The 72,089-nt window shown below is 36.7% G+C and overlaps 1 protein-coding gene and 1 long non-coding RNA gene across 5 annotated transcripts; both read left to right on the forward strand.

The window, feature by feature from the left end:
* Positions 1-13,396: 13,396 nt before the first annotated feature.
* LOC131644660 (uncharacterized) lies at positions 13,397-16,759 on the forward strand. 4 transcript variants are annotated; one of them, XR_009296583.1, is made up of 7 exons: positions 13,397-13,991; positions 14,125-14,168; positions 14,316-14,659; positions 14,745-14,848; positions 15,012-15,273; positions 15,374-15,757; positions 16,236-16,759. It is a non-coding gene; the product is annotated as an uncharacterized LOC131644660 (long non-coding RNA). The 4 variants fall into 4 exon arrangements; XR_009296584.1 differs by having other exon boundaries at positions 14,316-14,603; XR_009296585.1 differs by having other exon boundaries at positions 14,457-14,659.
* A 1,595-nt stretch (positions 16,760-18,354) lies between these two features.
* Positions 18,355-20,848, forward strand: LOC131620444 (UPF0481 protein At3g47200-like). The gene is made up of 2 exons (XM_058891527.1): positions 18,355-19,799; positions 20,069-20,848. Exons 1-2 carry the CDS (start codon positions 19,062-19,064, stop codon positions 20,678-20,680), a joined length of 1,350 nt encoding a protein of 449 aa, XP_058747510.1. The 5' UTR covers positions 18,355-19,061; the 3' UTR covers positions 20,681-20,848.
* The last annotated feature ends 51,241 nt before the right edge of the window (positions 20,849-72,089 follow it).

A 72,089-nucleotide genomic window follows, 5' to 3' on the forward strand; every position in this document is an offset into this window, starting at 1 on the left:
CCAACTAAAATAAGCAACAGATAAACAGAAAATACTAATACGATAAATAAAATCCAAATAATATATACAAGCCGAACCAAATAGTAATAGTGTGCGCAATATACAATCCGAAAACAAAAAATAAATAAACCCGACCACTACTGGGTGTGCCTAACCCTCTCACCCTGAGCCCTCCTCTGCCGCCTGTACCCCGCCGCACGGCCCGCATCAGTGACGATCGCCTCCATCACGGCGACTGCATCTGGACCGCCCTGAAGAACGACACCCCGATACAAGGCGTCCCGCCCAAGCATCTCTATCCGCTGGCAGATCGGCAGGAGATCAATGGCGTGGTCATCCTCTGCCTGCTAGTTCTCCAGGATCTCCTCATGTGCTGGCCTAGGAGCGCCGGGAACGCCGGGTCTCAGTAGAGGATGGGACACCCGGTAGAACCATGTGACGTACCCCTCCTCACTGTGCCAGTCCTGTGTGACCCGAGTGAGACGGTACTCCTGCGGTACCACATGATGCTGCCAGTCCTCCCATATGGCAGTGAGCTGCACTCGGGTCACTGTGTCGGGAGCTGCCTCAAAGGGTGACCTGGGTATCCGCTGCACGAATCCGAACTGACGCATGCACCGCTCAGGGAGATACCGGACCATGATGCCGGTCCCGCATGCCAACCAGCCTGAATATAGAGCAATGCCGTCAAAGGGGACAATCTGAGCGTAGTCGACGAACGGCCTCCAGGTGACGTCGTCGTGCATCGTGCGGTCCAAGTACAGACGGTATGGTCCCACCCTATCGTTCCCCCTCTGGAGAGCGTATCTGGCGGCCCTGGGCATGGCGTCCACGTACGCAGGATCGATGTGAAAGCCGTGGATGCGGGAGAAGTAGGAGATGATCCAGCTCTGAAACAGAAACACGATAATGTATTAAAAATAAATACGAAACATAAATAAATAAATAAATACGATAATATGTTAAAATAAAACGTACCGTAAGCAGTGTGCAGGATCCGACCAACTGCCTCGTCCTCCAGTTGGAGGCCTCATTCAGCTTCTGGTAGAGGTATGCCAGAGTAGCTGTCCCCCAGTTCCACTGGTGAACGGTATCCAGGTCCATGAAGTAGCGGAGGTAGGTCACGTCGACGTACCTGGCACTCTTGTCCACAAAGCATGCAGCGCCTACCACATGCATGTACCAGCACCGGAGAGCGCAGCCGCGGTGATACTCTGTGAACAGCTAGTTACCCTCACCCTCAGCATCGGCAGCCGCGTCCAGATGGTGGTCAAAATAAGTGCTCAGTGTGGTGAACCGGACATGAGGCCCAGAAGTCGTGACGCACTCATAGTGAGCAACCTCGTGCTCCATGCCCAAGTAGAGCATCATCCACTCAATGGCCTCCACCCTCTGGATCTTGGAGTGGGTCAACAGCGGCCCCCTAATCGGCAGGTGGAGAAGACACTGCACGTCGTGCAAGGTGATCGTCATCTCCCCAACCGGCAAGTGGAAAGAGGACGTCTCCTTGTGCCAGCGCTCCACAAATGCCCCCTGCATGCCGGTGCTGATCGTGGTGTACCCCGTCATGCAGAGCCCACTGAGCCCTGAACCTCGCACATGGTCGTTAAACCACTCAGCTGCTGGTTTAAACAGACCGAAAATCTTGCGGGCGTGGTTGACCATTTTCAGCGGCTCTCTCTCCTGTTACAAAAAAAAAACAAATAAGTGACATATATTAAATAAGCGGACATATATTAAATAAGCGACAAATAAACGGCTAGATTATAAAAAATGGTGACAAATAAACGGTTAAATTAAAAAAATACCTCTCCCTCCCAGATCCGCCGAGCGACGTGATCGTGGTAGTGAATCAGCACGGAAGTGTCAAAGGGCCCTCCCGGATAGCCATCCTCCTGCTCATCCTCCTCCCCGGCTGGAGGGTCAACATCCGGTACACCCTCCGACTCGTGGTATGGCACTGGCACCTCCTCCTCCTCCTCCTCCTCCTCCTCTCGCTGGCGGGAAGAAGATGCCCGAGCCAGCCGACTCCTAGATCCTGAAGCAGATGTACCCTCTCCCACGTCCACGGGAACTCGCACACGGCGTCCCCGGCCCTGCCCCCGTCCCTGGGTCGACGCCAGCTGCGCCGCCGCCCGCTCGCGTCTAGCCGACGCAGTCTGAGACTCTCTCCCCTGCCTGATGCGTGCTGGTTGGTTGCCTGACATGTTCCTGTAAACAATTGAAATCGATTAATATGCGAGACAAAAGAAGAAACAAAAATAATTGAAATTCTGATACAGTTTGGAAGTTCATTTCCGAAAACTGGGATGGAGGTGTTTTCGGAAATGAACTTCCGAAACACCCCTGCGATGGAGTTTCTACAACTCCCATGGCAGACCCCAAAACCAAACATCAAACCTATGTCTACACATTCTAAACATCCTAAATATCAGTATAAACCTAACCTAATACATTTTTTGCTATTTGTAAACACCCTAATATACATTTTAATCATAGATCTTAAAATCAAAATGCTTACCGATTGAATGGATTTGAGGACTTTTGAATGTAATAGAGCAAGTAGTTGGAGCCTTTGAGGTAGCTTGGAACTAGTTTGCACAAAAATCTCTTGGGGTGTGAGTTTGGAAGAAGATTAGGGTAAATGATTAGGGGGAGGGGGCTGTTTTGCTTAATCTGCAAAACGCGCAGTATTTCGGAAATGAACTTCCGAAATGGTATTTTCGGAAGTGCATTTCCGAAATAAGTCAATTTTTTTTAAAAAAAAGGCGCTTTCGGAGATGCATCTCCGAAAACACCTTTTTCTTGCATTTCGGAAGTTCATTTCCGAAGTCAGGGGTATTCTGGGTTTTTCACCAGAGGTGACCAAGAAGGTTAGGAGGTGGGTAAAGAAATTTCCTAATTTTACTATCATACTAGTATATCTCTTATATTTAAATAATTATTTTTGGATATACAAATATTGAAATTTTTTTTTTAAATAACCATGTATCAAAAAAAATTATGCAATAATCATGTTTCGAAAAAAAATTACGCAAATAACCAGTTTTCAGAAAACCTTGACACCAAGACGCCATATGAGATGGCGCCACCATTGTACCAGATGAAGGGAGGCGCCATTTGAGATGGCTCCTATGTGCAGCTTTTCTGCAATAAGCCATCTCAGATGGCGCCTTGATGTATTTATAGAAGACAAATATACAAGGAGGAGCCATATGAGATGGCTCCTCCTCCTAAAAGTTGAAGGGAGGCGCCATTTGACATGACTTATTGGACTGAGTGTGCCATGTCAGATGGCGCCTAGAGCTAAAAAAAAGGAATAAGCCATGTGAGATGGTGCCTTGGTGATAAGGGTTTCAGAAACCTGGTTATTTGCGTAATTTTATCCGAAACGTAGTTATTTGTATAATTTTTTTAATACATGGTTATTTAAAAAAAAATCACAAATATTAATATATTAATAATTTTATTTTCAGTGTCTCATCTCTCTAGCATGGCTGCCACATATTTCCACCCACCGACCCTCTCCTCCAATTAGGGATGGCAACGGGTCGGGTCGGATGCGGGTTTCACACTACCCAAATCGGCACCTGAAATCGACACCCGAACCCAAATACTGTTCGGATGACAAAACAACACCCCGCCCACACCCGCTGGGTTTCGGGTTTTTTCACCAAAACCCGTAACAAAATACACAAAATACATTTTTCCTACAACTTTCCACAATATTATATATACATATATATATAAAGTAAACTAAAGTTTGTTGATGTACCACCTGCTTTGAATAACTTGTTTCACATGTAATGCGTGTTATCTGCAATTCTTGGAAAGCGTGTCTGCGGGGTGCATATAACCTGACAACGTTTTGGAGGTGAAAACCACCTGGTAATGTTGCGGGGTGCATATCCCTTTGTAAAAAGTTGTGATTAACGTTTTTGCAGGGTGATTATACCTAGGGGTGTTCAAAAATCAAACCGGCCCAATACAAAATCGTAAAACCGAACTAAACCAAATCAAAATCGAAAAAAACCGCATTTGGTTCGAATGTGTTTGGGCCATTTTTTAACAAAACCGCACAGTTCAGTTCAGTTTGCGGTTTGTAATTTACAAACCAAACCAAACCAAACTAAGCTACATTACGCTACAACCAACATTCATTTAACCCACATCCATCCCAAAGTCAAACCTATTATGCCTTTGTCTTACGATTACAAATGATTTTCCCTTCCTTACACGTAAAGTTTTAATTTAAGTTTTGTCAAATCTCGCCTAGCGATATCACGGCTTCTTCTCATCTTCTTTTCCAAGTACATATCACCTCTTCTTCTCTAGTCTCTCATCTCTTTAGCTCTTTATTTTTCATCTTATTATTTTTATTCTACTATTCTCTCTTCCAATTAGGTTTTTAATGTTCCTCTTATTCTCTAATCTCATCTCTTTTGCTCTTTCTTTTCCATCTTCTCTAATCTTGCACTCCTCGTTTTTTCTATTTCATTATAATGTTTTTGATATTGTTTTATACTACTATTTTATATTTTTTATTCCACTTTTATCTAATTTTATTTCTGTATATTAAATGAAAAGTTGTTGTCCAAATATGATAGATTTTGTTGTTATTTGATAACACATAAACGACTAAATACAAAGTTATGTTGTCATCTATATGTATGATTCAATAATTGTTTTTTAAAAAAACGAACCAATCCAAACCGCATTGGTTTGGTTTGATTTGGTCCGGTTTTATTTCTAAAAGCCAACTGAACCGCACGCTTTTTCTCTTGCGCTTCAGATGATTTTTTACGTCAAAACCGCTCAAACCACACCGCGAACACCCCATATTATACCACCGCGCAATTGTTGCGTTGTAGAGTGATATTTATATTGACGGGGTGATTTTCACCATAAAAATTTGAGTTTTTTTATAATGAATGTGGCATCTGCTGAGGTATAGAAACGATTTGTAAAAGAAAAGTATCGTTGTTATACCTTTTAGATACGAGAGTAACCAAAAAAACACATTTGATAACACAAACAAGATTTTATAATCGAATAGAAAAAGTTCCTCATCTACTGGATTTCAAGGATCTAAAAATGACCAGTATTATTGAAGTATGCAAATGAAGATGATAAAGATAGAAAGGAAGGTGCCATATACAATAAAACAACACACTAACTGTTTATGTTATTTTCAGTTAGTAGTTACTCTAGGGTTTTATAGCATGCACCATAAGCACACCTTCTTATGGTGCAACTCATAACTTGTATAAATGCACATTGTGCTCACCCTAAATAAGTAATAAGAATCACATTTATTCACCTTATGTTCATATTGATGATTCTTAATATCATATCAGTTTTACATCCATGAACAAACTCTCACTCTTCTTCTCAAATTCTCATTCTTCTCCTCCTTCGATCGCTTTGTTTCATTGATTCACCATTTCATCAATTATGTTTGCGATCTTGCTCATGTCTTTGGATTTCTTTTTGCATTGTGATTTTGCAAAGATCTCTTCGTTCTTCTGTTACGATCTTCATTGTTGAAGATCTTCATCTTCTTCCTTCTGCCACTTCTTGTTGCAGTTTTTTGTTGTTTTCCCATCGATCCAATCATGCCGCCGCGCGTAGCTCCTAATCATCAACTTGATCTTGATTATATCTACTATATTCATCCAAGTGAAGGTCCTAATTCCGTAAACATCAGTACCAAGCTTGGTGGCTCCAATTATCTTTCTTGGAGCAAATCCATGCAACGTGCTTTGGGAGCTAAGCACAAGGGAAAGTTTGTTGATGGATCCATTTAGATTCCTCCTGATGATGATCTTAACTATCCACAATGGGAACGATGTAATCACCTCATACTCTCCTGAATTATCAACTCGGTTAGTCATCAGATTGCCTCCACAAATATTTATCATGATTATGCATTAACTGCTTGGAATGATTTACGTGAGCGTTTTTCTAAAGCTGATCGTATTCGCATTTTAACATTACGATCCAAGATTAACAATTTGAAGCAAGACACTAAAACTGTTATGGAGTATTTTCTTGAGCTGAAAGCATTGTGGGAAGAGCTTTATTCTCATAGGCCATTACCTATATGCACATGCTCTCTTCGATGCGAATGTAATGCTGTGAGGAAAGCCCAAGAAAACAAACTTGAGGAGCAAGCCATACAGTTTCTTACGGGCTTGAATGATTATTTTTCTGTTGTTAAGACTCAGGTCTTGCTTATAGATCCTCTTCCTTCCATCAATCGTATCTACTCTCTTGTTGTTCAAGAAGAAAGTCATCAAAAGAAGTTAGATGTTGTGGATGACAATTTTATCTTAGTTAATGCTGCACATAAAGATTCCAGATACAAAAATGGATACAACAACAAGAATGCAACTAGAGTTTGCACATTCTGCAATCGATTCGGCGATACAGTTGATTTTTGCTATCAGAAGCATGACCACCCCAATTTCAATAAGAACAAATCTTCTGTTAATGCCACTCAATCTGATTCTTCCTCCTCATCTCAACTGCCTGATGAATCAGCAGTTGCCCATAACTCAAGCACAATATGATCAACTCATTAGCCTTTTGCTGCAATCCAACATTTCTTCTATTGCTCCTACTTCCACTACCAATCGGGTTTCATCCAGTTCACTGCATGATTCCTCAGGTAGCACTTGTAATGTTGCTATACAAAAATATTTCCCTTTGTGGATTTTAGATTCAGGTGCTAATGATCATGTGTGTGCATCTTTAGAGTTGTTTAACTCATATTATAAAATTCAACCTGTCAGAATTACCCTACCTAATGGCAATTGCATTATGGTTCAGTATGCTGGCAATATTAGTTTCTCTCCTATACTCTATCTCAATCATGTTCTATATGCTTCTGATTTCAATTTGAACCTTATTTCAATTTCCAAACTTTGTCATGACTTGAAATGCTCAGCTATTTTTTCTGCTGATCATTGTATTTTGCAGGAATTGAATACCAAGAGGATGATTGGTTTGGGTAGCAAAGAGAATGGCTTATATAACTTGCATCTAAAGGCACCTTACCTTGAAGACAAAGCCTTCCCTCATTCATCATTACCTCAGCACATCATTTCATCCATAGCCAATAATTATCTTGCTGACAAGCCTCAAAACATTGTCATTCCCAAACTTGCCTTATGGCACTTTAGATTAGGACATGTCTCTTCTAGTAGAATAACCCTCATGTCAAAATTGTACTCTTCTGTTGAATATGATAATGATGCTACTTGTGATATATGCCACTTGTCCAAACAAAGGAAATTACCTTACCATTTGAGTTCTTCTATTGCTTCACATGAATTTGAACTTTTACACTTTGATATTTGGGGCCCTATAGCCACACCATCCATCCATAACCATAAATATTTCCTAACTTTTTTAGATGATCATACTAGATTTGTATGGATCATCCTCATGAAATATAAATCTGAAGCGTCATCCCAAGTCCAAAATTTCATTACTATGGTTCATAACCAGTTTCACCTCAAACCTAAAATTGTTAGAACTGATAATGGCCTAGAATTTTTACTCCACCAGTTCTATGCTTCTAAAGGAATCATTCATCAAATATCCTGTGTTGAGAATCCTCATCAGAATGGAAGAGTCGAAAGGAAACACCAACACTTGTTAAATATTGGCCATGCCATTCTCTATCAGTCTAAACCCCCTAAAGTATTCTGGTCATATGCTCTTTAGTTTGCAACCTTCATTATAAATAGAGTCCCTACTCTCATCCTCAAAAATTAGTCTCCTTATCAAGTCCTTCATGGTCAGCTTCCTGATCTTTCTTCCTTCAAAGTTTTTGGATCCTTATGCTATGCATCTACCCTTCAAGCCCATAGAACCAAACTTGATCCAAAAGCTAGAAAATCTATGTTCCTTGGATACAAACCTGGTATGAAAGGTTATTCCTCCTTGATTACCATTCCAATGACATCTTTGTCTCTAGAAATGTCACCTTCCATGAGCATATCCTTCCTTACACATCCACTACTCCTATGTCATCTACTTTTTGGTCTTACTTTCCTTCTCTCAAAGACAAAACTCCCAAACATACTACACCAACCTCACTCCCAAATTCCACTGACCTCACTTCTCTTATCAACCCTCCTGCATCCATCCCAACTACTGACCCTCCTGCATCCATCCTAACTACTGACCCCCCACCTACATCTATTGCCATCCCTCATATATCCAACAATCTCCCTGAATCCACCACTTATGACTCTTACCACTCCATTCAAACTATTCAACCAGAACCTCTTCAAGAGTGAGTCATCAACCCTCTTATTTGCAAGATTATATTTTCAATTCTCTGGCTACTTTAAATCACTCCTCCAAAGGTACTCTCTATCCTATCTCTAATTTCATTTCACATAAATACTTATCACCTTCTCAATCTCACTATGCATTGTCCTTAGTCACTAATCCTGAACCTAAGACTTATGCTGAAGCTTCTAGGTATGAGTGTTGGAAACAGGTTATGCAACTTGAATTGTCAGCCCTTGAGAAAACAGGCACATGGAAAATTGTAGACTTACCTCCTGGCATCACACCCATTGACTGTAGATGGGTATACAAAATCAAGTACTTGGCTAATGGCTCAATCGAAACATTTAAAGCTAGACTGGTTACCAAGGGCTACAATCAAATTGAGGGCCTTGACTACTTTGATACCTACTCACCAGTTGCTAAACTCACAACTGTCAGAACTGTCATTGCCCTAGTTGCCTGCAAGCATTGTTTTTTTACATTAACTTGATTTAAATAATGCCTTCTTACATGGCAACATTTAAGAAGATTTTTATATGGTCATCCCACCTGGTGTGCGTACATCCAAACCTAATCAGGTATGCAAGCTTGTTAAGTCCCTTTATGGCCTTAAACAAGCTAGTACAAGATGGTATGAGAGGCTTACATCTTTCCTTCTTGCACATCAATACACTCAGGCTACTTCAGATCACTCATTATTTGTGAAATGCACATCATCTACCATTATTATCTTAATAGTTTATGTTGATGATGTCGTTCTAGCTGGCAATGACATGAAGGAGTTTAACTCCATCAAACTGGCTCTAGACAATACCTTCAAAATCAAAGACTTAGGTACTTTGAAATACTTCCTTGGAATTGAGGTAGCTTAATCCAAAGTAGGTATTGTTCTCAACCAACGAAAGTATTGTTTGGATTTATTGGAAGATTCTGGATTTCTTGAGTCCAAACCGGTTGCCACTCCATCAGATCCTGCAGTCAAATTTCACCAAGATTCAAGTCTACCATATCATAACATACCTTCCTTTCGAAGACTTGTAGGACGACTATTATACCTCAATGCTACTCGACCAGACATCACCTTCTTCACACAACAACTTAGGAAATTCCTTGCTACTCCTACAGTTATACACTTTAATGCAGCATGCAGAATTTTGCGGTACCTCAAAACATGTCTGGCTCGAGGCATTTTCTTTCCACGTGATTCAAGCCTTTAGTTGAATGGATATTATGATGCTGACTGGGCAGGTTGCTTGGATACTAGAAGATATGTATCAGGACAGTATTTCTTCCTTGGTAGATCCCTCATCTCTTGGCGCACTAGGAAACAACTCACAGTTTCCCGTTCTTCTTCAGAGGCAGAATATCGAGCTCTTGCTGCAGCCACATGTGAACTTCAATGGCTCCTCTACCTCATGAAGGATCTTCACATCACATGTTCTAGGACACCTGTGATTTACTGTGACAACAACAGTGCTATCCAGATTGCGTTCAACCCGGTCTTTCATGAAAGAACAAAACACTTGGAGATAGATTGTCACATCGTTCGGGAAAAACAAAGCAAGGGAATTTTAAAGTTGCTGCCTGTCGAATCCAAAGAACAATTTGCTAACTTGTTCACCAAGTCACTGGATTCACAACCTTTCAATGAACTATTGCTCAAGTTAAAGATATTAGACATTTACCATCCTTCAACTTGTGGGGGGATATTGAAGTATGCAAATGAAGATGATAAAGATAGAAAGGAAAGTGCCATAAACAATAAAACAACACACTAATTGTTTCTGTTATTTTCAGTTAGTAGTTACTCTAGAGTTTTATAGCACGCAACATAAGCACACCTTCTTATGGTGCAACTCATAACTTGTATAAATACACATTGTGCTCACCCTAAATGAGTAATGAGAATCACATTTCTTCACCTTATGTTCATGTTAATAATTCTTAATAAATATACTCATCATAGACATATGCCAATTGCAAAACACATTTTATCATAATTAATTAGTTTATTTGCGATAGACACTTACTATTCTATTAATCGATCTACTTCCATATATTAATAAATATAAAAGTTGTTTTCCTACTTCTAAAATCATAAAAGATAATTCAAGATATTTTTTATATAACACTTGTTCAACACCCAAATACTAGTATTAAACAAATGATAATTCAAGATATTTTTTATATAATAACACTTGTTCAACACCAAAATACTAATGCTAGAACTTCTAGCTTAGAATCATTTGTAATAAAAAAAATAAAAATAAAAAATCAAAACCTAAGTTATTCTACTTTCAAAATCATCTTTATACACTTATAAATAAATAAGTGTCGGTACATATCCTTAATTTTACTATCATACTAGTATATCGGGTTCTGTTCGGTTACGCGCATTTGGATACATCATTTATTTTAAATAAAATGTTAAAAATAAAAAAAATTAGATAAACAATTAATTATTTTGTATATGAAATATTTAAATCAATAATATATTTTTTCCCATATACCATTTTTGGATCAAAAATATTTGATCATTAATACTATTTCTCCTATATAAAAATATTTAGATCAATAATAGATTTTTTCCAATATTTAGATCAATAGTAGATTTTTTTCCCGTATACCATTTTTGAATAAAAAATATTTGCATCATAAATAACATTTTTCATAAATAAAAGATTTTTTCCCATATACAAATATTATTTTTTTTGGGTATCATTTACAAAAATATTTGGATCAATATTAAATTTTCGTATACAAAAGTATTTAAATCAATAATAGATTTTTTTCCGTATACCATTTTTGGATAAAAAATATTTGATCATAAATAACATTTCTCATATATAAAAAAATTTAGACCAATAATAGAGTGTTTTTTCCGTATACAGACTTCATTTTTGTTTAGGTATCATTTACAAAAATATTTGGATCAATAGTAAATTTCGTATATAAAAATATTTAGATCAATAGTACATTTTTTCCTGTATATCATTTTTGAATAAAAAATATTTGGATCATAAATACTATTTTTCATAAATAATATAATTTTTTCCGTATACAAATATTATTTTTGTTTGGGTATCAATTACAAAAATATTTGGATCAATATTAAATTTTTCGTATACAAAAATATTTAGATCAATAATATATTTTTTTCCGTATACCATTTTTGTATCAAAAATATTTGATCATAAATAATATTTCTCGTATATAAAAAAAATTTAGATCAATAATAGAGTTTTTTCCCGTATACGGACTTCATTTTTGTTTAGGTATCATTTACAAAAATATTTGGATCAATAGTAAATTTCATATATAAAAATATTTAGATCAATAGTAGATTTTTTCCCATATACCATTTTTGAATAAAAATATTTTGATCATAAATACAATTTTTCGTAAATAATAGATTTTTTCGTATATAAATATTAGTTTTGTTTAGGTATCATATACAAAAATATTTGGATCAATATAAAATTTTCGTATCTAAAAATGTTTAGATCAATAATAGATTTTTTTCCCGTATACCATATTTGGATAAAAATATTTAATCATAAATATCATTTCTCCTATATAGAAATATTTATATCAATAATAAATTTTTTTCCCGTATACAGACTTCGTTTTTGTTTAGGTATCATTTGCAAAAATATTTGGATTAATAGTAAATTGCATATATAAAAATATTTAGATCAATAGTAGATTTTTTTCCCGTATACCATTTTTGAATAAAATTATTTGGATCATAAATACCATTTTTCGTAAATAATAGATTTTTTTCGTATATAAATAATATTTTTGTTTAGGTATTATTTACAATAATATTTGGATCAATATTAAATTTTCGTATATAAAAATATTTAGATCAATAATAAATTTTTTCTTTGTATACCATATTTGTATAAAAAATATTCAATCATAAATACCATGTCTCGTATATAAAAATATTTATATCAATAATAGATTTTTTTCCCGTATACCGACTTAATTTTTGTTTATGTATCCTTTGCAAAAATATTTGGATCAATAATAAATTTCGTATATAAAAATATTTAGATCAATAGTAGATTTTTTTCCCGTATACCATTTTTGAATAAAAGTATTTGGATCATAAATACCATTTTCGTAAATAATAGATTTTTTCCGTATAAAAATATTATTTTTGTTTAGGTATCATTTACAAAAATATTTGGATCAATATTAAGTTTTCGTATATAAAAATATTTAGATCAATAATAGAATTTTTTTCCCGTATACCATTTTCGAATAAAAAAATATTTGGATCATAAATAACATTTTTCGCATATAAAAATATTTATATCAATAGTAAATTTTTTCCCATATACAAACTTCATTTTTGTTTAGGTATCATTTACAAAAATATTTGGATCAATAGTAAATTTTGTATATAAAAATATTTAGATCAATTGTAAATTTTTTCCCGTATACCATTTTTGAATAAAAAAAATTTTGTATCATAAATATCATTTATCATAAATAATAGATTTTTTCCCTTATACAAATATTATTTTTATTTAGGTATCATTTACAAAATATTTGGATCAATAATAAATTTTCGTATATAAAAATATTTAAATCAATAATAGTTTTTTTTTAATAAATTTTTCTTGTATAGAATTTTTGAGTAAAAAATATTTCTATCATAAATACCATTTTTTCGTACATAAAAATATATATATTAATAATAGATTTTTTTTGGGAAGAAAGAAGTGAGAAAGTGAAAAAAAAATAGAGAATGGAGAGAAATTTGATAAATTTGATAAGATATCAAGGTTGTATTATTTTAATAATAAAATTAAAAACTTTTTTGTGCAAAGATCAAATAACCACAATTTTAATGTGGTGGCAAGAAATCAAATAAAGGTATTGTTGACTTTTCCACAAATCATTATTTTTCTTATATTATAAATAATTATTTTTGGACATACAAATATTAATATATTAATAATATTATTTTCAGTGTCTCATCTCTCTAGCATGGCTGCCACATATTGCCACCCACCGATTCTCTCCTCCAATTCATCATTCATATAATTTCAAATATCTATAAAATAAGAAAATACAAGTACCTGGTTAAGACATACTTGCCCTTTGGTTAAAAAATGCCACCTCTCATTTTGAGGGTTAAAATGAGTCCAAATATTACTTTTTGGGACTAAATTCTGACTTTGGCTATCATCTAACTATTAGTTTCTTATGCAGCTCTCTCTATTGGTCAACTAATGTACTATTTGTCCTTTGGTTGCATATCACGGTTTCCCATGCTGGCTCTGCTCCTCCTTTCTTATGCGTATCGTTTACACTTTCTCATACCTACTTCTAATATCACATAACAACTGTCTTTTTGATATCACCTCTCTCATCTCTCTCATCTCTTTCCTCACCGTTTTCAGCTTATTTCGTCTTTCCTTCGCTATTTAGATTTACAAAACACCGACGATGATGTTGTTGATATTTCGTTGTTGTTGCAGATTTCGAGAAATTGGATTCAGTTGATCTAAACTATTTCATCAACAAGTTGTTGAGAAGCTACATGGGTAGGTTACACCGTAACAATCCGGCGATGATGTTGTTGATATTTTTTGTTTTTGAAGGTTTCGAGAAATTGGATCCGGTTGATCTATACCGTTTTATCAACGAGTTGTTGAGAAGCTAAATGGGTGGGTTACACGTAACAACATTGTTTTGGGTTTTTGTTTTGTTTGTGTTTGTGTGTTCTTGGCTTATGATTATTTGAGAAGTTAGATCTATAGTTTGATTATGTGAATATAAGTTTTTGTTCTTATTTTGCAGCAAGTATGTCTGAAATTCGAAGATGGAAAATACTGGAAAGTTATGTGAGTCTATAACTTTCATATACTACAAGTTTTTGTGTGTTTGTCTGATTTATTATCCCCACTAGCTGTTTGATGAAATGCTTATCTTTTGTTTGAATAAATAATAAATTGTTTTAGTGTTGGAACTAATATTTTGGTTACAAGCAGGTTCAAGTTTAAGTAGCTGCTTGATGGACAGAATATTGTAGAGTTATTTTTTGAACAAAAGAGAAATACATTAGTTTCGTAACATAAGTTATTATCGGGAGCTGCAAGGAAGTTTGTGCGTAACAAAAGCTTTGAATGTAGGTCCTTCATGAAGATTTGAATCGTGTTAAATGTAAGCCTTATGTTGAAGCCGAGGATGGAGATGGCCGGCCAGATGAAGCAGTTGTTGATGAATATTGACATTATCATCTGGATTGCAATGATTTAGTCGTTGTTGATGTGTTCCAAGTATGTATTCATCTCATTTTATGCAATTATTTACTTCACCATGGCACATACATGATGTGAGGATCTTCTTTAGATCTGGAGTTTTTTGTTGTTACTAAGTGGTGATGAAGAGGGTTTTGATGTTCTCATTTTTTTTTCCAGATCCAACGCTTCCATGGCTTAAGGTTTGCACTGAGGATGTTTCTTTTACAAATCATCTATCTCCTGAAAAAGATGGAGTTGGCTCAAGTAAAAACAAGCACTGGGTATGTATTGATTTGTCTGAGTTATGCTAATTTTTTGTTTTCAATATATTGATGATACTACGGACGGTATCGGTATCATCACCCAGGTCATTATATAGATGGACATGAATTTTTTAGTAATTTGTTAAATATATATTAAAATATTAGTTTCTGGTTTTGATAGGCTTTCAAGAACTGTTGTTGAGGGAGGATGACGATGTTGGATGGTTTGAGGTTGAGAAACAGTTTGAGATTCTTACGAATTCGAGGGAGGATGGTTTGCTTCATCGTTCTCTCTTTTATGACAGGACACCGTGTTTGATCCAGTTTCTCTAACTTGTGGTCATATATTCTGTTACATCTGTGCTTGCTCGGCTGCATCGGTATCTGTTGTCGATGGACTTAAGGCCGCGAATCCTAAAGAAAAATGTCCTCTGTGCCGCGAGGTAATATTAACTAAGCTACATGGCAAATAATTAATTTGAATATTATGATAACAAGTTAATTTGAATCTTATAATAACAAATTAATTTGAATTCTATTCAGGTGGAGATTATGATATTTTAGCTGAAAGTGTGGAAGATGGTAGACTTTTTTTTGTTGGAGAAGCAACCAATAGGCGTTATCCTGCTACTATGCACGAGGCTTTTCTAAGTGGTCTACGAGAAGCAGGAAATATGGCCCACCATGCTAATAAATAATAATTGATCAATGAATGTGAAGGTTGAAAAGTCTCCTTCAAATGCTCATACTTGTGCTTCCCTTCTTGCATATTTATTTAAATGAGATTGAATCACCTTTGCGAAAAGCTAAGAGTGAAGCTGGTGGGAACAAAAGGATTGGGGCTGAATGCTGATTCTTTCATTGCTTTTGTTAAAGCCGAGAGGGGCAATCGTGAACCTGTTTCAACTTCTATGTCTCTTAAACTAGGTAAGTTATGTATCCTTCATTTTATTCTTTGTCTTCAGTTTATGTCTGTACATAATAAGAAATAATGTTAAGTTGTATGGTCTGTCATGTCATGTTATATTTTTTTTCTGTTGAAGAGAACATATGCAAAGCTGATTTCTAAACGGTTATTTAAGAATACCAAACATGTTAGAATCGGTTTTAAAGCTACTGATCTTTAGATAGTATCACTGCTTATTGAAACCGACACAGATACTCCATCATCACTTCAGAAAAGCCTGTCGAAGCGATAATCTATTTGCACCCATAAGAGTCATATGAATGCGAGTGTTTTAAATTTTTTAATCTCTTCTTCCTGTTAAAAGTGAATTTATTTGATTGAAGGGTATAGACAACCAAAATAGATTGTCTCCTGTGAAATGTTCGTCTATTAAAATACTATACTCCTACTGTGAAAAATCATATTGTCTTGACATAATTGCTATCTATAAATTTGAAGGTGAAGAGAACTGATATAATGGGGGCGTCATGATTTAGGCGTGTGCGTTTCGTCGGCATTGGAGCTTCGCATGGAGGACGAAGATTGTGTCCGCAATGGTGTCATGAGCTATTTCGGCCAATGCAGAGGAAGAAAAAGGTCTTCACTGCAGCAGTCTTGGCCCTCTCTTTTTCTCCTTCTATTTCACTTTTATTTTATCTATTTTTGTGTGTTGTGATTCTCTACTTTCATAGGTTCTAAGTGTTGTTGTTACGTTGCTTATCTTGAGGTTAGTTATGAGAAAAGTGAAGGTTTGAATGATGGTGATGTTGAAGGTTTGAATGATGTGGATGTTTAAGATTAAGTTATGGGAGGAGAGTTTGATTGGAAGAGAATGGTTTTATGGTGATGTTGTAATATGGTTTGAGCAGAACTTCAGTAGATTCTAAAATACTCATGAATATGTAGTCTTAAAGAATATAGTTTTCATTATCAATTTATAATTGTTAATTTAAGTAAGGTGTGTATGTGTTTCTGTTAAGCTCTGTCTATTGTGTTGATATGTTAACTATTTCAAATTACATGTAAAATGTAAAAGTTAATGAATGTAAGTGTAAATGTTGCCTTTTGCATTTGGTAGTTTCATAATTCAACTCTTGCATCGCCTCTATGAGTTTTTTTGAAGAGTTTATAAATTATAACATTGCAAAAGTGAAACTTATATATGTAAATGAATAATTAGTAATAAGGAGAACTTTTAAGTAACGTAGCTGGACAAATTTTTTTGGAAAAACTTTATTATTAACGTTCATGTGGTAGATTTTACAGATTAGGGCCTAATAATTTGTTTGCACCATGGTTTTTTTACTAATAAAAATATTAAATATTAACGAAATATGAAGTTATTGATAAAAATATTGAATATTAAAGAAAATATAAAGTTACTATATTTTTTACGAATCCACGAGTTAGTACAGTTTTTTTGAAAAATTAAAAATAATAAAAATATTTTAAAAATATACGAATTCAACGAGAAAAATTTATTGTTTTTTAACTATTCATAAAAATATTGAATAATAAAATAACAACTTTAATTTTGATTTAAATATTTTTGACAATAATTCGAAAACAAAAATAATATATATATATATATATATAATATATATATATATATATATATATATATATTATTGATTCAAATATTTTTTATATATTAAAAGAATTATAGGCACTAATTTATTACATTTTTTAAAAAAATCTCATTTTATTTTTATTATATTTTTTAAAACAAACGAGTGTATGTACCTGTGTCAATGCACGAGTATCCCGTTAATATTCAAAATATTGAAAATTAACGGGAGCATAGAATTATTGATTAAAATATTAAATATTAACGGGAACACGAAGTTACTGATCAAAATAATAAATAGCATTTATAATTTTAACCCAAATTTAATATTTTATTAATACATTTTATTTTGCTCATTCCAAATGCGCGAAACCAACAGGTACCCGGAGGTGACCCCAACTTAATTTGTGTCTCCATGTCTAAAATCCGTGTGAACGCACACACAGATAGCACACCAGTACCGTGTGAACGCATGGGTAATCATATTAAAATTCATGCGAACATACAGGTAACACACCAATACCGTGTGAAGGCACGGTAATCTTATCAAAATCCGTGTGAACGAACGTGCAACTCACCAGTACCGCTTTTAATATTCCTAATTTAATCTATTATTTTTAATATTTCAATATTTCATTATGTGTCTTCAATTTTTATAACTTTCTGTTGATTTATTAGTAAAACATTTTTTTAAAATACAATATATATAATATATGAATAATTGAAATATATATTATTTATGTTTTTTTTTTTAAAAATAAATAAAAAATTGATAGAATTTTTTTCGGATTTTAAAAGTACGTCTTTCTTTTAAAAAGGCTAAACTACTTTGGTAAAACTATTTTGTATTTTTTTTAATTACACTATTTGATACGGTATTTCGATTTTTTTTATACTTAATACTACATGTATCTCTGATAAATCCGGTCCAACCCACACCAGAACCCGTGCGGACGCACGGGTTTCCCACTAGTTTATATAAACTCTACATCTACACCAAACTTGAAAAACAACCTCATCTCATTCTTGTTAGAAAACAAACAAAAACAAAAGCTTCATTCTGCTTTGCATTAAACCTAAAATTCATCAATGGCTTCCAATCAACCAAGACATGTTGAAGAAATTCACAAAACAATAGAGACTGATCTAAGTCCTAATGCAACTCAACAACAGCATGATGAGGAGAAACCTGGTGTGAATATTGGTTCCGTGGTGAATTATTTCAATTATAATAATTTTATTAATTTAATTTCTGTTTTGGTTTCAGATTTTGAATGAAATTGAGGTTGTGATGAAACATTTTAGAAAGTTGAAATTTAGGGTGGACCACATTTTATATTATCATTAACTTATAAATAAATAATATTAAGAGGGGTTATATTGTCTTTTAATTCGATAAGCGAACAGTAAAAGTGCAGATCCTTTCTCTAAGAATTTTACTTTCCTTGTCAATGGAGTAAAGTGCGTAAGTACAGCCTAGTTGTGAGATTAAAACTTTAGTAGTGAAGAAGATATGGATAAATCCAATTAAAGTTGAGGCGTAAGATTTTTTTTAAGCATATTTACTTATCTTGTTCATAAGGTAAAGAATAAAGATATGAATGAACATAAGAAATCGTAAAGGTTATTCATAAGTAACACACACCCTAGGGCAGAGACAGACATTATATTTATATATATATATTCACTTTGCAAGACCATTTTATCATATTATATGCATGATGGCATCCCAGACTACTCTTGAAAAGAAATTTCAGGAGTTTGAAGAAGCAAGGGAAGCTCCCCAAAGCTCACGCCCCAAGATCCAAAAGGTTGTTAAGCATCTCCGAAATAGAAACGATTTTGAGAAGCATTTCTCACCCAAGTATGTGTCAATAGGACCAATCCATCATGACAATCAAAATCTCAGGTTAGGACAGAGCTATAAGCTTACCTGGGCAGCAAATTACTTCCAACACATCCTACAAACTCCAGAATTTTTACACCGAAAGATTGCCGATAACATTTATGAACTCATGAGTCATTATACCGATGATGTTTTAGCCGATACCGCAGTGTCTCTACAAGGCTTCTCCAGCCTTGAAGAAAAGCTGTCATGGGTGTTGTTCGTGGATGGATGTTTTTTGCTGAATATTTTGAGGAGTATAGACCCTAATCGTCTTAATAATGAAAATGAAGTGAATATGAAGGTTGATCAACTTGTTCTTGTGATGAAGGATGTGCTTTTGTTGGAGAATCAACTTCCTTATCTAGTACTGAAGCTGTTGTGGCATAATGACAGCGAGGAAGAATTGATAGATACTATGATAAATTTTCTCAGTTGTTATCGTTGGACCTCACCGGTTAATAAGAGGACATGGTGGTCGTCAGGCTTTCATGAGATATTACTGAATGCGCCACCAACTCATCTTCTTGATTTTCAGCGTAAAATGATCCTCACTAAATCGAATCCCAAGGTAAAATTTAGTTTTGTTATTTTATTATGAGAAATGCTAGCAACACTCTCTTTTCAACACTCTCTCCAACACTCACTTTCTTATTGGTTCAAACATGTGTGGGTCCTACCATTTTATGTGGGATCCATTTCCAAAGTGAAGGACCAACATATGTTCTAACCAATAAGAAAGTGAGTGTTGGAGAGAGTATTGAAAAGAGAGTGTTGCTAGCACTCCTCTTTTATTATATATGATAAGTAAAATGATGAATCCATTTGTTATGTACTTAGATGGAAGCCAATAATGAAGATATGCACTGGAGGGAGGAATTTTTTTATATAGAAAGCAAGATGATGACACACAGGAACATACAAGATCTAACAGCAGGAGGAATAAAACTTAAATCAAGCGGGACACGAAGGACAACAGACGTAGGTTTCTCGGAGGGTCCGTTTGCTGCGGAATTGACTCTTCCTGAGATTATTGTGGATGATTCCACAGCTACTTCTTTCCTGAACCTGATAGCGTACGAGATGTGTCCAGATTTTGAGAACGACTTCGGAATATGTTCATTTATGGTTTTCATGGACTCGCTCATTGACAGTGGGGAAGATGTGAGGATATTGAGATCACATGGTATTTTGTCGAATTTACTTGGGAAAGATGAGCAGGTTGCTGATCTTTTCAACACCATAAGTACTGACTTGGTATATAACACTACAACATATTTTGAAGTTAGAGATAAAATACACAAGCATCGCTTTAATAAATATAAGATGTGGTTAGTGCTGGGTTATCAAAAATATTTCAGCAATCCTTGGGCTGTCATTGGTTTCATTGCTGGGTCTGTTGCACTTGTTCTCACATTCGCTCAAACATGGTTTACCATTTTCCCGCGCTAGCTTCCTCAAAAATGGTTTGATGTGGAACTTTTTTCAATCACTTATCGAGTCTTCACTATTATTATCTCACAAATAAACAGTGTCTTTTGCATTGCATTGTGTGTGACTTTTTTTAAGAGGTGTGTGGTAAAATTTAAATATGTAATTTTCATAATTCAAGATTTTTTAATCAAGTTGTATTGAGAAAGAACAAATGTTCAAAATACGATTATAAAAGATGGTCGAAACGCAAACCACAAAAAAGGAAAATTACACATCAAATAGATTATAAGATAAGTATAAGTATAGCAAAGGGTTTTTGCTAAAATCATAGAAATTGCAACTGGAATGGGTAATTTTCCCTATATAAGACCACCTCCAAAGCAAAGCTTTGCAATTCCAAGAAACATCTCTAGCATTCCACTCATCATCCTTGAAAAAGATATCGTTCCTAAAAATCCATAGAGACCATAAAACGGCTAGCCAAACACTTCCCTCCTTGCCTCTTTTGAATTTCAAATGTCGACACGAAGAGCACCACATAAGAAAACTTTCTTTAAACCCCACATTATTGGCATGAGGAAAACCCAACCAACCGGCAATATCCTTCCAAATCCCTTCCACTTTTTGACAATCCAAGAACGAGTGACAAGGAATTCGGGATGAACATTAAAAAAAGCACAAAGAAGGTTGGAAGAAGATGGAAGAATACCTCTATTATTGAGCATATCCTTAGTAGGAATCCTATTCCAAAAGCATCTCCAACCGAAAGCACAGACTTTCAAAGGAACATCGTTCTTCCAAACTAGAGAGAAGACTAAATCATGACGATTTGCCAGACCAAACGGAATATATTTCTTGCAACTAGCCTTGTAACAAGATGACACGGAAAACATGTGATCATCGGAGAGCTTCCAAACCACTCTGTCCTAACCAAACCGAAGCGGGAAAGCGGCTGGCAGGCACCGGGACAGCAGCCCCCTGTCCGTGGCAGAATTGCTGGCAGCGGCAGTGGGGATGCCCAAATCGTTCTAGCCCCAAGAACCATTGCTCCAGCCGCCCAAGCTAGCTATAGACGCGTCCTGCAAAAGAGAAACATCAAACAAAAGAGGGAACCGGTCTTTAAGGAGCCCCCTTCAATCCAATGAGACTTCCAAAAAGAAGTAGTGAAACCTTCTCCCATGAAAAAAACAGTTTTTCGCAAAAATATCTTCTGAATCCCTACAACCTAACGAACATAAATCCGTCCACCAAACCGAGCACGATTCTTTCTTATCAATCTTTGTTCCTCCGTTCACCGCTCTTAAATTAATGTCCACGTATCTAGCCTTCAACATTCGAACCCAAAGAGAATCTGAGTCTTCTAAGATTCTCCCTCTCCATTTATAAAGTAAAGCATTGTTAAATTCTTCCATCCTTCTTAACCCAAGACCTCCATTCTCGATCGGGAGGCAAACATCACTCCAACTTATCCAATGCATTTTTCTCAACTCTTTCGAACCTCCCCACGAGAAATTGCTTTGGATACTAGTGATCTCTCTAATAATCTTCTTAGGAGCTTTGTAGAAAGAAAGCGTAAAAATAGCTAAACTACTAAGGACCGATTTTAAGAGAACAATTCTCCCACCAAAACTCACCCATCTACCCTTCCAAGAAAACCACCTCCTCTTGATTTTGTCCACCAAAGGTCTCCAAGTATTAATCCTCCTTAGATTGGCACCTATCATAATTCCAAGAAATTTGAACACTTTCTCTTCTTTCCAACAAGCGAGGAAGGTAGTATCTACTTCTAAAAAACGAGGGTTAATATTGTAACCAATAAGTTTACTTTTGTGGTAATTGATACCAAGCCCCGGTACCATCTCAAAACCCTTCAACACCGTTTTAATAGCCCAAAGGTGATTCCAACTACCATCGCCTACCATCAAAGTATCGTCCGCAAATTGTAAGACGTCCACGAAGCATCTCCCATTAACATTACAACCCACATAATCTCCATTAGTCACGGCTTTATTCACCATAAGCTTTAAACCTTCCGCAACAATAACAAACAAAAAAGGAGAAATAGGATCTCCTTGCTGCAAACCTCTTTCTACCACAAATTCCTTTGTAGGACTTCCGTTAACCAAAACCGACATCTTGCTAGAAAAAATCAATGCTTCCATCCATTTCATCCAAGTTTCACCAAATCCCATTTTTCTCATCAAGTGTCTTAGAAAATTCCAACTAACTTTTTCGTAAGCCTTTTCAAAGTCTACCTTGAACAAGAGACAATCCCTCCCTTCCTTCGTGACGTAATCTACTAACTCATTAGCAATTAGGACTCCATCAATCATTTGTTTTCCCAGGACAAAGGCACTTTGGCTATCGGAAATAATAGAAGACAAGACTTTTTTAATCTTACTAGCCAACACATTAGAAATGATTTGGTAAATGCTTCCAACAAGACATATAGGCCTATAATCATCTAAACCCAACGGATGATCCGACTTTGGAATTAGAGTGAGAAAAGAAGAAATTATAGCCTTAGATAAAAACGCACCAGAATGAAATTCATTAAGGAAAGCAATAACATCTTTTTGAATAAAAGACCAACATCTTTTAATAAAAAGAAAAGACATACCATCCAGTCCCGGACTCTTGGATCCATCACAATTCCACACCGTCGTCCTTATTTCATCAACCGTAAAAGGGGCTTCCAAGGAGAGAGATTCCTCCGATGACAAGGAGTTGAAAGCAATTCCTTCAAGAATAGGTCTATCAAAACATTCTTCCGCAAATTTGGATTTAAAGTGCACCTCAACCGCTTCTTTCACTTCTATAACCGAATCTACAATACCATTGTTAGTGACAATTGAACTAATATGATTCCTTCTCCTCCTCTCCTTCATGACTCTATGGAAGAATTTGCTATTGGAATCTCCATCATTCAACCAATTAAGTATAGATTTTTGGATAAGCATGTTCTCCTTGATTTTGAGATTCAACCATATTCTTTTGTTAGCATCCTTTTTCAAAGACAACTTCTCCGCATCCAACACCTCAATATCATCGGAGTCATTCAAATCCCTAACCCCTTCCTCTACTTCCAAATCATATTTACCAAATACTGTTTTATCCCACCATCTCAATATTTATTTAATGTGTCTAAATTTTTCTTTTAAGACAAAATCCCCCCCCCCCTCACTTCCATCTTCGCCCATTCCTTTTCAACAAAAGAAAAGAACTCCTTATGCGAGAACCACTCGTTATTAAACTTAAAAGGCTTTGGACCCCAATCAAGTTTATCCACCTCCAACCAAATAGGACAATGGTCCGACACATCCCTATCACCAATAACTTGCCCCACTACTCCCCACTTGGAAACCACTTTATCGGCCACAAGAAAACTATCAATTCTGCTTCTAGAATTTCCGTCTCCGCTAAACCAACTGTATTTTTTTCCTTTACAAGGAACATCTATAAGCCCAATATCATTAATAAAATCAGAAAACTCTCTCATATCCAAAGAATTGCAAACCAGCGAGCGACCAACTCTCTCATTTCTACTCAAAACAGCATTAAAATCTCCACCGAAAATCCACTCTCCATCAGAGAATTTGTGTTTCACATCCAACAGGTTCTTCCATAGAGCTTTCTTCAAAATATAGAACAAGGAGAATAAATATTCACTATGTAATAAATTATGTCCTTCCAACTAACCTTCGAACCTAAATAACCCCTGCCGTTGAAACTGGAGATAACAGAAACCGTAGAGGGATTCCACACCGACAACAATCCTCCTGCCATTCCCTCCGAAGCCAGATAAGAATAATCACAAGAATCCGATCCCCAAATTCTTTTGAAAATATCAATCGACACCACCTCCATCTTGGTTTCCTGAAGAAGAAAAAAATCAGCCCTCCCTCTTTTAATAATACTACTACAAATTCTCTTTCTTTTGATGTGACTACCGCCGCCCCTAATGTTGAAACTTCCAATAATCATTGAAACTTAGTTGTGACCACCTCCCTTCCTTCATGATTCCTAACAGGAATCTGATTCAAATTTGCAACCTTGCAGACGCTACTAGTTACGACTCCCAGCTTCTCAATTGCTTTTCCTAGCTTAAATTCTGAGAAAGGTTTGAAGTTTTCCCATCCCCTATCATTACACTGCTATATGTCCGACTCATCAGGTAAGTAACCGGATTCGTGATGAATATAGTGTTCCCAACGAGAAGGATCAGAAGAATAGATAGAAGCAGAACCAGACAATTGAGGCAATAAAAGGGCATCTCCCAAATCGATTTTATTTTTTGTTACTTTCTTCTTGGGCCGTTTTTTCAGGAATTTATTGGGCCATTTTAAAGTGGGGCAAGAGGAAGGAGGCCCACTTAACCCTGCCAGCTTCTTGAAAACCATTTTCTTCTTTTTATATTTGGCTGCCAGCACATCATCTATTGTCGTCTCTGCCTTTTCCTCTTCACCTGCTTCAGACTGTGGGACCAAAGGTAAAACCGGTGTTTCTTTGACTAAGGTATCTCTAGGAGAAGAAGTAGATATAGGATCAGAGATAAAGTCATCCGCTTCCATGTCTTTCTTGTGTAACCTGCTCTTTGTTTCCACAACTTTCAAAATATCTGCATCGAGTGAAGAGATATTTCTGCTACTGTTCATACTTTTTCCTCTGCTATCTTCTGCACCTTCTGTACCTTTCCCATCCAAATATTTTTCAATCATTAAAGGTACTTCCATCGCATCTGTCCCGTTCTCCTTCCTTCCCCCACTGTTTGCACTTTTGTCATCGGAAAAGTAGTTTCCTTCCCCGATGCTATCTTCTTCCCCACCTGGACTGTCTTCATTGAAGGACCATGAGTCTTACGAACTAGATGTGGGAACTTTGTTACTCAAAGAGTTGACCTGTTTGTATACGATTCGAACCGTTCCAAAAGAATCCTCCCTTAGCGGCAAAACAAAAGCTTCATCATCAATAAGAACCTTGAAATGATCTTTCAGACTGAATTCCATTGGAACTCTAATAAGAACCCTAGCAATATCCATGTTACTCCCAACTGAAGTGTTTTCGTCCACGCAGATAAAGGTACCAAGCAAATTAGCAATAGAAACGAAAAAATCAACGCTCCAAATATTACAGGGAACGTCGTGGATCCTCACCCACATCACTCTCTCCGTATCTACATCACCTTTCTGCCATGGTCTAAGAAGCTTGAACCAACGTTTCCACCACGAGCACCCATCACTTAGCATTTCACGAATAAAACCTTCATTTAATTCCTCCACCAAGCATAGATTTTCCCCCAAAGGAGTAATCTTAAGAGAGAAAACTCCTTCCATCTCAAAATGGTTTTGAATATTGTATGATTCTCCTAGATGTACCACCTCCCCGATGAAAGCCTTGCTCCATCTAGCTTTCCCTTCAGAATCAGAATTGATTATCAGATCATGAGAATCCTTCTGAACACTAACCTTCTTACCTTCCACCACCACTGTTGCAAAATATTTTTTACCAACCATCCTACTTATGTTTTCTCCATTCGTGATACCCTTCTGATGATGCTCCGCCCCAATAACGCGCTGATTCGTAAAAAAGACCTTCCTCGCATTGTTTGCAGGATAACGTTCCCCACCCTCTCCATACACCTCCCTTCTGTTGAACCTCGGTTGATTAGCATGAATCTTCTTGCCATCAATAGATATATTATCTAGTTTAACCCCCAGCATTCTGATATCTTCCACCCCTTTAAATCTAGCAAATCCGAAACGCCTCCCCCATTTGTCCTCCGAGGAGAGATAATGACTTCAACAACATTCCCCATGCAACCAAATAACTTGAAGATATCAATAGCCCTAATCCTATCAGGAAAATATGAGAAGAAAAAAGAAGAAACTTCCTCCCTTGAACTTCCTTGCATCCCACCGATCGGAAAAACGTCCTACTTTTCTACGAAATTCCTAAAAGCCTTCTTACGTACCTGTTGCCACACCATGACGGAAGCCGGAGACCGGAGAGACAGAGAACTCCGCCCTAGAGAAGAAGCACAAAGAGCAACGTGCTTCTAGAGAGAGGAGAAAGCTTTCTCTCTCATATTTTGTTACGTTGTTTATTCAAATTATTGTAATGATTGATACTTTAGGTGTTTCTATATTATGGTGATAATTTAATCATCTATTCATATATATATATATATATATATATATATATATATATATATATATATATATATATATATATATATTAATAAGTTAATAGAACAAATCTATTCAATTGACCATATCTCATATGAGAGCGAATCTAAAAATTTATATCAATCTATATATACTTATAAAGTAAAGTAAAATTTGTTGATGTGCCATTCTATAAATGTCTCTCATTTTTTTTTTAATTTTTACCGATTTTATAAAAAAACTAGTAGGAAACCCGTGTGTAACACGGTGGGAGAACTGACTTTTTAAAAAATGTTGCGGATAGCAAGAGTCGCCACCGACTTTTATTTTATCCAATTGGAAAGGAAAAAGGAACAGGAAGGACCTTTGAAAGATTTTGATTTTGGGGGGTAGGTTATACAAAGGGAAGGTGTAAGCACCCTTTATATCCATGGTTATCCATGGGCTCTTAATTGCTTAGCTCACTTTTTGTTTGTTTGAAAAGTATCGTGTGTGATTAGAAAAGATTTGAATAAGGACTTTAGCTTGTAAATAAGCATAGCCTTTTGAATTGGTTTTGAAAGAGGTGTATCAAAAGTAATTTGAAAGTTTGAATGTGGAGCAAGCATTTAATAGCACTTACCCTAAGATTGTCTTTCTTGTTCTTTAAGTTTTCGTTTGAAAGGGCTATCCATACCATAAAGAGGGCAGGTAGTCCTTTCATTGGATGTGCGGGTCATCGAGGGTTATCGTTCGCCATAAGACTGTCCCTACCATAAAGAGGGCAGGTAGTCTCAGGGAAGGATATAATAGTCATTTAGGCAACAGATAGGATACCTTAGTAATCGAAGGGACTATCACCATTTAATCGAGGGACGAGATCATATTTATCGTAGGCAACTCGAAGGGACTATGATCTTTTATCGGAAGGACATGGTGATTTTGAATCAAAGGCAGCAGGCTAAGGTATCCCTACGCTCGAAGGGACTTGACTATTTGATCGAAAAGGCAACATAAGAGTGGTTACCTTAAAGGTGTGTGTGTGTAGCAATCACGTGATTGTATTCAAATATTTATCTTGAATTAGTGAGCTACGTTCAATTATTAGTTGTCACTCCCTATTTACTAACCACGCAGTTAATATCATGCAGAAAAATAAAGTACGGAAATGTAAATGTCCTACGCTATTACAAGGCTTCGGGGAGGGAGATTACAATACCAAAACGGGGGATGCGGAAAGTAAAATGCAGAAAATAAAAGGTCCTAATTACTATTACATAAAAAGACTTGCAACCTATACATAATTTCTAATATTTAAATGAAATAAATTTTAAAATTGAGAAATAAATAAAACATGAAATTTAAACAATCATGCGTCAATCAAAAGAGTTTGGAGATGAGAAGAGAATCGGGAGAAAATCAAAGTTGGAAAATGTAATATGATGAACTGACTATATTTGAAATGTTGCGGATATCATGAGTCGCCACCGACTTTTATTTTATCCAAATTATCAGAAAGGCTAAAAGAACAGGAAAAACCTTTTAAAAGAAAACTGAGTTCGGGGATAATTTATGCAAAGGGAAGGTGTAAGGCACCCTTTGCATCCATGGTTATCCATGGGCTCTTAATTGCTGAGCTCACTTTGTTTTCAAAATGTTTGAATTGTTTGAAAAGGTGGGGTGTGAATAGAAATTTGAATAAGAACTTTAGCTTGTAAATAAGCGTAGTCTTTTTGAAAAGTATTTGAAAATTAGTGGGAAAAAGAATTTGAATTTAGAGCAAGCAATTAGTAGCAACTACCCTAAGTTTTAGAATTGTTCTTTTAGCTTTTCAGGGCGAAAGGGTCTATCCATACCATGAGAGGGAAGGAAGTCTTTCATTTGGATGTTTAAGGATCATCGAGAATAATCGTTCGCCACAAGACTGTCTCATGCCATAAAGAGGGCAGGTATAGTCTAAGGGAAGGATATAATAGTCATTAAATTTTTTAGGCATCATGCGAGGATACCTTAGAAATTGGGACAATCATTATATTTTATAAGGAAACCTCGAGGGAGTTTCAATAACTTTAAAGGCAACATTGCTTTAGGTATCCTCGGAGTCGAGAGACTTGACTATTTAGTATACTTAGAGGCAACAAGGCAACAGTAATAAGACAACAAGGCAACCAGAGGGATTACCCTAAAGGTGTGTGGGTGCACAATCATGTGGTTAACTTCGATGATATTTATCTTGTAAAAATTAGTGATTCTACGTTCAGTTCATGGTTTATCACTCCCTAGGATTATTAACCACGCAGTTTAAAAATGCAGAAATTAAAGGCGAAAAAATAAAAGTTCCTACGCTATTACAATAAACACCCACGGGGATGGGGAATTAAAGCAAAGAATAAGAGAGATGAATAATTAATTTAATTATCTTTATCTTGAGCCTTGATCTTCCTCGAACCTTCGATTGACTCTGAACATTTGAGAATTAAACGAACAATAATAGGGGTGAGTGTAGGAGGAATTCCTTGGCATTGAAAATAAACCCTAATTTAACCTATAAGGCAAAAATTAAAAGATAAAATAACATCTAAATAAGAAAAGGTTTAGAACTTAGCTTTTTGATTGGCATGGCGCGTGACTGAAAGATTTTGATTAACCCTGAAAATTAGCCACGAAGAAGAAAAATGTTAGTGCATTAAAGATCTCAACAATTATAACGTGGCAGATCAAAAATTAAAATAATAATAATTTAGGCAAACAAATGAAAAATAAAAAAGTCTAAACCCCAAATGGGGAGCAAGTTAACCACAGTTAATAGAATAAATAAGGCAAGGCAAATGACATAAGGCAAACAAAATTTTTGGAGAGAGGGTAACCCTGATTATTTTTAATAACCAAACAAACCTAAATTAAATTAATCATAATTATAAAGAAAACTAAAATTAATTTAACTTAACAATAGAAGTTAATTTTATTAAAAATAAGTTGTTGTTATATAAAAAATAATTTTTAAAAAGAATTAATAAAAGTGTTGTTTTTAGAAAGGAATAAAGAAAATAAAAAAAATAAGAGGAGAGAAAAAAAGAAACTCAGCTCTGGATTCTGTGTGGCTGCTCCATGAGGGTGCATGATGAGAAAGTGGCCAGCAAAGTTGTTTAGCCAAAACAAGGTTAATGGCCAAATGAAGTACCTTGATTTGGCCAACTACCAAAAGGTTTTTGGCCAAAAAAGCAATTGGGGTACCATCCACTTAGTCAATCCATAGAAAACCTGTTCATAAACCAACGCAATGTTACGGTTAAGAAAACAAATGGGAAAATAGAAAAGTGATTAAAATAAAATCAAAAAAATATAAAAACCTGATTATAAATCAATTAAAATAAGAATAAGAAACTACAATTTTTTTTAGATTTTTTAAAAAATATGAAAATAGAAATTAAATCGAAAAAAATAGAAAAAAGAGGAATTTGCGATTTTAACCTACGATTTTTTTCTGAACTTCTGGAAAAAATTCGAAGCAAATCGAAACAGTAGTTTCAGAATTCGACTGATAGGCTGGAAAATTTATTACTGTGCTGCAACCGGAATTGCAACCCTGAAGAAGGAGAAGTAGGAGAAAATATTTTTTTGTGTTTGTGGGAAGAGAGAGAGAGTGAGTGAGAATAAAGGTTAGAATTGTTAGTTTTTTTTTTAAAAGTGTAGAACCTAGTGCTATTTATACATAAAAGGCTTAATTGCACTTTTAGTCCCCCTATTATGCATTTGTTAACTTTTTGGTCCCTCTATTTTAGAATCCGGAAATTTAGTCCCTCAATTTTGATTTTTGGAGGATTTAAGTCCCTCAAAAAATAAAAAATGAGGGACTAAATTTCCGGATTCTAAAATAGAGGGACCAAAAAGTTAACAAATGCATAATAGGGGGACTAAAAGTGCAATTAAGCCTACATAAAAATTAGGTTAACAAAAATATTAAAATAATCAATTAATTAATTAATAAATCATAACTCTAAATCAAATATAATTTGATTTTGATTTTTGAAATATTTAACTAATTATGTTGATTCTTTCCTAAACTATACAATTATACAATATTTAGAAATATGAACAAAATCTTTGTAAATCTTTTTTTTTTCATGATTTTTGGACTAAAAATACAAAAAATAAAGATTTTAATGAAAAAATAATATTTTAAAAATGCGTAATAAATAAATACGAAAATAATAATTAAATGATGAAAAAAAAACTATTTTTGATTTTTTTTAATATTATATGAATTTTGGTGACTTTTTGACTAAAAAATACATAAAAGTGAAAATTGACCATTTTAAAAAATGCCTATTTAATTAGTACGAAAATTAAAATTAAAATGATAAAAAATGCAATTTTTGTGATTTTTGAATAAATGGAAATAAAGTTAGAACTAAAATTAAAAAGAAAGTAAAAGGGAAAATGTTAGAAGTGGGATTTGAACTCGGGACCTCGCGCTAATGAAGCTTTCACGCTCAAATTCTTACCAATTGTGCCAATTTATTTATTCAAAATAAAATGGCGTTCGTAAGTATATGAGGGCAAATTTTGGGGTATGACAGAAAAAATCATAGTTAAAGGAGATTGATTGGAAACCTACATTAATTCAAGTATTATATTAATCCTAATCATAAATTAATTAATTAAATTATTGACTAAAATAACCAACCTAATTAACAAACTAATTTAATTAAAATCAATAACAAAAATAAAATTAAGGTTAATTATACTAAACCTAATTTCTAAATTAATGCTCTATTAGTGTGTTAATTTTAATCGCAATTTGGTAATCAAAATTAGTTAATAAAAAAACAAACTCAAAAAGAAATAATAAGAACAAATAAAAGAAATTAAAGAACCCGGAGGGTACAACAATTGGCAGGAGGTGAAGAATTAAAACCCAAGGAGGCCCAGCCCATTTGCCATAGCCAACTCAGCGCTCGAAATCCTGTGTGGGAGTATCTTGGGGGTCCATAGTGGAGCTTCAATTTCCAGGACGTAGGATTTGGCGCTTGATTGATCTAAAGGCTGAAACCTGAGCGTGCATGATGAGCGCATTTGGAACGCATGCGCTGGATAATGATCAAACAAATAGTGAAAATAAAATTATCACGCATGGGGATCGAGCCCTGGTTTCAAAGGCTGAGAAAACTACACCAAAGCCAACTTTGCTGCCTGCATGACTTGTTAGAGCTTAACCAAAAAATAATAAATATAAAAAATATAGTATAGATGGGGAGATTCAAAGATGAAGTCAGCCTGGCCCACCATTATCTGGTTTCGTCCAATCAAGAAGAGAGAGAGACCTTTGAAACTTTGACTAACCAATTGCAATTGGAGAGAGAGAGAAGCCACGTTTGACCAGCAAGTGGCAAATGCACGCGTGTCTCAAGTGGGGGCACCCGTACTGTTCATCGTCCCTGACCTCTTCTCCAGCAGAATTTATTACGGATTTTGGTGCGGATTTACCTGCGGATTTTTCCGCAGGTTCTTCGTCTTCATCCCTGCAAAATTCAAACACACAAGGAACGACCCAAGCACTAGTTTCAAATTCCCAAATCACTTAAACAAACCCCTTAGATCATGATGGCACCCTTTATTTGGACGGACACGGCCTGCATATGTGAGTTTCAAAGAAAAAGCTTCTAAGCCCTAAGAATGGCGTTGCTTCGTTCTTGCGTTAAAACTTACGGAGAATGGCCCTGATTCACTCCATATATCATTCAGAACTCAAAGAAATAGTTAGCTTTGATTAAAACGTGATGACATATGTTTAAAAAACAATCAAAACGTGAATAACATGAGTATAATATGACCTGCGTTCTGGGCATCATGGTCTCTATTTATCAGTGTGTTCATACCATATATCACTTGAAAAATCAACTGGAATGGATTAAAGGCCTTGAACGTGGCTGCATGAGAGTCTCACGGTTGCCCTAGTTTTGTGAGGTCTTTTGAACGTGTAACCCTAGGCTTCTCCTCCCTTTTTTCGTCCCCTAATGGCTGAGTTTGTTGTCCTTATATAATGAATGAAATTAGGGTTGAAAGTTTGGATCAAATCTCCTTGAATCATAGATTGGAAATTTGATGAAATATGGTTTGTAATCTTTCCAATTTTGCTCAATCTCAATCCAATCTCACCAAGGTTATTGTGAACGAAATTAGAGAGAATATATGATGTTTAAATGATTGAGTTTGATTGGAAATCAAAGCAAATCAAATCTCCTTGTATTTTTCTTCATTTATTTGATTTAAATCACCTTTTAAATGAATAAAAATTCAAATAAAATCAAATATTCATCACAAATTCGTGGCTTTAGGATTGAATATCTTTGATGACTTTGGGAACAAGATTGGACCATAAAAACTTATGCCCATTTTCAAGGAAATCCATTTTGAACATCATTTGCTTCACATTTTCCTCCTAAAATTTCCCAACTTTAACAAGGCATATTTCTCTCAATTTTTAAGATATGGAAGAGTTATAGGACTTTTTGGAAAGCTCAAGATGTCCTATACAAGCCACTTTGGAACCTTTTTTCCATATGAAGATTTTATCTTGATGATATGGACTTTGACAAAAAACTGCTTTTGGTTGACTTTCAAAAAGGATCTATAATATTTTGGATCATATCTCTTAAATGGAGCATTTTTGGACTTGGCATGTGAGAGACAAAATTGTAGAGAATTCAATTTCCTTTAAAATTAGCTTTGGATGGGAAATTTATGATGTTCCATGTGAAATTTATGGCTGGTCAAAGTTCAGTCGACTTTTAGGTCAAAAACCCTAATTTAGAAACTTTGAGTTTTGTTGATTTCTGAACTTTCCTTGATGAATCATGATCAACCCTTGATCAAATGATTTATGATACTTCAAAATGAGGATGTTGACCAAAAATCAGGAATTTTGATTGTACTTTGACCACAATTGACTTTTTAGGTCAAACTAGTCAACATTTGATTATCTGAGCAATTGACTGAGCAATCTTTGGAATTGAGGCTTGAATTTTGTCATAGGGATAGTTTAAGACATCATAATTCATATGAAACCCTTTGGAGGCCTTGATTCATCAATTTCCTTCAGAGAATGCAAAACCCTAATTCAGGAAGTCTCTGCTTAGGAGAGTGTGCCTTAGGTCAGACGTTTGAGTCTTGAACCTTGGTCTGAGTTTGAAAGTAAAATGAGATGGGAAAATTTTGGGGTATGGCAGCTACCCCCGTTCAATTTTCTTAAACCTGAGTGTCATACCCCAATTTTTGACCCTAAGATCCTATATCATTCATATCCCAATCACTAATCAAGAGCTTCACTTGGAAGTTTTGTTTATGGTGTTGCACTCACCTCATCAATAAGAGGGACCATCAAGCACCAATGATTGTTTATCTTGTATGCATATTATACTAACTCAAATACCAAAAACATTGCTTTGTTTCTTTGTAGGCTTTTGTTTTGTAGGTACCAAGCCAAGACATGCAATAAACAAGGCATTTTTCACATTTTTGACTGATGAAATCGATTTCCCTACTGGGTAAATCGATTTCCCTGCAGCAATCTTCAACAAAATCACATTCTGGATAGCATGAAATCGATTTCCCTCCTGGGTAAATCGATTTCCCTAGTGTATTTTGCGCCAATTTCTCTTCTGGAACAGAGTGAAATCGATTTCACTCATGGGGAAATCGATTTCCTTCAGGCGAAATTCAAAAAAAATAGAGAGGGAAGTTTGATTTGATTTTGGCACCTACTTTCTTTGACCATTTTTGTCATTGTACCATTTTTCCACCTCATCAAAATGATTCTCTTCATTAAACCCACTTAAACCCCATTTTACCACTTTTTACCATTTAATTGCCACTTTAATCACCAATTAAACACAAGCTAATTACCAAATGCAAAAAGACCAAACTACCACTACTCTTGCTCAAATGCTATAAATAGAGGCCACTACTCTCTCATTTCTCAAGCTTGGAGAGCCAAAAAATTGCTTGCAAATTCATTTCTCACCCTTTCCAAAACCCTCACTCAAAGTTCATTTTCATAAGATTAGTGAGATTCACATTGAATCTTGCTAATTTTGAACTAAACCTCCTACATTTCACTCTTTTCTTTGTTTGATCATCTCCAAGTTTGAAGGATCTACACACCTTGTGCTTGCTCTTGAAGCTACTCCAAAATCTTTGTTCAAGAAGTGGTAATTTGCTAGATCCATGATGTAGATCTTTATTGCTTGTGTTCAATGCATCTTTGATGCTATATTGATGATATTTGCTGGTTTTGTGATGGAAATTTCGTGCTCAAGTTGATGTGTGATCATAAGGTGTTTGTATATTTGTTCAAATCAAGTTTCATGCCTTTAAATGCTGTTTTTGCTGAAATTTACACTAAGGAAATCGATTTCCTTAAGGCTGAAATCGATTTCCTGCTGAACGTAACTTGTTTTTTTTGAAAACTGCACTATGGAAATCGATTTCCCCCTGCATGAAATCGATTTCCAGCAGGCAGAATGTGGTTTTTTGCCTTTTTTATGCTTGTTTGGGTTTCCTACTTCCTCCACTTCATTAATATCATTGGATCTTGGGTGTTGATAGGTTTGAAATGACCTAATCCATCAAGATGGATGAATGATATTAATGATAGTGTGAGTTGATTATCTTTATGCATTTTATCTTCTTCTTCTCCTTTTTTTCTTTTGATCGATGAAAGTCTTAATACTTTGAGAATTCTTATGGATTCTTAGTAAAGACTAGATCGTTACCTATTTTCTTTTCGTGCGGTATTGCTTTCGGAAGGCGATCTATATATCGTTCTTCTCGCATGCATTAGCACATAAAGTTTTGACCGGCCTCGTTGTAGGGTGATTTCTACATAAATCACTTGGCGATATTTCGTGTCCCGAATAAAAAGATCCAACATGGAAGAGAATTGTATGCGGTTGATTTATGACTTATGGAAATTTATCGTGTAGTCGCTATGATTTTATCAAGCTTCTGATAAGTTTCTATTGAATTTAAATCCGAGTACATCCTTCACTCACCATAGATCTTCCTACTAACTTTGATAACATACTTGACAAGTTTCAAGATGGTTATCTTTAACATCTAACAACTAACTTTAATTTCCGCACTTTATTATATTGCTCTTTATATTTCTCGCTTTATCGCTTTATTTTATCATTTCATCATATTTACATTCCGCCATTTTCTCTTTGTCCATTTGGACGTTTATAATTCCGCTATTTTCTCTTTGTCCGCTTGGACATATGTTTATGCTTCTGCTATTTTCCTTTTGTCCACTTGGACCATACTTTACTTTTATGCTAAAACACTAATAAACAACCAAAATCTAAAAAACACATAAGGCTCTCTTTTGGACTATTGGTTACTATCCCTAGCATTTTGGAGATTCGGACTTATGGACTTAGGACCTCTGGACTCTCATTCTGTTATTACTCTGTGATTGTTTTGTCTGTCTGGTATTAGATTGTTGTCTGTTTATGTGTGCAGGTATTTCCTTGAAAGCCCTTGATGGTTAATTCCAAGGCATTGAGATAAGGATTTTACCTAAAAAACAGCCGTTACTCTGCCCGATTTTCGTCAGAATTTTAATGTGCTTAATGCAAAGTGGTGCTAAGACAATAAGTTCATCTGGATCCCCCAAGTGTTAATGAGTTGGTATTGATATTCCAAAGGATGGGAAATCTACCTTGACTCATAATGTCAAGTGTTGGCTTCTTCTTCGGTTAGACTGTTTCTTTCCTTAGCTTTTATTTTACGCAATAGGATAGCCTCTTCATCCCCTCCCACTTCTTAAATTTTCAAAATCTTCTCCCTTTTTCAAAAACCTTCTTATGTTTGCAAACCTTTCAAAACGTTTTTCTTTAAAAATATCTTTCGCCCTTAGTGGCCTTTTCCTCTTTTCTTCAAAAGTTTAGACACTGTTAATTGTCGGAACGAGTGGTTATACCCCACGATTTTGAAATTGATTGATATAATGAGATCTTTTCCGCGTGAGAGAGCTAGTGGCATACTCGTCGATTTTATCCGAGTTGGAGCCCTTCTTTCATTAGCGATGCAAAGAACTCGTTTGTTCTCATACTCAAGATCAATGGCTGAGTATTTCTCTCCAACGACGATAAAGTGTTTATTCGTTTTAAAAATGTTTTCCCTTTAAGCGGAACTACATTAGCTCTGACTTCTCCATTGCACCGAGGAGGTATGTAGGCCCAAAGCTTAACGCTTTGCCGAGCTTATTTTAAAAATAAAATAAACCGTTTTTTAGCACACACGACACAGATTTTCAAAAAGGTTCCTGTGGAATACCACAGATATGAGGGGTGCTTTAAACCTTCCCCTCATATAATCAACACCCGAACCTGAGTTCTCTTTCTTGTTTTAAAAACAAAACTTTGGGTTTTACGTTCTTTTCCCTTTTCCTTTGAAAAAATAAAGCGCGGTGGCGATTTCAAACGAAATATTGATTCGAGTCAATCCCATGGCTTCGATATCAGATTTTCCCCGCTACAGAAAAATGGCGACTTCACTGGGGACCCAGTTTTAAGTGTGTTAAGCCTATTTTTGTTTATCTGTGTGTTTTTATTTGTATATATTGTTGTGTGCTTTGTTTGTTTATCTTCTTTTTTTTTTCTTTTTGGTGCTCGATGGTTCCTCTGTGATGAGATAAAGTTCTAACCCGAACTTTGGTGAGTAACTTGAGATAGGAGGTGGTAAGACCAATAGTCGCATATCAGGAGCAATCCTTACCATGAGCGTCATATGGTGGAACCCCAATCAGTGGAGGCCTCATGGAAGGTAGTAGAGGTTGTTACGAACCATCGTGATAACGCTATTACTTTCAATAGTGAGTGTCCGTAGAAGCTGAATGGCCTAGAACCTTTTTAACCAATCTAAGCCTTTTTAGGATGTAGTGCAGAAACAAGATCAAGTACCAATTTGAGCTTGTTGTCATGCGATACTACGCTCAGACGAGGTCTTTTTAGGCATATTATTGGCGCCCATGAGCAATTGTGCGTGCCGGTAATATCCGATAGAAGATTGAAAACTCTGGGAACCTTTGTAGAACCCGATTGGCAGGTACAAAATTCCCTAGAACACACCTTGTGGGATGGGTAGACCCATGGCTCCATGCTCGTGACGTCGAACCTAAGAACCTGGACTGTGTGATTTTGTGTGATTTGATGCGATCTTGTGTGCTCTTGATTGTGATTGATGCATAAACCATGCATCCATGCATTCATAAAAATAACATTCACAAATGGTTTTCAAGGAACTTAGAGACATTTTTTGTAAACATCACAGGTACCATGGATCAAAAGAGAAGCATCAAGAAGTACACTTTCAGAAATTCAAGTGCAAAGGAATTGAAAGAGCTAGCAACTTTGGTCCCTAATCTTGACAACTTCAAAAATCTTTATGGGAAATTGATCTCTATCTTGAAGACTAAAGTGGAAAAAGGGATTCTTGAGACTCTTGTGCAGTTTTATGACCCGGTTTATCATTGTTTTACCTTTCCTGATTATCAGCTTATGCCCACTTTGGAGGAGTATTCTTATTGGATTGGTTTTCCAGTTACGAATGATATACCGTTTAGTGGTCTGGAGAAAAAGCCTCAGGTTGATGAGATAGCAGAGCTTTTTCATTTGAAAATATCAGATGTGAAAGCAAACATGACTAAAAAGGGAGGAATTTGGGGGTTGACTTCCAAGTTCTTGATTGGAAAGGCTTCTATGTTGGCTAGTAAAGGAAGTATGATTGCTTTTGAGACATTTCTGGCCTTGCTCATCTATGGTTTGATACTCTTTCCCAACATTGACAACTTTGTCGATGTTAATGCTATTCGGATTTTCATGATTGGGAATCCTGTGCCTACTTTGCTTGGGGATACTTATCATTCCATTCACCATAGGAATGATAAGAAAGGTGGACTTATCAACTGTTGCACTCCGTTGCTCTATAAGTGGTTTATTTCACACTTACCTCAAGCTAAGAGTTTCTTGAACAATCCTGATGGTCTCTCATGGTCTCAGAAGATCATGCCTCTTACTAATGGGAATATCCATTGGTACAATCCTGCTTATGACATTGGTGAGATTATTGATAGTTGTGGAGAATTCCCTAATGTACCTCTTCTTGGTATACAAGGAGGAATTACCTACAACCCCATTCTTGCAAGGCGTCAATTTTGCTACCCCATGAAGGAGAGACCCGCTAATATTCTTGTGTCAGGAATCTTCTATCTTAATCAAGATGGAAATTCGGATATGAGGAATCGGTTTGTGCGTGCTTGGCACCATGTTGATAGGAAGAGACATTTGGGAACGAAACAATGTGTTGCTCTCAAAGACTACACTGATTGGGTTCAAGCTAGAGCTCATACTTTTCAGATGCCTTATTTACTTGAGGAGCCTTCTCTACTCGTTATTCCACCATTGTCTTCCACTACTCCTGTTGAAGGTAGTGAAGAACATCTAGAGCTCGTGGCTAAGTTGAGAGCGGAAAGAGATGCTTTGGAGTTTGAGAACAAAGAGTTGAAGATACACTTGAAAGAAAAGGATGAAATGCTTGATATCCAAGATGGTTGGTTGATGGAAAAGGATGATCAGATTCGTCATCAAGAAGAGTTGCTTCAACAACATGGTGAAAAGCGAAAGAGACAACAAGAAGATTCAGTGGCATGGAAAGAAGTTGTTGATAAGCTGATGGTCGAGAATGCTCATTTGAAGGCCTTTTATGAAGATGAATTGGAGAAGCTCCGTAGGAAGCTGCAGAGAGGAGATGGATCTTCGTTAGAAGTGTTCCCTTCTAGTTTTTAGCTTTTCCTTTGTTTTGTAATTTTGGATCTTTGAATCCTTTTGTATGCTTTCCCATTACTAATGAAAGAATATTGTTATGTTTTATGATGTTTTTTGCTAATGTTTACAATTAATGTCTTAAAAGCTCCTTGAAAACCAAAAATAAAAATCATTTGCATTGCATTTCATGCATCATTCTGCATTTTAGTCTTGTTTCCGAGAGTATTCCCGAGGTCTTATTCAGTGTTCTTCATACAGAATCAAGCTGTCTCACCGGTATAACACTCGAGCTAACTGCAAGAAGAAGATGGAAGGTCTTGAACAAGAGAATTGTGAGCTACGTGAAGAGGTTGTTACTTTGAGATCTGGTGTGGATTGTCTCACTGCTCTGGTTGAGACATTGATGGCTGCTCAGAATCAGAATCAGAATCAGGTTCCTCCTCCCAATGCCCAAGCTCAGGGTCAGACCACTGTGATTTCTGAAATTGCTGCTACAACTATTCCTGCTATTCCTGTTGGTGCTACTCAGCAACGTATGCCTAATGGATATCCCTGGGGCATGCCTGAAGGTTATTTGTCTGTTCCTGAGATGACTCGTCCGTTGACTCCTGTTATGGTCAACACATCTCCTATTGTTCATACTGGTCCTTTTGTCCCAGAGCCCATTTATGATGCCGCTCCAAGTGAAATTCATGACAGAATGGATGGTTTCCAAGATCAGTTTGAAGAATTGCAGAAAGAAATGAAAGCCTTGCGTGGGAAAGAACTGTTTGGAAAGAATGTGCATGATCTCTGCCTTGTTCCTAATGTGAAAGTACCTGCTAAGTTCAAACTACCTGAATTTGAGAAGTATAAGGGAAATTCCTGTCCTCAGGCACACCTGGTGATGTATGTGAGAAAGATGTCTACTCACACTGATGATCAATGTCTGTTGATTCACTATTTCCAAGACAGTTTGACTGGAGCTGCTTCTAAGTGGTATATGGGCCTTGATAGCACCCATATTCGCACTTTCAATGACTTAGCTGAGGCGTTCGTGAAACAATACAAGTATAATGTGGACATGGCTCCTGATAGGGATCAATTGCGAGCTATGATGCAGAAAGAGAAAGAATCCTTCAAGGAATATGCTCAGAGATGGCGTGAGGTTGCCGCCCAAGTGATTCCTCCGATGGAAGAGAAAGAGATGACTAAGATTTTTCTGAAGACTCTTGGTCCGTTTTACTATAAAAAGATGATTGCAAGTGCTCCTGTAGACTTCACTGAAATGGTGGGTATGGGTGTCAGATTGGAAGAAGTTGTGCGAGAAGGTCGTTTGGTTCGAAATGACAATTCATCTGGTGGTGCGAAGAAGTATGGTTCTTCACTCCAGAAGAAGACAGAATCAGATGCTAATGCTGTTTCTCATGGGAGGAATAGTCGATTCAGAAATCAATCTCAACAAGTGGCGTCAGTAATTCCTGTCGTGAATTCAGTGCCTGTAGCTCCTGTTAATCAACAACCAGCAAGGCGAAATCCGTATCCTCGGGTTAATATTGATCCTATCCCTATGACGTACACTGAACTGTATCCTGCTCTAATTCATAAGAAGTTGGTTCAACCAAGGTCACCACCTCCTGTGCCAGAGAAACTCCCTTGGTGGTATAAGGCTGATGCCACTTGTGCTTATCATCAGAATGCTTCTGGGCATGATTTGGAAAACTGTTGGGCCCTGAAGAATGAAGTCCAGAGATTGGTTCGTTCTGGTATGCTCTCTTTGCGTGATATTGGTCCAAATGTGCAGAACAATCCATGGCCAACTCATGAAGCGTCTGCTGTGAATATGGTATCTGGTTGCCCTGGGAAGTATAAGATTTATTGTGTGGAACACATCAGAGGATCATTGGTAGAGACGCATGCCACTCTGTGTGAGTACAGTCATTATGAGCATAATCATGCTGCTTGTAGGATTTGTTCAGTCAATCCTCGAGGATGTTACATTGTGAGAAGAGATTTACAAGAGATGATAGATCAAAGGCTCATTGAGATTCTGAGGGATAAAGATGAAGATGATGTCAATGTGATTGAACCATGCTTTGAAATCCCGGAATGTGTAGAGATTGGTTATTATGGCAAAGCTGCTATGGAACCTCTTGTGATATGTTTGCCTGGATCTGTACCTTATAGTTCTGATAAGGCTGTACCTTACAGATACAATGCCACCATGATGGAAGCTGGAAAATAAGTTGAGATTAAGCCTCTGTCTTCTGTTGAGAATATAGCAGATGTTAGTAGAGTGACTAGAAGCGGACGAGTTTTTACTCAGCCCCAAACAGTTGTGGATGTCCAGAGGAATCCAACTCAAGTGCCTGTGAACAATAATGATGCGACAAAAGTGAATGCTGAGTCATCTTCAGGAAAGGAGATCGATGAGATTTTGAAGCTTATCAAGATGAGTGATTATAAGATTGTGGATCAATTGCATCGCACTCCATACAAGATCTCTATAATGGAGCTGCTGACGAGTTCTCCTGCTCATAGGGATTCTTTGATGAAAATACTTGATCAAGCCTTTGTGGATCATGACGTGACGCTAGATCAGTTTAATGGGGTTGTGAGTAATATCACTGCATGTAACAATTTGAGCTTCAGTGACGAAGATTTGCCTGAGGAAGGAAGAAATCATAATTTGGCTTTGCACATCTCTGTCAGTTGCAAAGAGGATTCAATGTCCAATGTGTTGATTGATACTGGTTCATCGCTGAATGTCATGCCAAAATCCACTCTTGCTAAGCTGTCTTATGGTGGCACACCAATGAGATTTAGCAATGTGATCGTCAAGGCTTTTGATGGATCGAAGAAATCAGTGGTCAGAGAGGTTGATTTGCCTATTGGTATTGGACCATTTGTCTTCAAGACTACTTTTCAAGTGATGGACATTTTCCCTGCATACAGTTGCTTATTGGGACGCCCATGGATCCATGAGGCTGGGGCAGTTACGTCAACTCTTCACCAAAAGTTGAAATTTGTGAAAGATGGAAAGATGGTTGTTGTGAATGGAGAACAAGCTTTGCTGATTAGTCATCTCTCTTCGTTCCGTACCATAAAAGCTGATGAGGTAGTCATTGGAACTGCATTCCAAGCCCTGTCTGTTAATGATGAAATCAAAAAGGATGAAGCTTCCATTGCCTCTTTCAAAGACGCTCAGCTGGTGGTTCAGAATGGACATTCAGGAGTCTGGGGACAAGTGGTGAGTCTACAAGAGAACAAGAATAGAGCTGGTCTGGGATTTTCTGCCTTAGACAAGTCTATGATGAAGTCTGAATCTGCTTTTCGTCCCTATCAAGAGATGTTTCATAGTGCTGGGTTTCTACATCCGACTCTTCCAGAGGTGGACGCTATTGTTGAAGATGAATCAGAGCCAGAAGTGCCAAACTTTGTGACCCATGGAAAGATGATTAAGAACTGGATCACCATTGACATTCCTGAGTGTACTCATGTCTCAAAGTAATTTGCTTTTATGTTTTTCAAAATCCTTTCATTTTGCCCAAGATGAAAGTGAAGTTGTTGGGGCTGTTTTCTGTTTGTTTTAAACATTAAAATCATCAATAAAATCATTTTGTTTCTGCATATACATGCTTTTTATCTTTTTGCTTTTTTCTGGAAAGTGGTAACACAAAAAACCTTGAAAAATGCTTTCATTTTTTCCATAATCTGCACGATTACATGTTTGCATATATCTTTCCTTTTCCTGAAATAATAATCATTTGTGCAGATTAATCAATAAAACCGTTGAAAGTAATGACCCTGCGCCCTCTCCTAACTTCGAGTGTCCTGTGTATGAGGCGGAAGAAGAGAGTGATGAATGTATTCCTGATGAGGTTTCCCGACTGCTTGAGCATGAGGAAGACACCATTCAGCCATATAAAGAGCCATTAGAAGTCATCAACTTGGGTTCTGAAGAAGATAAAAAAGAAGTCAAGATTGGGGCACTGCTTGGTCAAGATGTTAAGAAGAGGATGGTAGAGCTTCTTAAAGAGTATGTTGACATTTTTGCGTGGTCCTACCAAGATATGCCTGGGTTGGACACAGATATTGTGGAGCATCGTTTGCCGTTGAAACCAGAATGTCCTCCTGTCAAGCAAAAGTTAAGAAGGAGTCATCCTGATATGGCAGAAAAGATTAAGAATGAGGTCTTGAAGCAGATTGACGCAGGTTTCCTTGTCACTTCTGTATATCCTCAATGGATTGCCAATATTGTGCCTGTTCCGAAGAAAGACGGAAAAGTTCGCATGTGTGTGGATTATAGAGATTTGAACAAAGCCAGTCCGAAAGATGATTTTCCTCTACCTCACATTGATATGTTGGTAGATAGCACGGCCAAGTTTGAGGTTTTCTCCTTTATGGATGGTTTTTCAGGATACAACCAGATTAAGATGGCACCTGAAGACATGGAAAAGACAACCTTTATCACACCCTGGGGGACATTCTGTTACAAAGTGATGCCATTTGGGTTAAAGAATGCTGGTGCGACATATTAGAGGGCCATGACTACTCTTTTCCATGATATGATGCACAAAGAAATTGAGGTTTATGTGGATGATATGATTGCCAAGTCCCAGTCAGAGGAAGGGCACATGGAGGATCTTTTAAAGTTGTTTCAGCGTTTGAGAAAGTATCGTCTCCGCTTAAATCCAAACAAATGCACTTTTGGTGTCCGTTCCGGAAAATTATTAGGTTTCGTTGTCAGTCAGAGAGGAATTGAAGTGGATCCTGATAAAGTTAAAGCAATTCAGGAAATGCCAGCACCTAAGACTGAGAAACAAGTGAGAGGTTTCCTCGGACGTTTGAATTATATCTCCAGGTTCATTTCCAATATGACTGCTACCTGTGAGCCAATCTTCAAGTTGTTAAAGAAAGATCAGGGATGTGTGTGGAATGAAGATTGTCAGAAAGCTTTTGACAACATCAAAGAATATCTGCTTGAACCTCCCATTTTGCTCCCTCCGGCTGAGGGAAGGCCTTTGATTATGTACCTCACAGTACTTGAAAATTCAATGGGATGTGTGTTGGGTCAGCATGACGAGTCTGGTCGAAAAGAGTATGCAATATACTACCTTAGCAAAAAGTTTACCGAGTGCGAAACAAGATACTCGCTGCTTGAGAAAACTTGCTGTGCTTTGGTGTGGGCTGCTCGCCGACTGAGACAGTATATGTTGAACCACACCACCCTATTGATTTCCAAAATGGATCCAATTAAGTATGTATTTGAGAAACCTGCATTAACTGGAAGGATTGCTCGCTGGCAAATGTTATTATCAGAATATGATATTGAATATCGAGCTTAGAAAGCTGTGAAAGGAAGTGTGTTGGCAGAGTACCTCGCTCACCAACCAATTGATGATCATCAATCTATCAGAATGGACTTCCCAGATGAAGATATAATGTATTTGAGATCTCAAGATTGGGATGAACCATTGCCAGAAGAAGGGCCAGATCCTGAATCCAAGTGGGGTTTAATTTTTGATGGAGCTTCTAATGTTCATGGCCATGGAATTGGCGCCATTATTCTCACTCCGCATGGATCACATGTACCTTTCACTGCAAGGATATGTTTTGACTGCACAAACAATATTGCTGAGTATGAAGCTTGCATCATGGGACTTGAAGAGGCCATTAATCTGAGAATTAAGATTCTTGATGTTTATGGAGATTCTGCGCTTGTGATTAATCAGATTAAAGGAGAATGGGAAACTCGTCATCCTGGTTTAATTCCTTATAAAGATTACGCCAGAAGACTATTGACATTCTTCAACAAAGTTGAATTCCACCACATCCCTCGAGATGAGAATCAGATGGCTGATGCATTAGCCACATTGTCTTCCATGTACAAAGTGAATTTCCATAATGAGGAACCTCAGATAACAATCAGGCGTCTTGATAGACCTGCTCATGTATTTACAGTTGAGAAAGCAATAGATGAAAAGCCTTGGTATTTCGATATTAAGCACTTCCTTCAGACCCAAGAGTACCCACTTGGGGCATCAAATAAAGATAAGAAAACTTTGAGGAGATTGGCTGGCAGTTTCTTCATCAATGCTGATGTTTTGTATAAAAGGAATTATGACATGGTTTTGCTCAGATGCGTGGATAGACACGAAGCAGACATGTTGATGCATGAAATCCATGAAGGTTCTTTTGGTACCCATTCCAATGGACATTCGATGGCTAAAAAGATGCTTAGAGCAGGTTACTATTGGCTGACAATGGAATCTGATTGCTATAAATTTGTAAAGAAGTGTCACAAGTGTCAGGTGTATGCTGACAAGATTCATGTGCCTCCGACACTTCTCAATGTTATTTCTTCCCCATGGCCTTTCTCTATGTGGGGTATTGATATGATTGGCATGATTGAACCCAAGGCTTCGAACGGACATCGATTCATCCTGGTAGCAATCGATTACTTTACCAAGTGGGTAGAAGCTGCTTCATATGCTAATGTGACAAAGCAAGTTGTGGTTAGATTTATCAAGAACAACATCATTTGCAGATATGGTGTATCGAGCAAGATCATCACTGATAATGGCTCGAACCTGAATAACAACATGATGAGAGAACTGTGTGAAAGCTTCAAGATTGAACATCACAACTCTTCGCCTTATAGGCCAAAGATGAATGGAGTTGTTGAAGCAGCAAATAAGAATATTAAGAAGATTGTGCAAAAGATGGTTGTTACGTACAAGGACTGGCATGAGATGCTCCCATTTGCTTTGCATGGGTACCGTACATCTGTTTGTACTTCAACAGGGGCAACTCCCTTTTCTTTTATTTATGGTATGGAAGCAGTGCTCCCTATTGAGGTTGAGATTCCATCATTGAGAGTTTTAATGGAAACCAAGTTATCTGAGGCTGAGTGGTGTCAAAGCAGGTTTGATCAATTGAATTTGATAGAAGAAAAGAGGATGACGGCTCTATGCCATGGTCAGTTGTACCAGAAAAGAATGAAGAAAGCGTTCGATAAGAAGGTTCGACCTCGTGTATTTAGAGAAGGCGACCTCGTGCTCAAAAGAATCTTGTCTTTTACCTCCGATTCAAGGGGCAAATGGACTCCTAATTTTGAAGGACCATATGTTGTTAAGAAAGCCTTCTCTGGCGGTGCATTAATTCTTACAACTATGGATGGAGAGGAGCTCCCCTGTCCCGTGAATGCTGATGTAGTCAAGAAATACTTTGCCTAAAAAATAATAAAAGAACAGCTCGCTAAGTTGAAAACCCGAAAGGGCGGCTTAGGCAAAAAAGAGCGTCTCGGTGGATTGAAAACCCGAAAGGGCGGTCCAGGCAAAAATTAGAGACATAAACAGAATAAAATACCCGGTGGACTGAAAACCCGAAAGGGCGGTCCAGGCAAAAGTTAGGGATTCATGGCAAGTAACTACATCAGACAAGACTTGATCATCAGCAGTCATCTGTTTATCATGAAGAAGTTCAACACATTTCAACGGAAGCCTTTGCTTAGGAATTCCAAGTTGAGAGAAAGGACGGGGTCATTACATTTCAATGTACCTTTTCCACAAAATTACCACTTTCCAAACTTTGTAATAATCCATGGAGTCTTGCCTTTTGCAGGCTACCATTCTATTAAAAAAGTTTGAGCCTTTACCCTTTATTGGCAATCTTATTTCTTTCATATCTCTCAAAATGTCATTTATTGTTGATAGTAATTTTTGAAACAAAAAGAAAATTGATTTCAACAAAATCCTTTTGAAAATTATAAAAGAAGTTTTACTTTGATTCATGAGTGCATTACAAGGAATGGATATGTTGATGTATTCCTAATGCAAAAGAAGAAGAATGTTCCTCTCAATGCACCTTTGGCCTGGTTCAAATATGGTGTAGAACTCAACTACTGTGTTCTCTTAGCTCTGATATTCCCTAATGTTGGGCAGCATTTATTCTAAAAGCCATCAAAAGATTGTTATAGCAGTTTTGCTCTGATGTTCAGCTTGAGACATGCTTGATTATGTTATCTTCGCACTCCATCGATTGAGTTAATTCTTGTGCTAAGTTTTGGCAGCATATGCATCATTAACATACATCAAAAACAGTCATGCATTTCACATTTGCTATCATAAAGTTTACTGTCAAACAGATCGCTCTTTCATTTAGAGTGTCTTAAGCAGAAAAAACTCACTTTCCTTGAAAATCCCCACTGAATTTGTTTCTAGGTGGATAATATGTTTCAGCTTTTCTGTTCAGATGACTACGAACAGAAGACCAGTGAGTTTCTCCCACACATGGTCCAGTCTTTTTGGCAGCTTCTTTCCATTTTGGTCATGGATTGAATTTTTGTCACTGGATGATGAATATTGAGACTAGGCATTTATGTATGCATCCTCAAATCATTGAAAAAGTATTATTGATTGCTCTTCACCATCATTGGTACAAAGGGGCAGCTCTTCATGCCTTCAGTGGAACGTTGGTATGTGTTATCGTCAGTGGTACGGCGGTACATCTCTTTCATCGTCAGTGGTACGTCGATGATTTGTCCCTTTTATATCATCAGTGGTACGGTGATATACCTCTTCATGCCTTCAGTGGAACGTTGGTATGTGTTATCGTCAGTGGTACGGCGGTACATCTCTTTCATCGTCAGTGGTACGTCGATGATTTATCCCTTTTATATCATCAGTGGTACGGTGATATACCTCTTCATACCTTCAGTGGAACGTTGGTATGTGTTATCGTCAGTGGTACGGCGGTACATCTCTTTCATCGTCAGTGGTACGTCGATGATTTATCCCTTTTATATCATCAGTGGTACGGTGGTATATCTCTTTCATGCCTTCAGTGGAACGTTGGTATGTGTTATCGTCAGTGGTACGGCGGTACATCTCTTTCATCGTCAGTGGTACGTCGATGAATCATCTCTTATTTTATCATCAGTGGTACGATGATATACCTCTTCATACCTTCAGTGGAACGTTGGTATGTGTTATTGTTGGAACATTATGAATATATTCCAATATAGGGAGATGAATTGAAAAAGTTAAAGTCCCACATTGATGAATTGAAAAAATTATAGTCCCACATGGTATGTTAGTTGAAAAAACTCTTTAGTCCCACATTGCTTAGATTAGAAATCTTGGCTAGTTTACTTCATTATATAAGGAAGTCACTTGTTTCATTTCAAAATACCCCAAAAACTTATTTTGAGTTTTTCCTTCCTCATTCTCATAACTCCGCGTCTTTCGAATTGTCGAAGCGCCAACTTCTCCCCCTTTCTTTCTACTCGTTGAATTTTCCGAGTACCTTCTTGAATTCTCCTTAGAGAATAATGTTAATTTCTCCTCGTTTGAGTTGAGAAATTATAAGTATAATTTTTTCTTGGATTCTCTTTAGAGAATTATTGAAATTTCTCTTGGTTTGAGAAATTACTACGACTGTTCTTTATACCATATACTAAGATGGTATTCATACCATATTTGAATGGTCCTAGTACCATCTGAGGGTGTATTTCTAGACCGATTATCTACCGTGCAAGTAGTAATCGTATAGTATAGAACTGGGCTGTTTTATCCTGGAGGCGGCGTGGTTATTAAGAGCTGCTTTGCATAATTTTAGGCAGTACCGCGAAACGTCTTAAAGAGAGCGACCTAGTCCGCGACTCGACCCGGTAATTTCTTCGGTGGCAAACTTTTTAGAACCGTGATCCAACAATTTTAAGACGTTTCGAATTGCCATGGCTATTGAAGAAATTATTGGTACTTCTGCGGATACTTTCTTTGACAAATTGTTCATGTTTGAAAGATGTCATTTTAAATGTTGGCAATAAATGATGATTTTTCTTCTTAATGTTGAAAAAGATAGCTAACATTTTGACTGAGGACATCTTGTTGCTCCTTTTGGATCAACCGAACAAACTAACGATAAGAAATCTGAGGATTCAAAAGAAACATGTAATAGTGTTGAAGTTGAATCTGTTGCACAGATTAAAGTGAACAATTTACAACATAGGAAAGAAATCACCTTATAAAAAGAATGATAATAACATTCTAAATGGAATCGCAAATTATCTGTATGACTATTACAATAACTGCGTTACTTTCAAATATGTTTAAGAGGCTCTGAAAAACAAGTATGACATTGAAGAAGTTGGAGAAAGAAGAATGATTTTAGCGGCTACATGAAGTATCAGATGGTAGATGAAAGGTCAGTGGAAACCCAAAGTCGCGAGCTTCAAAAATTGCTCATGAGATAATCACTAAAGGTATGTATTTATATGAACAATTTGAATTTCTCTTATTATTGATAAACTGCTCCTAGTTTGAAAGTTTTTATGAATTATGCTTTGTTAGAAAATAAAATAATTTTTATTTAGAGACTGATTATTCTCATTAAAGAAGAATATGAGACATGATTAAATAGAAAAGTCTTGGTTGTTTTAAACAACAAAAATAAATTCGGTGTGGTTCTAAAGTCATATGGCAAATTATTATGGAATTAGAGCTGCAATATTGTGAACCGAATTAAGAATGGGAACCCTTTTATGGCCCCAATTGCTCCAACTAGACAACAACCACCACCTAAAAGAAATGACATTGTTTTCTTTTTGTTTCAACTGTGGAAAACTAAGTCATATGGCTAAGAGATGTAGCATGTAATGCTTGAACTTGGTGTAGTCGTAATGCACGAGTTAACCTGGCTAATGGAAAATTTATTCATATGATCATTGAAATCAACATGGTTGATGGATCTGATGGTTGGTGGATAAACACAAGCGTCTCTCGTCGTGTTTCCTATGATCGTGTTACGTTTAAAACATACACGAATACTAAAGATAAGAAAGTGTTGTTGGAAGATGTCCACACCACTAATGTTGTCGATATTGGAGAAGTGGAACAAGGTCCACCTATGAAAAGACTTTAATCTTGAAGAATGTCATGTATACTTCTGATATTATAAAGAATCATGTTTGTGTTTTTTCTTCTTCTTATAAATACGGAAAGATTTAGTCAATTTATTGGGGTAGATTTGTACACCATCATCACAAAGAATGATATTTTTGTGAATGAAATTGATAAGTTTAAAAACTTTGTAAAGAAGTTGAAAATGATTTAGTAAGAATTTGCAGTGATAGGTAATATGTATGATTCTAGTTTATTTAATAATTTTTATAAACTACATGAAATTGTACGTGAAACGACTGCTCCATATTCCCCTGAAATGAATGGTAAAGCAGAAACAGAGAATAGAACTTCTACTGAATTTTTTGTTGCAATTATGATGAATTCTGGTGCTGCACCTCACTAGTGGGGGAAATTTTATTGATGGTTTGTTATGTCCTGAATAGAGTTCCCAAGTCAAAGAGTAATATCTCTCCTTATGAGATATTAAAGAAAAGACAACAAAACTTGTCTTATTTGAGAACTTGGGAATGTCTGGCTTATGGCAGAATTCTGGATCCAAAATGAGTTAAACTCGCAAGTAGAGCATATGAATGTGTACTCATTGGATATGCAGCAAACAGTAAGGCATATAGGTTTTATGACCTAAATGCAAAAGTGATCATAGAATCAAAGGATGATGATTTCTAAGAATACGAATTTCCCTTCAAATCGAGAAATAGTGGGGGCACTCAATCGAGTCACATTCTTGTGATAAGAAGCACAGAAAGCAGCAACAATGTAGAAACAGAACTTCGAAGAAGTAAAAGAATGATAGTTTCTAAAGATTATGGGCCTGATTATGCAGCCTATAATATAGAAGAAGATCTAATAAATCTTCAAGAAGCACTGTCATCTATGGATGCATATTTATGGCAAGAAGCTATAAACAATGAGATAGAATCTAATAAAACTGGCACTTAGTATACTTGCGTTCTAGTTGCAAACCAATCGGTTGTAAATGAGTTTTGAAAAAGAAACTAAAACCTGATGGAACTATTGATAAATACAAGGCTCGCCTTGTAGCCAAGGGTTTTAGACAACGAGAAAATGTAGATTTTTGCGATACCTTTTCTCCAGTCACTAGAATAACATCCATTAGGGTACTTATTTCAATTGCTGCTATTTATAATTTAATAGTATACCAAATGGATGTTAAAACTGCTTTTTTAAACAGTGACTTAGAAGAAGAAATCTATATGGAACAACCAGAAGGGTTTGTGATCCATGGACAAGAAAACAAGGTCTGTAAGTTAGATAAGTCTCTGTATGGACTAAAGAAAGCTCCTAAGCAATGGCATAAAAAGTTTGATAACTTAATGGTATCGAATGGATACAAAGTGAATGAAAGTGACAAATGCGTTTATTATAAATCTGAGAATCGCATATGCACTATCATATGTCTATATATAGACGATCTGCTCATATTTAGATCAAACATTCGTGCCGTTAATGCTATGAAATCATTATTGTGCAACAATTTTGATATGAAAGACCTCGGAAAAACAAGTGTGATTCTTGGATCAAGATCACGAGATCCGAGCTAGGAATTTCTTTAGATCAATTATACTATGTGGAGAAGATCTTAAAGAAATATAAATACTTTGATTGTAAACTTGTGTGCACACCATATGATCCAAGTGTGAAATTGTTTAAGAACACTTGTGCAAGTGTAAGACAAACAGAGTATGCGAGCATCATTGGCAGCCTTAGATATGCCACTGATTGTATTAGACCCGATATTGTATATGTCGTAAGATTGTTATGCATATTTACGAGTAGACCGAGTAACGAGCACTGACAAGCTATTGAGCGATTCATGAGGTACCTTAAAAGGACCATAGATCTCGGCCTACATTATCAGAAAGTTCCTGTTGTACTTGAAGGATACAGTGATGCAGATTAGAATACCTTGTCAGGTGATTCTAAAGCTATTAGTGGCTATGTATTCAACATAGTTGGAGGAGTTGTATCTTGGAAATAAAAAACAGACTATCCTGGCTCAGTCCATGATAGAGTTTGAAATGATAACATTAGCAAATGCTAGTGAAGAAGCAATTTGGTTAAGATGCTTGCTAGCTGAGATTCTCTTATGGGAAAAACCTATGCCAGTTGTGTTGATCCACTGCAATAGTACCGCGGCTATTGCAAAATTTGAGAACCGTTATTATAATGGTAAAAGACGTCAAATAAGAAGAAAGAACAACACTCTTAGAGATTGTATCTCTAAAGGGGTTGTAAGAATGGATCATGTACACACTGATGAAAACTTAGCAGATCCTTTGACGAAAGGATTAGCTAGAGAGAAAGTCCATAATACATCTAAAAAGACGGGACTAATGCTTATACAGAAATGAGTTGCTCATGATGGTAACCCGACCTAAATGATTGGAGATCCCAAGAAATAGGTTCAATGGGTAATAACAAGTTGTGAGTAATATGAAGCGATCATGCTAGAGTAAATAAAAGAAGCATGAATCCTGAAGTAATAAGAGGATGAGATAATAGAAACTCTTAATGAGATCTATACTTTGTATGAGGGAGTACCTAGGCTACAGGAGTACTCTTGATAGACTCACCTATGTGATTGTGGAACTGAGGCCGGTTCCTATGGAATTTCGAGGCAGAATTCCTAGAGCCTTCACTAAACCGGGATACACGTGCAGGGCCATTAAAAGCACGGGCTATTAAGAATACACCTTAAGAAAAGGTTGTGTGCGGGTCTGATGTCTGAGATAGAGTTCAATACAATAGTGTCACTCTTGTTGAATCGGAATCCTACTTGCTACGCAAAGGTTCAAGTCGTAGACACCTTTGCTTATGCACAATCTTAGAAACGTTTGACGTTACTTCTGAAACACTTTTTTTAAATTCAAGTGGGGGATTGTTGGAACATTATGAATATATTCCAATATAGGGAGATGAATTGAAAAAGTTAAAGTCCCACATTGATGAATTGAAAAAATTATAGTCCCACATTGTATGTTAGTTGAAAAAACTCTTTAGTCCCACATTGCTTAGATTAGAAATCTTGGCTAGTTTACTTCATTATATAAGGAAGTCACTTGTTTCATTTCAAAATACCCCAAAAACGTATTTTGAGTTTTTCCTTCCTCATTCTCATAACTCCGCGTCTTTCGAATTGTCGAAGCGCCAACTTCTCCCCCTTTCTTTCTACTCGTTGAATTTTCCGAGTACCTTCTTGAATTCTCCTTAGAGAATAATGTTAATTTCTCCTCGTTTGAGTTGAGAAATTATAAGTATAATTTTTTCTTGGATTCTCTTTAGAGAATTATTGAAATTTCTCTTGGTTTGAGAAATTACTATGACTGGTCTTTATACCATATACTAAGATGGTATTCATACCATATTTGAATGGTCCTAGTACCATCTGAGGGTGTATTTCTAGACCGATTATCTACCGTGCAAGTAGTAATCGTATAGTATAGAACTGGGCTGTTTTATCCTGGAGGCGGCGTGGTTATTAAGAGCTGCTTTGCATAATTTTAGGCAGTACCGCGAAACGTCTTAAAGAGAGCGACCTAGTCCGCGACTCGACCCGGTAATTTCTTCGGTGGCAATCTTTTTAGAACCGTGATCCAACAGTTATCGTCAGTGGTACGGCGGTATATCCCTTTCATCGTCAGTGGTACATCGATGAATCATCTCTTATTTTATCATCAGTGGTACGGTGGTATACCTCTTCATGCCTTCAGTGGAACGTTGGTATGTGTTATCGTCAGTGGTACGGCGGTACATCTCTTTCATCGTCAGTGGTACGTCGATGATTCATCTCTTATTTTATCATCAGTGGTACGGTGATATACCTCTTCATGCCTTCAGTGGAACGTTGGTATGTGTTATCGTCAGTGGTACGGCGGTACATCTCTTCATATCATCAGTGGTACGATGATGTGATTTCTGTTAACAGAAGATTGGCATTCTGATTCAGGATGCATACTTTCTCATCCCCAGTGAAAGAGGATGTTCCCCTTTTCTCATCCCCAGTGAAAGAGGATTCTATAACCTCTCTGACGCGAAGTGTTTTCCCCAGAGAAATTTCTTTCCCTACCAAAGTTTCATCTCTCCAACAAAGTCTTGCCTTCCCCAGCGGAGATTTGCCAGCAAGACATTTATTTTCCCTAGTGGAGTACCTTTTACTCCCCAGTGTTGTCATGCTTTATTATCATCATATGCATTCATTAAACATTGCATTGCATCTTAGGATCAAAAATTGTGTTTTACATATTTAAGTCTCTTCGATTTTATCAAAACGAAGATTTCCAATCATCATATCTCCAAATCGAAGAAACTTAAATAGGGGCATCTGTCATACCCCAATTTTTGACCCTAAGATCCTATATCATTCATATCCCAATCACTAATCAAGAGTTTCACTTGGAAGTTTTGTTTATGGTGTTGCACTCACCTCATCAATAAGAGGGACCATCAAGCACCAATGATTGTTTATCTTGTATGCATATTATACTAACCCAAATACCAAAAACATTGCTTTGTTTCTTTGTAGGCTTTTGTTTTGTAGGTACCAAGCCAAGACATGCAATAAACAAGGCATTTTTCACATTTTTGACTGATGAAATCGATTTCCCTACTGGGTAAATCGATTTCCCTGCAGCAATCTTCAACAAAATCACATTCTGGACAGCATGAAATCAATTTCCCTCCTGGGTAAATCGATTTCCCTAGTGTATTTTGCGCCAAATTCTCTTCTGGAACAGAGTGAAATCGATTTCACTCCTGGGGAAATCGATTTCCTTCAGGCGAAATTCAAAAAAAATAGAGAGGGAAGCTTGATTTGATTTTGGCACCTACTTTCTTTGACCATTTTTGTCATTGTACCATTTTTCCACCTCATCAAAATAATTCTCTTCATTAAACCCACTTAAACCCCATTTTACCACTTTTTACCATTTAATTGCCACTTTAATCACCAATTAAACACAAGCTAATTACCAAATGCAAAAAGACCAAACTACCACTACTCTTGCTCAAATGCTATAAATAGAGGCCACTACTCTCTCATTTCTCAAGCTTGGAGAGCCAAAAAATTGCTTGCAAATTCATTTCTCACCCTTTCCAAAACCCTCACTCAAAGTTCATTTTCATAAGATTAGTGAGATTCACATTGAATCTTGCTAATTTTGAACTAAACCTCCTACATTTCACTCTTTTCTTTGTTTGATCATCTCCAAGTTTGAAGGATCTACACACCTTGTGCTTGCTCTTGAAGCTACTCCAAAATCTTTGTTCAAGAAGTGGTAATTTGCTAGATCCATGATGTAGATCTTTATTGCTTGTGTTCAATGCATCTTTGATGCTATATTGATGATATTTGCTGGTTTTGTGATGGAAATTTCGTGCTCAAGTTGATGTGTGATCATAAGGTGTTTGTATATTTGTTCAAATCAAGTTTCATGCCTTTAAATGCTGTTTTTGCTGAAATTTACACTGAGGAAATCGATTTCCTTAAGGCTGAAATCGATTTCCTGCTGAACGTAACTTGTTTTTTTTTGAAAACTGCACTATGGAAATCGATTTCCCCCTGCATGAAATCGATTTCCAGCAGGCAGAATGTGGTTTTTTGCCTTTTTTATGCTTGTTTGGGTTTCCTACTTCCTCCACTTCATTAATATCATTGGATCTTGGGTGTTGATAGGTTTGAAATGACCTAATCCATCAAGATGGATGAATGATATTAATGATAGTGTGAGTTGATTATCTTTATGCATTTTATCTTCTTCTTCTCCTTTTTTTCTTTTGATCGATGAAAGTCTTAATACTTTGAGAATTCTTATGGATTCTTAGTAAAGACTAGATCGTTACCTATTTTCTTTTCGTGCGGTATTGCTTTCGGAAGGCGATCTATATATCATTCTTATCGCATGCATTAGCACATAAAGTTTTGACCGGCCTCATTGTAGGGTGATTTCTACATAAATCACTTGGCGATCTACTTAACATAGCGCAATATTTCGTGTCCCGAATAAAAAGATCCAACATGGAAGAGAATTGTATGCGGTTGATTTATGACTTATGGAAATTTATCGTGTAGTCGCTATGATTTTATCAAGCTTCTGATAAGTTTCTATTGAATTTAAATCCGAGTACATCCTTCACTCACCATAGATCTTCCTACTAACTTTGATAACATACTTGACAAGTTTCAAGATGGTTATCTTTAACATCTAACAACTAACTTTAATTTCCGCACTTTATTATATTGCTCTTTATATTTCTCGCTTTATCGCTTTATTTTATCATTTCATCATATTTACATTCCGCCATTTTCTCTTTGTCCATTTGGACGTTTATAATTCCGCTATTTTCTCTTTGTCCGCTTGGACATATGTTTATGCTTCTGCTATTTTCCTTTTGTCCACTTGGACCATACTTTACTTTTATGCTAAAACACTAATAAACAACCAAAATCTAAAAAACACATAAGGCTCTCTTTTGGACTATTGGTTACTATCCCTAGCATTTTGGAGATTCGGACTTATGGACTTAGGACCTCTGGACTCTCATTCTGTTATTACTCTGTGATTGTTTTGTCTGTCTGGTATTGGATTGTTGTCTGTTTATGTGTGCAGGTATTTCCTTGAAAGCCCTTGATGGTTAATTCCAAGGCATTGAGATAAGGATTTTACCTAAAAAACAGCCGTTACTCTGCCTGATTTTCGTCTGAATTTTAATGTGCTTAATGCAAAGTGGTGCTAAGACAATAAGTTCATCTGGATCCCCCAAGTGTTAATGTGTTGGTATTGATATTCCAAAGGATGGGAAATCTACCTTGACTCATAATGTCAAGTGTTGGCTTCTTCTTCGGTTAGACCGTTTCTTTCCTTAGCTTTTATTTTACGCAATAGGATAGCCTCTTCATCCCCTCCCACTTCTTAAATTTTCAAAATCTTCTCCCTTTTTCAAAAACCTTCTTATGTTTGCAAACCTTTCAAAACGTTTTTCTTTAAAAATATCTTTCGCCCTTAGTGGCCTTTTCCTCTTTTCTTCAAAAGTTTAGACACTGTTAATTGTCGGAACGAGTGGTTATACCCCACGATTTTGAAATTGATTGATACAATGAGATCTTTTCCGCGTGAGAGAGCTAGTGGCATACTCGTCGATTTTATCCGAGTTGGAGCCCTTCTTTCATTAGCGATGCAAAGAACTCGTTTGTTCTCATGCTCAAGATCAATGGCTGAGTATTTCTCTCCAACGACGATAAAGTGTTTATTCGTTTTAAAAATGTTTTCCCTTTAAGCGGAACTACATTAGCTCTGACTTCTCCATTGCACCGAGGAGGTATGTAGGCCCAAAGCTTAACGCTTTGCCGAGCTTATTTTAAAAATAAAATAAACCGTTTTTTAGCACACACGACACAGATTTTCAAAAAGGTTCCTGTGGAATACCACAGATATGAGGGGTGCTTTAAACCTTCCCCTCATATAATCAACACCCGAACCTGAGTTCTCTTTCTTGTTTTAAAAACAAAACTTTGGGTTTTACGTTCTTTTCCCTTTTCCTTTGAAAAAATAAAGCGCGGTGGCGATTTCAAACGAAATATTGATTCGAGTCAATCCCATGGCTTCGATATCAGATTTTCCCCTCTACACTAAGGATGTAGATTGGCTTGTATGCCATTCGGAATCTGAAGGTGGAAGAGGATTGAACACTAGAATATCCAGAAATTTTCCCTTGATGATGCAGGGACTTTTTGCCGGAGATGGGCTTAAAGATGCCATCTAGCTTGATAGTCTTGAGATTCAAGATACGTCGTACGTTAGACTGTATCTGAAGGATATACTTAGGATGAGTCGTACGTTAGATTGAATCCACTGTATTGATAAGTGTCAAAGTAAGCCGTACGTTAGGCTATACTTTTAGGACGAGTCATACGCTAGACTGGGTCCAGTTTTCATTTTTAAATGTCTGGAAAGCCGTACGTTAGGCTGAAGGATGGGTCATACGTTAGACCAGGTCCCCTGTGTTGATAGTTGTCAGAATACACCATACGTCAAGTTGTATCCTAGGATGAGTCGTATGTTAGACTGGATCCTTTATGTTGAGAAGTATTTGTTGGAGATTGATCGTTTTAGCAACATTCGTAGTAACTGAATTAGATCTTGGAAGGATGATCGTGTCTAGACCATTCGTGATGATAGAATTAGATCTTCGAATGTTGATCGTGTCAGCACCGTTCGTAGTAACTAAATTAGATCTTGGAAGGATGAACGTGTCTACACCGTTCGTGATGATAGAATTAGATCTTCGAATGTTGATCGTGTCAGCACTATTCGTAGTAACTGAATTAGACCTTAAGAAAATGATTGTCTCTACCGTTGTGAGGATAGATTTAGATCTTGGATCGTCGATCGTCTCAGTACCGTGTATAGTAACTGATTTAGATCTCAGAATATCGATCGTCTCAGCACCTTGTGGCGTAACCAATTTAGATCTTGATCGTCTCATCACCTTGTGGGGTAACCAACTTAGATCTTGTAATGTCGATCGTCTCAGCACCTTGTGGGGTAACAAATTTAGATCTTGGAATGATCGTCTCCACCGTTTGTATTGATGAATTTAGATCTTTGTAATGTCGATCGTCTCGGCACCTTGTGAGGTAACCAATTTAGATCCTGGGATGATCGTCTCCCCCATTTGTGTTGATGAATTTAGATCTTGGATTGTTGATCGTCTCGGCACCTTATGGGGTAACCAATTTAGATCTTGGAATGATCGCCTCCGCCGTTTGTATTGATGAATTTAGATCTTTGTAATATCGATCGTCTCGACACCTTGTGAGGTAACCAATTTAGATCCTGGGATGATCGTCTCCACCATCTGTGTTGATGAATTTAGATCTTGGATTGTTGATCGTCTCGGCACCTTGTGGGGTAACCAATTTAGATCTTGGAATGATCGTCTCCACCGTTTGTATTGATGAATTTAGATCTTTGAGGATTGTTGATTTTGTTTATCTGCTTGTACCTGTATTCTGAAAAAGGTAAAGTTAGTCTTTATGCAATGTCATGATGCATGTATTATGTGACGAGTCTCTTAAAATAAATGAGAAACTTGTATGTTTATTATGAAGTAATGTATACAATGTATGAATATGTTTATGCTATCTGGAGTATATTAGTAATGTTTCTTGATTGAGAAAATAAATCTCTATATCATTGTGATTTTGATGTCTGATCTTGTTTTGAAGATACTCAAGTGGGGATTTATGATTTCTGCTTGGAGATGAGAGCCATTTGAATGATTGATTTTGATGTACCCTAATTGGGGATAAGAGAGATGAATAACCCTGTTTGGAGAAAAGAAAAGTATCGGAGAACCGACAGTGTCAAAGATGTAAACTCCGTTGGGGAACAGAATCTCTGTTGGGAAGAGAACATTTGAAGATATCTTCTCAAGGATTACCTTGTGGGATATGATCCTGTGAAACCGACACTGTGGGAAACCATAGATGCCTTAGATATTTCCCCCAGTGATTATAGTACTTGCCATTCCTGGACTCGCATTGATTGGGACCTGCCGATGAGTATTGATTGAGGTGTCAAATGGGCCTTACATAGTTTTGCCCCAGCTAGTAGAGAATTTGAAGAGAACCGCCTCGTGAAGACCTTATGAGATGTGTACTATGGGTGACATGCCCCTTAATACGCATAAAATTAGTATGATGCCCCTAACTGATCGGGAAGTAGTTTTAGACGCACTTGGGTGTATGCCCCTGATTGTTGGGCCTTCTTGAAAGATTCTTTGAATCTTGACGTGGTTGCCCCAGATCGATTGGCATTTTTGAGAGATTCTCGAAATCTTGACCTGATTGCCCCAAATTTATTGGCATTCTTGAGAGATTCTCTGAATCTTGACCTGATTTCCCCAGATTGATTGGACAAAACATGTCATGCCCCTTGTATATGTAGGAGACATTGTTTCTGAAGTGATTTTGTTTGTCGGGATAACTTTTGGTCATTAATTGTACCCTGTGCAAATTCTTTCTGATGCTAACATTTGAAATTATGTAGCAGAATATGTTTAATAATGAAATCATGAGATGCAATGCATATGTCTGTCTTGAGTTTTTTTGAAAAACATTAAAACAGGAGATGTAAAAGCGTGATATTTGTAAAAACGTGATGTTTGTAAAAATGAAATATCAACTCAGCATTTTGGTAAACCTTAAGGAGTCAGGATACCTTTTTTGATAACAGTGTGCTTTCGAACTAATCATGCTTCAGTTAGGACTTTCAAGGGTTGTAACGTGGCTTGGTTCACAGTTTAAGAAACAAAGGATAATGGCTCAAGGTTTATTTGTACCCATCCCAATCTTCATGATGTTCATCGATCCTATGCTCAGTTAACTTTGCGTTTAAGTCCCAGTGGAGCTTGAAGTCGTAACATTGACATTTGATGATTGTTGAAGCACCAAAAGTTTATTTGAACAGGCAGTCATCCTTCTTTTTGTAATTTTTTCTTTTGTCAAGAATTCGTAGTGGCCTCTTTTTTGACTTTGTTATCCCTTAACTTTTGCCTGAACTGTTTATTTTGAGATTACTGTCAGCGGGATGTTTCGATTTTTGATAAGTCTCCTTCATAGATTTTGACTTAACAACTTTTTCTTTTTGGTGGATATTGACTTCCTGACTTAATGGTTGCGGGAACCCATCATTATTTGTGTAAAAAAACAGCTAGTATAACTGAGTTAACTGAGTAACTACCCTGCCCCAGGTTATGATTAAGGGTTTTAATTTGCACGTGAAAGAAAACTCCTACACCTTAGGCTCAAAGGGGTTGACGAGGGATTAACATCCTTATATCTCCACTGTTTAGGAATTGAAACAACGCTTGTACATCGTCAGCATAGTCTGTTCAAAAGCATCACTGTATGAGGTCGCGATATCATTTTCGTCATCCTCCCTCAAAAGGCTTACATTTTAGCACGATTTGAATATCACAAAACATATGCAATGTAAAGACACAATATAAGATGAGTGATAACGAAGTAATTTATTCAAGACAAACATATGCAATGCACTGATGATGATTATTAAAACAGATAATGTCTATCATAAGTCGAATGTCTAACCAAACAGGATAGAAATTGCAAATGAAAGTAAAGCTAATGAGCCAACAGTCCATCCTTCTAGACATTAATCAGCCTTGTCATGATTAGGCATGGGAGCAGTGATCACCATAGGGGTCTTAGGAGGATTGAACTCAACTTCACCAGCATCGATCATGTCTTGGATCTTGATCTTTAATGCCCAACATTTATTAGTATCGTGCCCGGGACTATTGGAATGGTAGGCACATCGCACGTTTGGATTGTGTTTAGCAGAGGAGGTGTTAATGTGTTGAGGAGGATCCCTCACAGTAACCATTCCTGCCTTCAAAAGAAGTTGCAATGCCTGATCTAATGACATGTCAATTTTGGTGAATTGACGCTTAGGTGCATCTGGTTTACGTTGTTGTTGTGGAACTGGTGTAGAGATCAGAACTGCCCCAATAGATTGGTTGTGTTCATTACGACCTTTCTGGTTGTGCACAACATCAGCTATATCAGGTTCCTCAGGTGAATTGAAATCCATGATCTTGTCATCGATTAAGTTTTGAATCATATGCTTACAATTCTTTGTATCATGATCAGGACTATTCGAATGATAAGAACATCTTGCATTATGATTGTATCCGGGAGCAGGATTTGCTGGAGCAGAGTATGAAGGCAATAGAGTTATCAGACTCCGATTGAGCAGGTGTTGCAAAGCTCGAGACAATGGCATGTACCGTGGAGCCATTGACCTTTTGGGTTTGGACTTCCAAGTACGTTGGCCACCCTATTTCCTATGCTGATCTTTCTGCTTCTTGGTTAACAAGGTTCTTAGCTCGTCTTGCCCCTTGGACAAATTCAGAATCAAGGTTTGGGAACTGGGCATTCTGAGCCTGAAAATTTCTGACTGATTGCTCGAGATTCATTTGTGCTAAAATAAACAGCGAGAGAAGATGAGAGACCTGTTATGGAAACATGTTATGAATGCAAATGCAATGTTTTCAAGGATCTTTAGGAAATTTAGTTTGCGACATTTAGACATTGAATCAGTCACAGCTTCGTCTGAAGAATCTTGGCATTCGTCCTTGAACGTCCTTCTTTGAGAATCAAGCTCACCATATCGAGTGGGTCATCGCCTCTGATTCGGGATACCTCTGAATTTGAAAGTATATGGCTAGAGGAAAATAAATCCTCTTGCCCCTTGATAGGTATTGTGTCTTTGAGTTGGAAGATATATGGCCAGAGGAAAATAAATCCTCTTGCCCCTTGATAGGGATTTGGTCCTTGATAATGGTACCTGCAATTGTGCTCCCTAAATCCCTAAGATCCTTGAAAGGGTTAGTTAATATGCTATGTTATGATGTTATGATGTTATTTAGTGCATAAGGTAGCAAGGACGAATGAGTCCTACAAACAAATCCTGCAAGGAAATAGAAGGGTTGGTAGCACACACAAGCAAGTCACACAAATGTCCTTATGTTTAAAGGCTTGCGTGGAGTCTGACCAGGTAACTACCCTTCCCCAAAGGTACTTCTATGGATAAAGATATTTCACCAACAGGGTTCTACCAGTTACTCAGAATTGTCAGCCCCTCTAAAGCACCCTCGAACATGGTACATGCATACCACGCAATGATACTTTAAGAAGAAACCTATCTGAGTTGTAGTATCGGGTCGCGACCATAACTTGACATGCATCAAGAATAGCCTTCCCACTACGTTCCTAAAAGTCAAGATGGGTTAAAGGTGACTAAAGGTCCTTGAGCTCCGACGCACCCAAAGGTACATACGTAAACCTCTCTCATGCAAAAGAGCTACATAATAACCAGTGGAGGCCTAACTCAAGCGTGAACTCTCATATTGACCAATCCAAAGCATGCACAAGGGAGGTCTCCATGACTATGCCGCTCCTATCTCAAGTGTAATTGAATCCGGGTATAGGATTCATCCTTCATTTAATTTCCAAGCAACCTTTAAAATAAAGCAAGCAAAACAAACAATTGAAAACATTTAAGTGATCCTAAACTTTAAGGTAACCCCTCTTTTTATTCGAAGTCCCCAGCAGAGTCGCAAGTTCTGTAACACGGTGGGAGAACTGACTTTTTAAAAAATGTTGCGGATAGCAAGAGTCGCCACCGACTTTTATTTTATCCAATTGGAAAGGCAAAAAGAACAGGAAGGACCTCTGAAACATTTTGAGTTCGGGGGGTAGGTTATACAAAGGGAAGGTGTAAGCACCCTTTATATCCATGGTTATCCATGGGCTCTTAATTTCTTAGCTCACTTTTTATTCGTTTAAAACGAGTCGTGTGTGATTAGAAAAGATTTGAATAAGGACTTTAGCTTGTAAATAAGCGTAGCCTTTTGAATTTATTTTGAAAGAGGTGTATGAAAAGTAATTTGAAAGTTTGAATGTGGAGCAAGCATTTAATAGCACTTACCCTAAGATTGTCTTTCTTGTTCTTTAAGTTTTCGTTTGAAATGGCTATCCATATCATAAAGAGGGCAGGTAGTCCTTTCATTGGATGTGCGGGTCATCGAGGGTTATCGTTCGCCATAAGACTATCGCTACCATAAAGAGGGCAGGTAGTCTCGGGGAAGGATATAATATTCATTTAGGCAATAGTAAGGATACCTTAGCAATCGAAGGGACTGTCACCATTTAATCGAGGGACGAGATCATATTTATCGTAGGCAACTCGAAGGGACTATGATCTTTTATCGGAGGAACATGGTGATTTTGAATCGAAGGCAGCAGGCTAAGGTATCCCTACGCTCGAAGGGACTTGACTATTTGATCGAAAAGGCAGCATAAGAGTGGTTACCTTAAAGGTGTGTGTGTGTAGCAATCACGTGATTGTATTCAGATATTTATCTTGAATTAGTGAGCTACGTTCAATTATTAGTCGTCACTCCCTAATTACTAACCACGCAGTTAATATCATGCAGAAAAATAAAGTACGGAAATGTAAATGTCCTACGCTATTACAAGGCTTCGGGGAGGGGGATTACAATACCAAAACGGGGGATGCGGAAAGTAAAATGCAGAAAATAAAAGGTCCTAATTACCATTACATAAAAAAACTTGCAACCTATACATAATTTCTAATATTTAAATGAAATAAATTTTAAAATTGAGAAATAAATAAAACACGAAATTTAAACAATCATGCGTCAATCAAAAGAGTTTGGAGATGAGAAGAGAATCAGGAGAAAATCAAAGTTGGAAAAAAATCATAGTTAAAGGAGATTGATTGGAAACCTACATTAATTCAAGTATTATATTAATCCTAATCATAAATTAATTAATTAAATTATTGACTAAAATAACCAACCTAATTAACAAACTAATTTAATTAAAATCAATAACAAAAATAAAATTAAGGTTAATTATACTAAACCTAATTTCTAAATTAATGCTCTATTAGTGTGTTAATTTTAATTGCAATTTGGTAATCAAAATTAGTCAATAAAAAAACAAACTCAAAAAGAAATAATAAGAACAAATAAAAGAAATTAAAGAACCCGGGGGGTACAACAATTGGCAGGAGGTGAAGAATTAAACCCCAAGGAGGCCCAGCCCATTTGCCAAAGCCAACTCAGCGCTCGAAATCCTGTGTGGGAGTATCTTGGGGGTCCATAGTGGAGCTTCAATTTCCAGGACGTAGGATTTGGCGCTTGATTGATCTAAAGGTTGAAACCTGAGCGTGCATGATGAGCGTATTTGGAACGCGTGCGCTGGATAATGATCAAACAAATAGTGAAAATAAAATTGTCACGCATGAGGACCGAGCCCTGGTTTCAAAGGCTGAGAAAACTACACCAAAGCCAACTTTGTTGCCTGCATGACTTGTTAGAGCTTAACCAAAATATAATATATATATAAAAAATATAGTATAGATGGGGAGATTCGAAGATGAAGTCAGCTTGGCCCACCATTATCTGGTTTCGTCCAATCAAGAGGAGAGAGAGAAACCTTTGAAACTTTGACTAACCAATTGCAATTGGAGAGAGAGAAGCCACGTTTGACCAGCAGGTGGCAAATGCACGTGTGTCTCAAGTGGGGGCACCCATACTGTTCATCGTCCCTGAGCTCTTCTCCTGCGGAATTTATTACGGATTTTGGTGCGGATTTACCTGCGGATTTTTCCACAGGTTCTTCGTCTTCATCCCTGCAAAATTCAAACACACAAAGAACGATCCAAGCACTAGTTTCAAATTCCCAGATCACCTAAACAAACCCCTTAGATCATGATGGCACCCTTTATTTCGACGGACACAGCCTGTATATGTGAGTTTCAAAGAAAAAGCTTCTAAGCCCTAAGAATGGTGTTGCTTCGTTCTTGCGTTAAAACTTACGGAGAATGGCCCTGATTCACTCCATATATCATTCAGAACTCAAAGAAATAGTTATCTTTGATTAAAACGTGATGACACATGTTTAAAAAAAATCAAAATGTGAATAACATGAGTATCATATTGTCATACCCCAATTTTTGACCTAAGATTCCACCTCATATCATTGCATATACATCATTTGCATCACTAACAAATTACATAGCTTGTGTTTGTTATTTGTGACTCAGCAGGATTTAAACAAGAAATCACTCATCAGTACATGTAACAATCAATTAGAGTTTTGTTCTCCCTTCATCTCAAAGGAACTATCTTCATCAACAATCAACATTTGGTCCTCAAAAATCCATTTCAACAAGCTCAGAGACTTTGAATCAACCAGATTAGGGTTTTGACTGAAAATAGCATACTCCTGACTTTTGCTCAGGATTTGACCTAATGACTTGGGACATGACCTCAAGACCCCAAGTGCATCATTTTGACTTAATCCATTGGCTCAGAACATCTCCTACACAAGGATTGATCAACAGTGCAAGTTCAAATCATCAGATTAGGGTTTTGAATTCTCAGGGACTGAAATCAGGGATCACATTTGGGAAACCCTAAAAATCCCCAGGAAGTCAATCAAAGGTTTCAGTCATCTTCAAATAATCCCTATGGCAATATCCAATGGAAATTACATCTTAATTCAAGATCCACAGTCATCAATCTCATCAGGTCGACAATTAGGGTTTTTGACCTAATTCACCTGAACCATTGACTTTTTAATCAGAACATGGTGCCACAACTTAAACAATGTCTCAAGGTCCTCCAATACCTCAATATGATCCATTCATACCACTCATTTGATGAGGATAACTTGATTCATTTGAAATCTCCAGAAACGCGATTCGTCTGAAAAAGTCAACTGTACAAGATCCCCATTGACTTTTGGGGAATTTTGGTCAACCATGACTTTTGAAGTTTTGAATCATCAATATATGATATATGAAGTCATTTGATCAAAGAAAATCAATCAAGAATCAAAAAGTCAAAGTTTGACTTTTATACTTAGAAAAATTTTCTAAGTGTTTTTCAATGGTTTTTTTCCAAACTTTGGAAGGGAATAACTCAAAATTTCACCTACAAACTGAAAAAAACTTCCATCATGAAAGTTGTAGATTTTGATCCAATAAACAACTTTGTCACATAAAATGATTTTCCAAAAGATCAACCATTTAAGAGATATGGAGCTTCAAAGTTGGTATCTTTTGAAAAATTCACTTAAAATCTCATTTTCTTCAAAGTTCATGGATCTTTTTCACCCATTTCCCTAAAGGTCTTGAAGAAACTTTCAACTAGGGTTTTGAAGTGTGTAATATGAGCTTTCCAAAATGTCCAAGAGCATGAAAAAATATGGAGTGTAGCCATGGTTTTGAATTTTGTCATTAGAGGTCATTATGCATGAAATTTCAAGCCATTTTCACAAAGTTCTTACACTACATGACCTATAATCCAAGTAATGATGCATAGAAGCAATAATTGAAAGACATTTTCTGATTTGAAGATCAGAATGGAAGAGGATAAGAAGCTTGAGATTTAACCATGGTTTAGTCACTTTTAACCATTTGCATTTAATGTGAAAGATTCCATTTTATCTCTTAAGCCAAATCATCATTCTTGGATCAACTTGCAAAGGCTTTGAGTTCAGAATCCTTGGCCTATAAATAGAGGTTCAAATCACTTCCAAAATCACACCAAAACCTCACAATTATAGGTTTTCTCTCTTCTTTCTTGAATTGCAAGTTTCATAGTTTTCAAAGAGGTAGAAAACTCAACCTCCAAATCCTTGAAGTTATGGCCAAAGTGCTGGTTCTAACAACTTCTAAACATCATATGTGATGTGTTTGACCCATCCACATACCCCAAAAACACCCAAAACTCAGAATCACTCTTCAACCTCCAAACTTGCACAAAGTGAGCCATATCATGCTAATTTTCGTTCTAGCTCATTTTAGTCCAAGTTAATCATCCAAACACCATCCATGTACCATATATGAACTATCCCAATAATCATCCCTGACCTGTAACTCCAAAATCACCAAGTTTGATCCTCACTTGAGCCCTACTGCAGATCGAGTACCACAAACTGATCAAGAGGTTTTCAATCCACTCCAAGCGTCCAAACATGTTCCATAAGGTCCACTGAAGGTGTTCAGATCAAGAAACAACATCTGGAACCCCTCATTTGCAGAATTCGATTCTCAGTTGTGCCGTTTTTAAGGTAAGTGCTCATGAACTTCAAACTCTATCATACATGCATCATAAATGAAAAATTGAGTTACCATCTTGTTTCTGCACCATCACTGAATAATAACCCTCAATCAATTGCATCATATCATGATAATACACGATTTCACAATGATTTGTCATATTAGGGTTCTTCATGTTCATGCGAAAATTAACCATCTTAGAACAAAAATAAATGAAATTAAAGATCACCATCATGTTCCTTGTGAAAAATCGAGCAAGATAGGCTATTCACTTGATCCAAACAATTCAGTTTTCAGAATTTTCAAATTCAAGTTAGGGTTGTGTTCTTGGCGCCAGATTTTTGAAACTGAAATTAGAAATTGATTCAAAAATATAATTGATTCGTTGCAAATGTTAAACAGACCACGCGCGTGGTCCAGTTGGCAATGTTTTTGAATGGTAAACACAAGGGCGTGGGTTCAAGCCCTTTGGAAGAAAAAACCTAATTTTTTAACACTATTTTTCTTATTTTTCTTCACAACTTCATCAATTATTTTAACCTATCAAATTAACTCATTTTTTATTCATTTTTTACACACTTCTTATTTTATATATGTATTTTATGAATATAAAAAAAAATCACAAAAAAATATTTATTTAATACATTTTTAATTAAGTTTAAAATGACATATTTTTAAGTGTTTTAAATACTTTAAATATTGTTTTTCATGTGATTTTTCAAACTTAATCATTTGTAAATATTTTGTGATCAAACCCTAATCATTTAGGTGTTAATTAAGTATAATCTTTGTGTTTATCTTAATTAATTTGATTTCTTTCAAAATTTCAAACCGTTTCAAAACAAACGATCACAGTTTTTTCAAAACGATAAACCTTTTCTTTTTTTGGTTTTCTTTTCAAAAGAAACTATTGATTAAATCTTTTTGGATTGATCAATTGATTTTCAAACATGGGCCTCTCGAATATTAGAGAGTATAAGTCCCTTTCCTTTTCTTTGTACAGTTTTTCTTTAAACAGAAAACTTCTTTCAAAACAAAAACTTTCAAACAGTTTTCAAACGACGAAACCTCGCGTTTTTAACAAAATAATCAACCATGTTTTATAAAATAAAACAGGGGCCTCCACATAGGTATAAGTCCCATTCCTGTACATGAAATTAGGTATTTCATTGTACACACACCTCTTTGTATATATCTCGTTCAATTTGATTTTTAACCTTGAATAACAAATCAAAAATGAAGGTTTTCCTTAAATCTTCCCAAAAATACCATGGGCCTCCATGTAGGTATAAGTCCCAACCTCCCTTGTAAATATTTGTTTGCATAGCTTCTGAATAAGCTCAATGGGCCTCTCCCCGAGTATAAGTCCCGAGCCCCGTGTATACAAATGGATCATGCTTACAGGTATATTTCCTTCATAAACTCCATTATATACACACACTTTGACATATATATGTAATTGTTCATACTTGTTCATGTTTGTCCATGTTTGTTCATACTTGTTCATGTGATGTATACTTGTTCAACTTAGTACAACACTAGGTTCCCCATAGCCTCCTATTGGGCTTCGTGCAAAGAATCTCCCTAGTTTAGGTTAGGACATAGAGTATGGTTTCCCGGTGCAATCGCTCTAAGAGCTCAAACCAACTATACCACGCCTCCTCTTGGGCTTTGTACAAACGACTTGTCCCTCCCATAGCCTCCTCTTGGGCTTACAATGCAAGGACCCTCGATTGTCCCTCCCATAGCCTCCTCTTGGGCTTACAATGCAAGGACCCTCGGATAGCCTCCTCTTGGGCTTCGTACAAGGACCCACGGGCTTCTTATAAGCATCCCCAATATCCAAAAACAAATACCCTAGGAGATTAGACATTTATCATCTCTATGATAGGAGTATCTCTTCTATATCATCACAAACAATCAATCAATCAATCAATCAACTTAACTTTTTTGCCACAAGGCTGGCTAATCAATCAAACTTTTTTTGCCACCATACTGGCTGATTAATCAAAGTTTTTGTCACAAGGCTGACTTCATTGAAACTTTTGCCACAAGGCTGGCTGATTAATCAAAACTTTTTGTCACAAGGCTGACTTCATTGAAAGTTTTTGCCACAAGGCTGGCTAAAGAACATCTTTATCATTCTAAGCACCATAAGTGGCATGGCCCAGGGCTTATAATGAAAAGATTTTCAAACAAAATCAAACAGATGTATGTGATGATATAGATTAGATACATCGAACATTTAGATGACATTTGTCTCTTATCCTTTGCTTCCACTAGCATAAGTGGGAACTACGATTGCTCTGACTTTCTCAACATCCCTTTGAGAATACGTAGGCACAAGGTCGTATCCTTGGCGAGCAAAACTTCTCCCTCAAACCACTCAAACCTTAGCACCCGCAGACCTCGAGCTACAGATGCTCTGATTCCCTCTAAGGGATATGTATGCAGAGGATCGCGATGATCTTTGCGAGCATAATCAAACAAACACCTTAGGTCCCACCTATATCAACAGAACCTCTCAATAACATGGAATGAAAACATAACAAAGAAACCTATAGAGTACTATAGATACGTTGGGTGCTAATACCTTCCCTTCGTATAACCAACACTCTTACCCAAAAGATATCTCCCCCCACTTTTAGGTTATTGCAGCTTTTTTCCTTTTCCTACTTTGGAAATAATAAAAAGTTTGGTCGAAACAAAAGAAAAATCATTTTTTGAGCACTCGAGCCCAAAGAAGGCATCAGGTGTCTCATCCCGAAAAAAGATACGATTTTTCCCCGCGACAGAAAAATGGCGACTTCACTGGGGACCATCTTTTTATTGTTTCCAAAGAAAGGGTTATTTCTAATTGTTGTTTTTCATTTTAATTCCTGTTACATGTGTGGTTCTGTTACAAGTGATACATTATGGACAAATCCTAACCCGGATTAAGTACACATAAGAATTAGGTGGAGGGTATAGTCATGTACAGGCGTACGTGAGAATCCTTCCGCTCAGTGGAGGTTCCTTGTTGGTAATATATATTTAGCATGTTTCGTAGCAAAAACATTATTGCTGCATTGAACTGTAGAAGCTGAGTTGGCCGTAGAACCCCAACCCATCCTGGCCTTATTAGGTTGTGGCGCAGAAATAATTCAGGTGAAGACTTGGATAGTTGTCATGCGGAGAGCCACACTCAGACGAGTTTTTCTTGAGAATATTTCTGGCTCACAAGTTCAGTCGTGCAAGCCGGTAATATCCGAAAGAAGAATGTAGACTCTGACGTATCAGTAGAACATGTTGTGCAGGTGATTAACTAGAACTATCCCATTTTTGGTTCTCTGACCTCATGCTCGTGACGCTGGACCTTTGAACCTGTGTGTACCATGTTTGTGTACCATGTTTGTATTACCATGTTTTACCATGTTCGTGTTACCATGTTTGTTTTACCATGTTTGAATATGTGGCATCCATGCATTCATACATTCATTAAAAAATCATCTTTTTCCATAAAAACATGATTTCTCCAAAGATTTAGAGGATTTTCTTTGCAAACATTATAGGATTAGGTTATGGAAGGGGTAAAAAGGTATACCAAAAAGTACGGTTTCAAAGCGCCTGATGTGGAAAAACTGAGAGAGTTGGCATCTTTTGTACAAGATCCTTCCGATTTTAGGAAAAGTTATGGAAAGCTTTTGCCTATCCTGAACACTCATGTTGATGAAGGACTTCTCAAAACTCTGGTTCAGTTTTATGATCCCGTCTACCGGTGTTTTACCTTTCCAGACTACCAGTTGGTATCGACCTTGGAAGAATATGCCAATCTTTTGGGTATTCCTGTGTCTGACAAAATACCCTTCAATGGT

This window comes from Vicia villosa, linkage group LG1 (assembly GCF_029867415.1).
Source record: "Vicia villosa cultivar HV-30 ecotype Madison, WI linkage group LG1, Vvil1.0, whole genome shotgun sequence".
In the NCBI taxonomy this organism is placed as follows: domain Eukaryota; kingdom Viridiplantae; phylum Streptophyta; class Magnoliopsida; order Fabales; family Fabaceae; genus Vicia; species Vicia villosa.

Excerpts from the sequence above, each read along its gene's own strand:
- LOC131620444 (XM_058891527.1), top strand. The coding sequence starts at position 19,062 with ATGATGGCATCCCAGACTACTCTTGAAAAGAAATTTCAGGAGTTTGAA. Across the intron at positions 19,800-20,068 it reads TCACTAAATCGAATCCCAAG|ATGGAAGCCAATAATGAAGA; the intron begins GTAAAATTTAGT and ends TTATGTACTTAG.